Genomic DNA, 72089 nt, shown 5'->3' on the forward strand with positions numbered 1-72089 from the left:
GAGAGGGTTATCTAAACTACTAGGCAAGTGAAACAAAGTAAGTAAATGAGAATGTAAACAATTGATAAAAGGTACTAGGGTGTCATGGGTTTATAGGGGAATCATGGTGAAAATCATACAAACATGTTTACATAGATGCAAACAATTATTGTTGTAGTGGAATCGAGTTCGTTTATGTCTTACAATTCCTAGGAAGATTTGGGTCCCGGAGCCGAGTCGGTCACGACTGTACAACACCTACAAGTCGACTTAGTTTCTTCCTATTAAACTATATGCATGGTCTAATAAGCCTTGAGTTAGTTTATATCTTACAAGTCTTGTTGAATGGATAAGAGATTCATGCAAGGTTGTCAATCAAGCAATTCATCAAGCATAATATGTGCATAAGTTGAAACTACAACAAGCAAGCAATCTTATGAAATCATATTAGATTAAGTATGGATCTACCCCTTGTTTAGTTCCCCTAATCCTCCATTAACCCTAGCTAGGAAACTAATCACTCATGATCATGGAGAACATGCTAACAAGGGTTTCAATCATAATAACAAGTCTAAACATGATGAATGAGTAAAACAATTGAATATTCTATCGATCCAAGGTAAATAAACGAACGAAAGTGAAAGAGACACACGATTTTTGAAGTGGTTCAGTTTTACAAATCGAAACCTACGTCCACTATTCTCGATTAATAAATTTAGTACCTTTCTACGGATTACAAATTTACTAACCCAACTCGTACAACTAACTCTAGCTGTAACTCAACGAGTACCGCTAAATACTCGAGTGACTAATTTACGCTAGTAAGAAAGCACTAATGATTCTTGCAAAGGTTCACGTTAATGAACAAGTAAGAAATCTATTGCGCACTATTATCTTATAACGATAACTTAACAAATGAACATACGAGTTTAAACACACGACCTTTTGAAAATAGCAAATCAATTTTCTTGCTTAAAACACACGGTTTTGCTTTGAAAGATTAAATCAATTTTATGCTTAAGGTCTGTATTTTAAATGTTGCAAAAAGCAAAGTATTTATAGGAAAGGAAGAAGCAAAGCTAATCGGTTTCTGCGAAACCCTAATAGCCGAAATAGGGATATCTAAATAAATCATATCTTCTATTATTTGTTTTCTTAAAGCGTTAAAGATAATAAAGAATATTCCAAAAGATAGAATATAAATTATCCTACTATTATCTTTTCCATAAATTCTAAGATATGATAAGATTTTCCATAACAAGAATATCTTTATCATAAATAACAATATTAAGTAAGATATAAAAGTTATGTAAAGATATTCCTTAGAGAATAAAATCTTTACAAAAAGATCTTGTTATATCTTAGGTCACACGAAATATCACGGCTCATATGCCTCGTGATTCCTGCAAACCCTAACTTAATATTAGGTTAGAATTTAGGTTTTAGGAGTAGCTATATTAAAACCCTAATTAGTAATATGGTCCAACTCATACGTTGACCCAAAACGATTACTAACTAACGTTCAACATAAACCAAACTCCGCACTAAATCGGGCTTTATTTAATAAATACTTTTACTAAAACATTTATAATAAACAAAAACGTTTTTCAAAAACAATTTTGAAACAATTCAGGTCGTGTAATAAAAACTCAGCATCTCAATGTTATAGTAGAAGAACTATAACAATGAGCTCTTTTACTAGTAATGTTATAGCTGCAAAGCTATAACTTTACCAATACAAGAAATTCACTCTTAGTTACCATTACGAGATAATCACCTATACTATTCTAATCTTCATAGGAGATCTTCGAGCATAGGCTACTTCATCATCCAAGCTTGATTAATCTTTAGACGGACTTCGTCTTCTTATAATACTTGAATGATTCTTAGATAATCTTGATCTTCAATTGAGGCTTGATCACGATATACTTCCATCACAATTCTTCTTTATTTCTTGTAATAAATAAGTTTAATCTAAAAGACTTAAATAAACGATTACGCGCAACGAGTATATAAAATATAAAGCACACTTGACATCATCAAAACATAAACATATATTCTATATGGTTCAACAAATTCCCCCTTTTTGATGATGGCAAGTATCCTACAATTGTGACTAAGTATAAAGTTCCTCCTCAATATAATACCGTCATCTTTATAGAAAACATGTCTAATGCCAATGGGCCGAATGAGAACATGTTTGAGAATTACTTGGGCCATAACCACAAGTAATATGGCAAAATGGGCCAAATAGAGTTTAGCAAAATACACCACTAAGATGAAGAAAATGAGAAAAGACTAAAAACAGTAGGTGCTTGGTCGAGCCCTCTTGAGAGGTTTAGTTTTCGGTACTTGTCGTTAGGAGCACCTAGACAAAAACAATATTTATAGCTTCACAAACAACTCTACTATTAGTAAAGAGGCAAGTAAAGGTCGGATCCCAAGGGACGGGTATTGAAGTGAGATTTTCAATTGTAACTAGCGGTGGCTAGGGGTGTCACAATTTGGGGTTTGAATGGAAGATCACTAAACTAAATAGCAATGAAAGTAAACAACCAAGATGATTAAAAAGGGATGTAAACAATTGATAAAAGGCACTAGGGTGTCATGGGGTCATAGGGGATTCATGAGAATTGATCATACAAACATATTCTCAAATTATAAGCAAGCAATTATTGTTGTGATGGATCGAGTTGGTTTATATCTTACAGTCCTAGGAAAGTTTGGGTCCCGGAGCCGAATCGGTTAGATTGTACAACACCTACAAGTCGACTTAATCTTCCCTACTCAACTATATGTAAGGTCTAATGAGACTCGAGTTGGTTTATGTCTTACAAGTCTCATTGAAAAGGTAGGTGATGGGTAAAAAATGCAAGGATTCATAGGCTCGTATTTCATCAAACATAACATGTGCATAAGTTGAGATCACAACAAGCAAGAAAATAAACTATGAAAACATATTAAATTAAGCATGAATCATCCCCCATGTTGGTTTCCCCTAATTACCCATTAACCCTAGCTAAAGAAACTACTCACTCATTATCATGTTGAACATGCTAGCAAGGTTGTGATCGGAGTCGTTTCGTATTCACAATTTAATAGATGTTGTCGTTGGGTCACGTCCGAATCAAAACACAATTTATAGCTTCACAAACAACTCCACAATTAGTAAAGAGGCAAGTAAAGGTCTGATCCCAAGGGACGGGAATTGAGATGAGATTTCTATTGAAACTACTAGTGTCTTAGGGGTGTCACAATTTGGGTTGATGTAGAAGGTCACTAACTAAATAGCAATGAAAATAAATAAGCAAGATGAATTAAAAGGGTTGTAAACAATTGATAAAAAGCACTAGGGTGTCATGGGGTCATAGGGGAATCATGGGAATTGATCATACAAACATGTTCTCAAATTATAAGCAAGCAATTATTGTTGTGATGGATTGAGTTAGGTTATATCTTACAATCCTAGGAAAGTTTGGGTCCCGGAGCCGAATCGATTAGATTGTACAACACCTACAAGTCGACTTAGTCTTCCCTACTCAACAACATGCATGGTCTAATGAGACTCGAGTTGGTTTATGTCTTACAAGTCTCATTGAAAAGATAGGTGATGGGTAAAAAATGCAAGGATTCATAGGCTCATATTTCATCAAACATAACATGTGCATGAGTTGAGATCAAAACAAGCAAGCAAATAAACAATGAAAGCATATTAATTTAAGCATGAATCATGCCCCATGTTGGTTTCCCCTAATTACCCATTAACCCTAGCTAGGTCACTACTCACTCATTATCATGTTGATCATGCTAGCAAGGTTGTCAATCATACCAACAAAAGGAAACATGATGAATAAATGAAAGTAATTAACAATAATTAAAAAGGGATTAAGAGAATTATACCTACTAATGATTCCAATAATAAAGCAAAGAATAAAAGAAGTACTTGATGCTTGATTGAGAGGTTGTCAATCTCCCAATAATAACCCAAATAATCTTCAATTACCCAAAATAAAGGATGAACAAGAGAGATTAAGGAAATAAAACTTGTATTAGAAATTGATTAATTGTTGATTACAATACTAAAGAGAGATTTGATTGATATTAACTACTCTAATAATTGATAAGAAGAACATGCTCTTCTAATTAGACTAATGGGGTATTTATAGTGGAAATTAGGTGGATGCATTAGGGTTAACTAAGGGCTAATCTAGTAATTACACTTTTTAGATTGAGCAGGGAGAAGCCGGTATTTTTCGAAGGAAGGGGTTCTTTCTTTGTAGCTTGGAGAAGACGAAATTTCGCTGTACTGGAATCCGTGCGTATTGGAGTCGGGACGGGCGGATTCAGGCAGGGGAAGACAGGCGTCTTCAAGGGAATCCGGGCGGATTCAGGTGGCTGCTAACCCGGGCGTCTTTGGAGGAAGACGCACGGATTCTCGTGCTGGGGACGGACGGATTCAAGGCAATCCGCACGGATTGTTTGTTCAAAGATTGTTTCTTCTTTTTCTTCCCTTTTCTTCATAAAATCCTTGGGGATTTCCTTGGGATGCAAGGATCCTTTCTCAACATTGCTCATCTACTATCATATGTACAAAGGCCTTCTAATCTTGTCTCTCCTTGATGCTTGGTCATTGAATTCAATCAATTTAGTCTCGTTTTGCCATGAAAATGCAAGATTTGCACTCCTTTCCTACCAAGGGATCAAAATCTCAAAGAATATGCAAAACAAAGAACTAAAGACAATAAATGACCCAAATATGCACTAAAAAGCATGGGAACAAGGCTAATTCGGGGGCTAAATATGCGCTAATTATGGTCACATCAAATATCCCCAAACCGAACCTTTGCTCGTCCCGAGTAAAGAGGTGACAAAGACTAGGACCATTATTTAAACTAACCTAATAACATAGCCGATATGAGACAATTAGCGGGTCTCACTCCGCCCCTTCAACTCACAACAAGACAACCATGAGGTAGGATGCCTTCTTGCAAGGCAAGGTGGGTCTTGCCAAAATGGCAACACATCCAAACATTAAGCACACAAAATCAAATAATGGATGCATCTACAAAAGGAATAGCCACTTCCTCATCAAGTGGCGGAGGCAACCAAGAGAGAACAAATTTAAGAGCATATAATCCTTCACAAATACTAGTTCAACAAATTACTAAGGCTAAGAGGATGGCACTAAATCACCTCCAAATGGTGTTAAACTAGACTACTTTCGTCCTCAATTTCCAAATGCTTTCGTCAAGAGCGATCGGATGGTGGTGGAATGATGATCCCTATGATGCTAGTAGCATATGACATGACAAGTCTCGAATTCTCTACAAAAGTAAAGGGCATGGATTGTCCCAAGCTCGACAAAGTGGTTTGACAAAAAGGCTTTTTGGGAATGAAATGCTCAAATCTTTATAAACAAGAGTGGATATGACTAGTATTCAAAAATTGACCTCATTCAACTTTCACATTTCAAAAATTTAAGATGGGGTTTGTCCCTTCCGGGCTAGTGTCCTTTGCTTTCGCCAATCGCTTATTAGGCAACCGGTTAACCTCTAGACAATAGCTTTTCGGGGTGATAGTCACTCTGTCTCTGGGCGGTCGAATTCACAACCGTGTGGGGGTCCAATTCAATGGATCCCTCTCCAAAGCACATCGAAGTGGTACGCCTCCATCAAGACAACTAAATTTCTCAACATTTCAAGATTTCATAACATTTGAGGTTTCCTTGGCAATAAATTACTTCCACATGACAAAATTTTCGAAATGAGCACTTCAAGCTTATTGATAGAAAATATTTTTGGGTTACCTTACCACAAGGTCAATCAAGGTCACCTAGACAAGTTAACCAAGTCCACATCGCATCACGGGGTTGGATAGGTGACTCACATGCAAACCCTTGACTAGGCTTTGGGTCATGGGTCAAAAGACACTAGTATGACACAATCTAGGGTGTTTTACAACCATTCTAGTAGGCAAAGTCTTAAGTTGAAAAAGTATTTGTAATGGCTTAGTTGCTCTTGTCAAAGTTCTCAATTAGGCACTTTTCAAAATGTTTTATCTAAATGCAACTACATGCCATGATGCAACTAATATATACATCCTAATGCAAGTGATTCTATCAATTAATATGACATATAAACTAAATGCAAGTGCTAAGTTCACATTGTTATACCGCATCAATCAAAATAAAGCCACATAGTCATTAACATAAAGAGGAAAAAGGAGATTGGAAAGATCATACCATGCGGTCTTCATGATCCTCATGTCTCGGATGTGGTGTAGTCAATTAATGTGAACAAGGATAGAACAAACAATATACACAATATATACAATATATACATAACTACACTACCAAAAAAATAAACATGTTTTTGGGTTTTTCAATTTTCACATTTTTATGGTTTTTCGAAATTTTTCAATTTTTTTGGATTTTTGAATAAAAGTTAAGTTAGAATTCCCCATCCCCAAACTAATATGGGCATTGTCCTCAATGGCCAAAATGATGGGAAATTATGCAAACATGATGCATGATTTCTATACTAAATGCAAGCTACACTAATCTATACTACATGATGCATGGTTTTTTGTTTATGACGGAGAGGATAATTTAGATTACCTCCCGTTGTGTATGCATTAACTTCCCCAAACCGAACTAGACATTATTGCTAATTGTCCAAGGATGGGTGTAGTTCATGCACACACTATGCAATGCATGAAACTAATTTGTCATTTTGGATTTTGAAAGGTGGGAACAATAAAATAAGAACACCTCAAAAGTACCGAGGTGTGAGTCCTCTATGGTTCTAGGACTACTCCAACAATGATCAAGAAAAATAATTAAAACAAAGAGAGAAATAGACAAACCTTGAGAGGGTAGGAGCCTCCAAAGCTTGCTAATCTTCCATCATATCATCATTATCATCACCTTCCTCACTAGAAGTGGTCTCATTGCCACTTCCCTCTTCACTTTCTTCTTCACTTTGCTCATCATCCTCTTCTCCTTCTTCACTAGCTTCTTCATCAATGTTATCATCAACCTCTTCATTACCAACAACCTCATTATCACCCGGAACAACCCTAGATGCACTCGGAAATAGGACTTCCTTATCCGCCCAACTAGGCAAAGGACATGATGGGTCAAGTAGTCCTTGCCTAGCTAAGTGTAAGAGGGGTGGATATTGGGCTAAGTAAGCATTTTTCCGATCCTCGAAGCTTGCTTGTGCATCTCTTGCATGAGAAGAGTCAAATAATCATTTCTTGCTTCAACGCCATCGGGCTTGAACTCTTGGTACTCAAAAGGGTAGGGTGGTGTGACAATGGAAGAGGAGGGCATTTCAATTTCACCCTTTTGTTGTTGGATAATATACTCGGCCTCTTTTGAAAGGGGAAGTAGATAATTGGTCCGGTGGACACTCAATCGACAAATCTTTGAAGGCAAAGTGAAAGAACTAGCCTCACTAGTGAGCCATCCATACTTGGTGTCAAGAGGGTTATGGGCAACCCACTTGTACTTGTGAATCATAGTATGCATATCAACGAGATGACCACCCTCTTTCGCCTCATACTTGTTATCTTTGTTGAAGTTAGGATCAAAGTATTTAGCTAGGACAGCGACTAGGCCGCCATTCACAATAACGGTAGTGCCTTTCTTCCCACAATCAATATTTAACCATCTATCCACCAAAAGCCTTAGAGAGTTAAAAGGCTTGGTGTGTACCCTTCCAATGTTCAAAGCCAACTCAAGAAGAACAAAATCGAGTTTGGTGAAATGGTTGGTGTCTTTTCTTGCATTGATGGTGTTCCCTACGACCGTGTGCCACACTCTTATGCCCGGATGGTGGACTAAAAGAGCACGACTAGCATGAAAGTCTTCAAATTTCCTTCCGGAAATCGCCTCCCAAAGAGGGTCGGGGTCATATTTTCCAACATTCTTAAAATAACTCGGAGAATCACTAAGACCCAAAGCATTACCCATTTCCTCAAAGGAGATGCGCCTACTAACATTAGCTAGACAAAACTCGATGGTCTCCATGGTCTCAACCTTGTTGACTTTCAAAGAACTCAAAAATTCTAAGGTAAGGGAGGGGTATGTCAATTCTTTTGATTCAAACAATTTCTCCAACCCCATGGCTTTGAAAAAGGCTCTAGTTTGCTCAAGGACACCCAATTTTTCTAAGGTATCTTCACAAATAAACTTGGTGGATAGAAATGATTTCCTAGAAAACTTGGCAAAAGTGTCCCTATAGGATTTGGAAATGAAAATTACCTCCGGATAGTTTGTAAGTTGATCAATTTCCGGAGTAGAGGATGTTGTTGCTTCCATGGGAGGTTGTTGTTGTTGCACTTCCAAGTTTGGGTTTGCTACCACCATAGCCAATGCTTTCTTTGCTTGAAGAGTCTTTTGCCTTAATGAAAGTGTCTTTGCCTTTGGTGCCTTTGCCTTTGTTGCCTTTATTGCTCTTGTGGCTCCCTTAGTCCTTGCCATTGATGAATTAACCAAGAAAAGAGTGAAAAATCTTCAATTTGTAGTGCACCCAAATCGATTTAAAGATGAAAGGCTTTGGCTTTATGAATTCAAAAATCGACTCAAAGGTTGAAGATTTTGTGCTTGGTTTTGATTTTTATTGAAAAAGGAGTGATTGATTTGTTGTTAAAAGGATGTTTTGAGTTGATTTTGGTGAATGTTGTTGAGGAATTTTGTTTTTGTGATGGAGAGGATGAGGGTTTTGAGGGTTATGAGTAGTGTTATGAATGAAGGAATGAAGAAATGAATGTGGGAGGGGGTTTATAAAAACCCGAAAAATTTGAACTGCAGGGGTAAGACGGGCGGATTCTGCTCGGGACGGGCGGATTCTGCCTGTTCTGGGTTGGGAAATCCTCGCCTAAAGACGGGCGTCTTTCAGTGAAGATGCTCGGATTTGCAAACACGGGACGGGCGTCTTCTGCAGAAGACGGGCGGATTCCCTTACAGGGATTTTTCTTGTTTTCTTCAGCCAAAAAGACGGACGTCTTCCTTTCAGGACGGGCGGATTTTTGAAGACGGGCGAATTAGGATGCAGGACGCCCGGATTCGCTTACAGTAAAAAATATTTCAAAAGTTCAGCTCAGAGGGACGTGCGTCTTTTACCCAACACGCCCGGATTGTCTGAAGACGGGCGGATTCTCCTGAATCCGCTCGGATTTGACCCCTTGTACCCGGATTCAGTTCCATCCATGTACTTTGCCAATCCCTTGTCATTTTTTCATTCTTCTTCATATCTCGTGTTCTTCATTGTGGGGGCACTACTAAGGCATGGATAGCCTAGGTAATTGCCATCCCCACACTAAGCTAAAGCACTACACATTAATTGAAATTATTAGTCCCTCCCTCACTTCTCTCAAACATGATAATTATCTTGATCAAAGTATAAAAATTCAAAAATAACAAAAATGCAATACAAGAATTGAAATGCAAGTTAGGGAGTTAGAAATATTTACAAATGGTGGTTTAGGGAGGACTCCACCAAACTCTTATTCTTGATGAGATGTCAAGGGGGCATGTTCAAGGTGTTGTTGATGTTGCTCAACACCTTGAAAAATTAATCAAATGCTTGTTCATTATCATGATAGAGCTCTTCAATAGACCTTGGCCCTTGTTGTCGGTCTTGATCGATGGCATTACCAATGTAGGGATTAAAAATCCCTTCAAATTCGTCGTCCCAAAGACCACATACTTCATTAAGTTGATCATTGAAAATCTCTTGATTTGATGGAGACAACTTTCCCATTTCCTTTTCTTGGCCAATGAGGCCATCTTCTTCATTGCTTGTCTTTGATGAGCTTTGCAAGCTCTCCTTGTCACAATTCACTTGCTCTTTGAATGGAGCATCTTCAATTTTCTTCTTCCATTGGAGTTCCGACTTCTTCTTTTCATCCTTCCGACTATAATGATCGATCATAAAACACGGTTCATGTAAACGGGGAGCTCTCATAGTCTTGTCAAGATTAAAAGTTATACTCTCATCTCCCACTTCTAGAGTGAGCTCTCCATGTTTTACATCAATCACCGCACCCGCGGTGTGTAAGAAGGGTATTCCTAGAATGATTGGAATGTTGGAATCTTCCTCCATATCAACAATGACAAAGTCCACCGGGATGAAAAACTTCCCAATTCGTACGGGGACATCTTCCCATATCCCTAATGGTGTCTTCGTCGATCTATCGGCCATTTGGAGTGTGATATTGGTGCATTTAAGCTCTCCTATCCCTAACCTTTTACTCACCGAGTATGGCATAACACTCACACTAGCCCCTAGATCACATAAGGCTTTATTGATCGTGGTGTCGCCAATGGTACACAGTATTGAGAAGCTTCCCGGTGTAACACCCCCATACTCCAAGTACCTTACCAGGACCACTCAGGTATGAAGACATTACCATCTCGGTTACCCGAGGCAATGATAATCAAACAACAATAAAGAAACAACGTTTATTATAAATAATTTAGCGAATAGTTACAATCCTCAAAACCAAACCAAAAGTACGATACATTATTTCAAAAAGACTGTTCTAACTGAAATGTAGATAAACTAAAGGCTACAAATGGAAGACTCCTATCATCATGTCGTGGCATCCCAAACTATCCCAAGACTCATCTCAATACCTGCTCAATATCTGCTCACCATCCCCGAATGGATCACCGCAGTTTACAAAACAACACCGGGGTCGGTACTAATCACACAATCAATATAGATAACAATAATAAGATAAACAGACAAATGAATCACACACACACACACACACTACCAACCAATTCCCATCATCTCAATCCCGACCGTCCACCCTGGACCCCGCGCCATGGGGGGACCGCAGCCATACCCACCAAATCCCCGCTCCACATAGTGAGCGATAACCCTGTACATTAATGTGCACATCCCCTTTCGTGGCGGGTTCCACGAAGGGCGAAACTAGGGCGTGAAGTCACTCCCGCAAGTGACCCCACTCAGCCGAGGCCATGCCTCGCGAATCATCAACAACGATCACAACCACAATCACAGTACAATTATTATATCAAACAACCAAATACAACACATCAACCAATATCCCATTATGGGACTAATACGAGTAGGAAATCCTACCCGGTATGCACACAATCGACGGTCTCTCTTCTTTGAGTCAAAAGCCTCTTCTATGAACCCTCCTCCTATCATATAACACATAGAGGCTACACATCACATACTACACATAAAAACCCCCAATCTCTAAATTAGGGTTTAACCAAATCAAGGGAAAAACAATAAAAAGGGTACATAGATCTTACCCTCGACGCAAGGAACTCAACGATACGAATAACGACAAGAACTGACCGTCTGAACTCCGGGAATTGCTAAGAATGCGATTAGGAAGATGAACTTGTTGCTTTTTCTCTTAAACAGGGTTTTAGGTTTTGTAAAAGTGATTTAAAACAATGATGACGAAACTTAAATACCTTAATCGCATAATAAACAAAACCCGAGAAAACCCCCCGTAAAACCGGACACTCGATCGAGTACCCAAGGTACTCGATCGAGTACCCCCTTACTCGATCGAGTACCCTAGCTACTCGATCGAGTACCCAACAGGTCAGAAACTATTTTATTTCGCAACTTACCCTTACTCGACAGAGTAAGGCCTACTCGATAGAGTACCCCAAGACTTATAAATACGGAGTATTACAGTCTTCCCTCCTTAAAAGGAACTTCGTCCCCGAAGTTCAAACCACTACTAACCAAAGGTACTCCCACAACATTCCCGACTCAAAAGCCAAACAAAATTTAACATAAAACATGATACTAACCCAACTCATCCCGACAAACATACCGACACAACATATAAAAGGGGTATAAAACTCTTAAAAACTGCTCGCGATCATCTCCTACCCCCCCTAAAAGAAACAAGGTTACGTCCCCGTAACCATACATACCTGATCAAAGAGGAAAGGGTAACGCTCTTTCATAGCTTCCTCTGGCTCCCATGTAGCTTCCTCGGTCTCGTGGTTAGACCAAAGGATCTTGAGCAAAACCGTCTCACCACCCCTAGTCTTTCTAACCTTTCGGTCTAGAATCTGCTTAGGCACCTCCAGATATGATAAGGACTCATCTAGCTCTAAGCTTTCTGCCTCTAAGACATGTGACGGGTCACTCACATACTTCCGCAAAATACATGATACATGAAACACATTATGCACTCTCTCTAACGCAATGGTAAAGCCGACGATAAGCAACTTCCCCAACTCGCTCTAAGATCTCATAAGGCCCTATAAACTTCTGACTTAACTTGCCTTTCTTCCCAAATCTCATAACCCCACGCATAAGAGACACTTTCAAAAGAACCTTGTCCCCAACTTGAAACTCTATGTCCCGACGATGTAGATCTGCATAACTCTTTTGTCGATCCTGGGTTGCTCTCATCCGTTCCCTGATCATCTTAATCTGCTCCACCATCTCATGCACCATCTCTGGTCCTAAAACCACTTTGCCTCAAAGACTATCGTCCCAACAGATTGGACTCCTACATCTCCTCCCATACAAAGCCTCAAACAAAGGCTGCCATACCTATACTCGGGTGTGATAACTCATTATTGTAAGAGAATTCTATCAAGTCCAACCTCTGCTCCCAGCTACCACCAAAATCCATCACACAAGCTCGCAACATATCCTCAAGTGTCTTGATTGTTCTCTCAGTCGGCCCGTCTGTCGCAGGATGAAATGCTGTACTCATCTTCAAAGTTGTTCCCAACGATTCCTGCAACTCCTTCCAAAACCTCGATATAAACCTCGCATCTCTGTCAGACACTATGTCCTTAGGGACTCCATGTAACTTAAGCACGTTCTTTCGATAGGCCATAGCCAATTGTGCCTTAGTCCATGTATCTTTCATTGGAACAAAGTGAGATGACTTGGTCGACGATCCACTATCACCCAAATCATGTTGTTACCTTGTTGACTCTTTGGCAAACCCACAATGAAATCCATGGAAATGGATTCCCACTTCCACTCAGGCACCTCTAAAGACTGAATCTTACCTTGTGGTCGTCGCTGTTCCCCTTTTACTCTCTGGCATGTCAAACAACGGGACACAAACTCAGCTGTCTCTTTCTTCATCCCAGGCCACCAAAACGTTTTCTTCAAATCCTTGTATAGCTTGTCTCCACCTGGATGAACTGAATATGGTGTGCAATGTGCCTCTGTCATGATAGTCTTTTTCAACTCCTCGTCATTAGGAACACACCACCTACCATCAAACCTCAAACTACCGTCTGTATGAATAGAAAATCGGGACACTGTCCCTTTCTCTACTCCAGCTCTCCACTCCACTATCTTAGGATCCAAAGCCTGCTTATCCCGAATATCATCATAAAACTCCGGATGTCTTTGTCATATCACCCATGGCATCTCCTTTCTGCATCATATGTATCCCAAAACTCGCTACCTCATCCCTCAGCCTCATCAAAGATAGAGCTGTACACAAGGAATGTACACTCTTCCTACTCAAAGCATCAGCAACAACATTGGCTTGCCCTTCATGGTAGATGATTTCCATGTCATAATCGCCAATCAGCTCCATCCACCTCCTCTGTCTCATGTTTAACTCCTTCTGCGTGAAGATGTACTTGAGACTCTTGTGATCAGAAAATACTTTAAAGATTGCTCCATAAAGATAATGTCTCCAAATCTTGAGAGCAAACACCACTGCACCCAACTCCAGATCATGAGTAGGGTAGTTCTCCTCATAAGGCTTCAATTGCCTAGAAGCATAGGCAATCACTTTGCCATTCTGCATCAACACACATCCCAGCCCATTCTTCGAGGCATCTGTATAAACCTCAAAGTTCTCGCTCCCTTCAGGCAATGCTAAGACAGGAGATGTGGTCAAACGCTCCTTTAATGTTTGAAATGCCATCTCACAACTCTCATCCCAACGAAACCTGTTCTCTTTCCTCATCAACACTGTCATCGGTCTAGCTATCTTGGAGAAATCTTTCACGAACCATCTGTAGTACCCAGCTAAACCCAAGAAACTCCTAACCTCAGCAACATTCTTCGGTGCTTCCCACTTTGTCACTGCTTCAATCTTCGCCGGATCCACATCTACCCCATCTTTAGAGATTACATGCCCCAGAAAAGCAACTTTCTCTAACCAGAACTCACACTTGGACAGTTTAGCATACAACTCATGATCCCTCAAAGTCTGCAACACGATCCTCAGATGCTCCTCATGCTCCTCCCTAGTCTTAGAGTAGACTAAGATATCATCGATAAACACCACTACAAACTGGTCCAAGAACTGTCTGAAGATTCTATTCATCAAATCCATAAACACTGCCGGCGCATTAGACAACCCAAACGGCATCACCACATACTCATAATGGCCATACCTTGACGTGAAAGATGTCTTTGGTATGTCCACCTCTCTAATCTTCACCTGATGGTACCCCGACCTCAAATCAATCTTAGAAAAGACTGTTGCACCGCTCAACTGATCAAATAGGTCATCTATCCTTGGCAAAGGATACTTGTTCTTTATCGTCACACGGTTCAGCTCCCTGTAATCTATGCATAACCTCAAACTCCCATCTTTCTTCTTCACGAAAAGAACTGGTGCTCCCCACGGCGATACACTTGGTCTAATGTATCCCTTCTCTATCAGATCATCCAACTGCTTCCTAAGTTCCTCCATCTCCTTAGGACCCATACGGTACGGTGCCTTAGAGATTGGCCCCGTCCCTGGCTTCAACTCAACGGTGAAATCTATCTCCCTCTTCGGTGGCAACCCCGGAATCTCCCCGAAAAACATCTCGCAAACTCCCCACCACCGGTATCTCATCAACCGCCGGACTCTCTATCCGATCATCTCTCACATGGCACAAGATCGGCGGACATCCCTTCCTCGTATAAGACTTCAAGGTGACAAATGCAATCAACTTAACTTTGGGTTTGACTATAAACCCACGATAAGACACACTAACACCCTTAGGACCTCTTAAAGACACTTTCTTTTGATGACAGTCTATCTTAGCTTTATACTTTCCTAACCAGTCCATCCCAACTATCATCTCAAAACCGTTAAAAGGAAACTCTAGCAAGTCTACAGGAAATCAACTTGCCCAACTATCAAAGATACATCCCCGAACAATCTCCCACACGATACGTACTCACCCGAAGGTATGAAAACTTGCTCACTAACCGACTCATATACTCTCAAACCCAACTGTTTTACATGACTCGAAGACACAAACGACTGAGAAGCCCCCGAATCAAACAAAACAAATGTAGGAATACCATTAACAAGGAATGTACCGGTGATAACGTGCGCATCTTCCTCACCGCTTTCTTCTCCATCATGAATAACTTGCCATCGGTCTTCCGCCCACCTCCCGGACAAGATTAGTTGATGTGGGTCGGCTTAGCACCCGACCCTTGATTGTTGTTGTTGTTCGCTGGTGGTTTCGATAAGAATTACCGCCGTTGCGCTTGCCTCCACTCTGGTAACTCGACTCCTCCGGTTTGGCCATGATCCACCGGGTCCATTGCTCGCGAAGCTCACGCAGTCTCCGGAAAGATCCTGGTGCACTTGTGCACTCATGTCTCTTGTGGCCTACACCACCACAAATATAGCAGTAACTCCCCAACTATTACTCACACTCCCACGGCCACGCCCAAAGGAAGCCCCAAACTAAACCCGAACTGAAGAAAATCCTTTAGACCGATTGTGGTTGCCTTTCTTGTGATTAGATTGGCCACCACCCTCGCTCTCAGACTTCCTCTTCTCACCACCTAACCTCTCCCGAGCCATCTCCACTTACCTCTCGCTCTCCCGGCCCTCATAAGCTTCCTTAACATCGCAAGGACTCCCACGGGTAACTTATCCATAATCTTAGGGGTCAACCCCTCTCAAACCTCAATGCCGATTCTCCTCACTCAAACCCATATCCTCAAAGATACCTCGACTTCTCATTGAACATCCTGTAGTACTCACCACGGACATCTCAAAGATCATCTTAAAACCATCAAACTCTTCTCTCATCTTACTCCTCACATGTTCCGGTACAAACTCCTTCCTCACACCATACGAAACTCCTCCCAAGGTATAGCGAAAGACTTGGCTTGTATATATCTCCTTAGCACTCACTTTCACCGAATCCCACCACTTGCCTGCCGCCTCCCTCGATAGAATGCAGCTGTTCCACTCTCATCTCATCAGGACAATGAACCAAGTCTAAGATGTTCTCCATCTCTTTCAGCCAACTATCAAGAAGGTTAGGTTCCCCAACTCCTTTGTATTCTTTCGGGTTAAACCTCGCAATGTAAAGGCTGATTTTTGAATGATCAACCTCCTTCTCCTTATCCTTATTCTTGTCCTCATTCACTTTCTTTAGGGTCTCAGTAAGAGCATCCTGGTGCTCTAACATCTTAACGATGTCATCCACGGTCATAAGCTCGGCTCTCGCATACAAAGCGTTTCTCTTGGGCGGCATCTTGAAACTATACATATATAAGAAAGGGTAGATATGAACATACGTACTAAACCTCAAAACACGAAAACACGCCACCCAGAACCCACTCAATCGAGTTCCCAAACACACTCGATCGAGTAACGGGCTACTCGATCGAGTGCCCCACGTACTCGATCGAGTACCCAAACTTCAGACCCCTAACGACCTTCCGATCTCTTACCTACTCGATCGAGTATCTAGGCTACTCGATCGAGTGACCCCTACTCGATCGAGTACCCCTAGTTACTCGATCGAGTGCCCCAAAACTCGATTCGGACTCAAAATCGCCAAAACCCACCCGATCGAGTCGGTCCCCACTCGATCGAGTAACACTAATTCGTAAGAGCTACCCGCATGTTACGTCATATGCTAACATGCCAAACTTTATAAACCACATTATATCATAATAAACATGCTACGCATCTTTTCTACTATCTACGAGATCATTTCATCATGTTATTAAATGCCACATTGTAAATCATCCAACATGTTATCATCTCATCAACAAGTTTCCCCCATATCACCATTTTCTTTCACATGCTCAACTTTCTACTTCAACACCCAACAATTAACACATTTCACCACATTCTTACACAAGTTATTCAAACACACATATGACTCGACAAACACTTCCCCCATGTGACCGGTTCAAAGTTGTAGGGCGACCCCTGCGACTTTAGGACGTCTCCCAAGCCTTTGCACTAGCTCCTACAACTTTTACCCCGGGTTCATTTTAATTGACTCCCTATGTTCATTAAGTTCATTGGTTACAGGTTTCAGGATCGTCGCTCTGATACCATTTGTAACACCCCCATACTCCAAGTGCCTTACCAGGACCACTCAGGTATGAAGACATTACCATCTCGGTTACCCGAGGCAATGATAATCAAACAACAATAAAGAAACAACGTTTATTATAAATAATTTAGCGAATAGTTACAATCCTCAAAACCAAACCAACAGTACGATACATTATTTCAAAAAGACTGTTCTAACTGAAATGTAGATAAACTAAAGGCTACAGCGGAAGACTCCGATCATCAGTTCGTGGCATCCCAGCTATCCCAGTACTCATCTCAATACCTGCTCAATATCTGCTCACCATCCCCGAATGGATCACCGCAGGTTTACAAAACAACACCAGGGTCAGTACTAATCACACAATCAATATAGATAACAATAATAAGATAAACAGACAAATTTGAATCACACACACACACACACACTACCAACCAATTCCCATCATCTCAATCCCGACCGTCCACCGGACCACCACACCGATGGGGGACCGCAGCCGTACCCACCAAATCCCCGCTCCACAGAGTGAGCGATAACCCTGTCCATTAATGTGCACATCCCTTTTCGTGGCGGGTTCCACGAAGGGCGAAACTAAGGCGTGAAGTCACTCCCGCAAGTGACCCCACTCAGCCGAGGCCATGCCTCGCGAATCATCAACAACGATCACAAGGAACTCAACGATACGAATAACGACAAGAACTGACCGTCTGAACTCCGGGAATTGCTAAGAATGCGATTAGGAAGATGAACTTGTTGCTTTTTCTCTTAAACAGGGTTTTAGGTTTTGTAAAAGTGATTTAAAACAATGACGACGAAACTTAAATACCTTAATCGCATAATTAACAAAACCCGAGAAAACCACCCGTAAAACCGGACACTCGATCGAGTACCCAAGGTACTCGATCGAGTACCCCCTTACTCGATCGAGTACCCCAGCTACTCGATCGAGTACCCAACAGGTCAGAAACTATTTTATTTCGCAACTTACCCTTACTCGACAGAGTAAGGCCTACTCGATAGAGTACCCCAAGACTTATAAATACGGAGTATTACACTCGGATCCTTTAGTTTTGGAGGTGAACTCCCTTGAAGTATTGCACTACTCACCTTAGTGAAGGCGATAGTCTCAAGTTTCCGGATCGACTTATTCTTTGTGAGGATGTCTTTCATGTATTTCGCATAGGCCGGCACGTGATTGATTAATTCCGTGAAAGGAATTGAGACTTCCAAATTCTTCACAATTTCCATAAACTTTCCAAGTTGGTCATCAAATTTGGGCTTGGCTTGACGACTTGGAAAAGGAAGTCTAATCACAATGGGCTCCTTCTCCTTGGCCTTGTCTTCATTTTTCTTTGAAATTTCTTCTTTTGATGATTCTCCATCTTTGGAGTTTTGCACAATTTCTTCCTTATCACTTGCTTCCACAACTTCATCCTCAACTTGCTTCTTCGGTGCTTCATACCTTGTACCACTTCTCAAGTGAATGGCACTAACCGGTTCATGTCTTGGGGGATTACTTTGAGGTGGTAATTACCCCTTTTATCTTTGTGAGCTTGAAGATGCTAGTTGAGTCAATTGGGTTTCCAACATCTTGGTGTGAGCTAGAATGTTGTTGATGGTGGTTTCTTTTGCTTGGCTATCTTTTTGCATTTGAGTGAAAAACTCTTGTTGATTCTTTTGCATTTGGAGGACCGCTTTTTGAACATCAAAACCTTGGTCATTTTGGTGATTGTATGGATTTTGATTTTGGTAACCTTGGTTTTTGTTGTAAAAGGGTCTTTGATTTTGGTTTCTCATGGGAGGTGGGGTGTATGTTGTTTGAGGGTTTTGAACATTTTGGCTTTTGTATGAGAGATTTGGATGAAACTTGGTATTTTCATTGTAATAGTTGGAATAAGGGGTACCACTCTTGTATGCTTGGAAAGCATTCACTTGTTCATTTGTTCCCCTACATTCACTTTGGTCATGTCCCAAAGTTCCACAATTCTCACATATCCCACTTGGGATTGATGAGGATGCCGTCATGGCATTAACATGATGCTTTGCTGATTTTGAGGCTTCTTCAAGTCTAGCCATAGCTTTTTCAAACTTCAAATTGATTGTGTCAATGTGAGCACTAAGTTGAGCACCCAATTGAGTAACAGAGTCCACTTCATGCTTCCCTCCTCTAGTAGCCTTGCGAGGTCTACTATATTGTGAGTTATGGACCGCCATTTCCTCAATTTTGTTCCAAGTTTGATTGTCATCAACTTCGGTGAACATTCTATTTGGTCCCATGTTGAGAATGTTCCTTGAATCTTCATATAAACCGTTCCAAAATTGTTGTACCAAGAACCACTCGCTAAGTCCATGGTGAGGACATGAGCGACAAATTCCCTTGAACCGCTCCCAAGCTTCATACAAAGATTCTTCATCCCTTTGCTTAAAACCCGTAATTTGAGCTCTTAGCATGTTAGTCTTTTCCGGTGGGTAGAATTTTTTGTAGAAAGCTAGAGCCAACTTTTTCCAAGAATCAATTCCGAGAGTGGCCTTATCAAGGCCCTTCAACCATTGTTTCACGTTGCCGATTAGAGAAAAAGGAAATAAGATCCATCAAATTTGGTCTTGAGTCACACCGGTTTGAGAAATCGCATCACAATAGTCACAAAAGTTTCCATATGAGAATGAGGGTCTTCACTAGGCATCCCCCCAAATTGGCTTCTTTCGACTAATTGGATAAAGGCGGATTTGGCAATAAAATTTCAGGTCAAATGTTGTGGTGTGGGAGTACCATTGGGTAGGTTCTCCTCGGTGGGTACGGAATGTGATGAAAATTTTGGCATTGTAGGTTGATTTTGTGGGGTATTTTGTAATGGATTGTCCTCACCTTCTCTTGCAAAAGGGTTGATGAACTCAATAGTTGGTTGAATATCCACTACCTCACTAATACCTCTCAAATTCCTCCTAACAAATCTCCTATTGTTTGTCAAAGTTCTTTCAATTTCACGGTCAAAAGGTAACAAATCACCTTGTGACCTTCTAGACATGCAAAATATCAAACAACTCGAAAACAATTAGAACTAACCTTGAGGAGTTTTACTTCCCCAAGGCAAAGAAAGACACAACTAATAACAATATAAGAAAATCTAAATCAAGTTAACACCGTCCCCGGCAACGGCGCCATTTTTGATCGGAGTCGTTTCGTATTCACAATTTAATAGATGTTGTCGTTGGGTCACGTCCGAATCAAAACACAATTTATAGCTTCACAAACAACTCTACAATTAGTAAAGAGGCAAGTAAAGGTCGGATCCCAAGGGACGGGAATTGAGATGAGATTTCTATTGAAACTAGTGGTGTCTTAGGGGTGTCACATATTGGGTTGATGTAGAAGGTCACTAACCTAATAGCAATGAAAATAAATAAGCAAGATGAATTAAAAGGGTTGTAAACAATTGATAAAAAGCACTAGGGTGTCATGGGGTCATAGGGGAATCATGGGAATTGATCATACAAACATGTTCTCAAATTATAAGCAAGCAATTATTGTTGTGATGGATTGAGTTGGGTTATATCATACAATCCTAGGAAAGTTTGGGTCCCGGAGCCGAATCGATTAGATTGTACAACACCTACAAGTCGACTTAGTCTTCCCTATCCAACAACATGCATGGTCTAATGAGACTCGAGTTGGTTTATGTCTTACAAGTCTCATTGAAAAGATAGGTGATGGGTAAAAAAATGCAAGGATTCATAGGCTCACATTTCATTAAACATAACATGTGCATGAGTTGAGATCAAAATAAGCAAGCAAATAAACCATGAAAGCATATTAATTTAAGCATGAATCATTTCCCATGTTGGTTTCCCCTAATTACCCATTAACCCTAGCTAGGTCACTACTCACTCATTATCATGTTGATCATGCTAGCAAGGTTGTCAATCATACCAACAAAAGGAAACATGATGAATAAATGAAAGTAATTAACAATAATTAAAAAGGGATTAAGAGAATTATACCTACTAATGATTCCAATAATAAAGCAAAGAATAAAAGAAGTACTTGATGCTTGATTGAGAGGTTGTCAATCTCCCAATAATAACCCAAATAATCTTCAATTACCCAAAATAAAGGATGAACAAGAGAGATTAAGGAAATAAAACTTGTATTAGAAATTGATTAATTGTTGATTACAATACTAAAGAGAGATTTGATTGATATTAACTACTCTAATAATTGATAAGAAGAACATGCTCTTTTAATTAGACTAATGGGGTATTTATAGTGGAAATTAGGTGGATGCATTAGGGTTAACTAAGGGCTAAACTAGTAATTACACTTTTTAGATTGAGCAGGGAGGAGCCGGTATTTTTCGAAGGAAGGGCTTCTTTCTTTGTAGCTTGGAGAAGACGAAATTTCGCTGTACTGGAATCCGTGCGTATTGGAGTCGGGACGGGCGGATTCAGGCAGGGGAAGACGGGCGTCTTCAAGGGAATCCGGGCGGATTCAGGTGGCTGCTAACCCGGTTGTCTTTGGAGGAAGACGCACGGATTCTCGTGCTGGGGACGGACGGATTCAAGGCAATCTGCACGGATTGCTGTTCAGCATTGTTTCATCTTCTTTTATTCCCTTTTCTTCATAAAATCCTTGGGGATTTCCTCGGGGATGCAAGGATCCTTTCTCAACATTGCTCATCTACTATCATATGTACAAAGGCCTTCTAATCTTGTCTCTCCTTGATGCTTGGTCATTAAATTCAATCAATTTAGTCTCGTTTTGCCATGAAAATGCAAGATTTGCACTCCTTTCCTACCAAGGGATCAAAATCTCAAAGAATATGCAAAACAAAGAACTAAAGACAATATATGACCCAAATATGCACTAAAAAGCATGGGAACAAGGCTAATTCGGGGGCTAAATATGCGCTAATTATGGTCACATCAGGTTGTAAATCATACGAACAAAGTAAAACATGATGAATAAATGAAGATGACTAACAATAATTAAAAAGGGATTAAGAGAATTATACCTACTAATGATTCTAATAATAAAGCAAAGAATAATAGAAGTACTTGATGATTGATTGGAAGGTTGTCAATCTCCCAATAATAACCCAAATAATCTTCAATTACCCAAAATGAAAGATGAACAAAAGAGAGATTAAGGAAATGAGATTTGTATTAAGACTTGATTAAAAGTTGATTACAAGATTAAAGAGAGATTAGAATGATATAAACTACACTAAAGATTGATAAGAAGAACATGATAATCTAATTAGACTAATGAGGTATTTAAAGTGGGGATTAGGTACGCAAATTAGGGTTTACTAAGGGCTTAAATGATGATTAAGTCCTTGAGGAATCGCTCCTCTCAGAAAAATATGCGAGTCTTCTTTTTGCTAGTCTTTCCCGAGGTATGCGCATCCTTCATAGAACAAGTAGAAGACTGGATAGCTGTCACACAATCCGAGCGTCCAGGGCACGGGACGAGCGGATTGTGGGTCTTTTGGACGAGCGGATTTGTTGAGTGGACGAGCGGATTGTGGTGGTTTTGGACGAGCGTCCTTCTGAGGAAGACGCTCGGATTCCTTGTCTTGGACGGGCGGATTGTGGGCAATCCGCTCGGATTCTGAGTCAGTTTCGTCCTTTATTCTTTTCTTCCTTTTTCTTCATACAATCCTTGAGGATTTCGTCGGGGATGCAAGGATCTTTTCTCATCATTTCCCATCTACTATAGTATTTACAAATGCCTTCTAGTCTTGTCTTCTCTTTGATGCTTGGTCATTGAATTCAATCAATTTAGCTCCATTTTGCCATGAAAATGCAAGGTTTGCACTCCTTTCCTACCAAGGGATCAAAACCTCAAAGAATATGCAAAACAAAGGACTAAAGACAATAAATGACCCAAATATGCACTAAAAAGCATGGGAACAAGGCTAATTCGGGGACTAAATATGCTCAAATAATGGTCACATCAAATATCCCCAAACCGAACCTTTGCTCGTCCCGAGTAAAGAGGTGACAAAGACTAGGACCGTTATTTAAACTAACCTAATAACATAGCCGATATGAGACAATTAGCGGGTCTCACTCCGCCCCTTCAACTCACAACAAGATAACCATGAGGTAGGATGCCTTCTTAAAAGGCAAGGTGGGTCTTGCCAAAATGGCGACACATCCAAGCATTAAAGCACACAAAATCAAGTAATGGATGCATCTACAAAAGAATAACCACTTTCGTCATCTAAGTGGCGGAAATTATCTACAAGGGAAGCAATTCAAGGGTACACACTCCTTCATAGATGCAATTTATTCAAACTACTAAGCCTAGAAGGATACCAATAAATCACCTCCAAATTGTGTCAAGCTAGGGTACATTTGTCCTCAATCGTTAAATGCTTTTGTCAAGAGTAGACTCCCTATGGTGTTAGAAATGTTAGAAATCTATATCTCATTATTTAACATATTCATATATGTGAGAAATTATTTAATCATAAAATAATTACAAATCTTATGCATGCAAACATAAATAGAAGTAAAGAAGAAATCATGTTCCTTACTATGTGATTTCGGTTTTATGGGCACCAACAAGATCTCCTTCTTATTAGTTCTTGAGCATTCCAAATAATGGATGAACAAAGATTCAAGTATAGAATCTCTCCCAAAAGTGAATACCCAAGGAATACTCTTAAAGACTAAAATAATATGATCTAGTATTAGGATTAGTCTTACTTAAAATTTTGACACAAAATATTTACTTGTTCTCTCTTGTTTTCGGTTGAGAGAGAATAGATGAGTGAGTTTTTATTTCTCTAGGATTTTCACAAAATAGAGAGAATAACATTTCTTACACTAGAAATTTTTAATAAAAATGAATGAATGAATTAAAAAGAAAAACTCTTTTCTTTTACCTATGGTGGCCGAAAATAATTGGCCTTGGGTAGCATGCCCAATGCCTTTTATTTTTGCTCTTCTCAAAAGCTAGGTTTGCATGGCTACTAGTTAGATATAATCATTGTGTTTTCCACTTAAGATAAAAACACAATATAAATCTTACACTCCCTCCATTATTTCGGCACACTTAAAATAAAATGCGTAGTTCATTTTATTTTGTCATTTGTCAATTTTGTCACATGTAACAATGTAAAATATGACATGTCACAATGTAATGTATTTTTAACATATTAAAAATCAACATACTCATAAAATATGTCATTTACAAAAACGACTAGTAATTCGTAATTACTTGTACCAAAACGGTTTATTAAATTATAAATTACAACGTCTTGTATTTATAATAAATTATTCATTCAATTTCTATTTCAATTGTTTCGTAAACAATAATTTTATCCAAGTAATAAAACAATTTAATTACTTAGACCGTATCTAATATAATCGAATTACAGTAAGACACGTTAATTTTACTCACAAGATCATTCGTCAATTTTAAGCAATTTAATTAACTCGTATCAGCATACGATTAATTAAATAATCAATTAAGAGTATTTCCCTATAGGTATGACCTAAGGAGATCAACTGATCACCACCATCGCACGACAGTAATGTCAAACTCTAGTCAGCCAATCATTACCGATATGTGTGGACCAGTTGACTGTAAAATATTACATCCCACATGTATTCTTAAAATGAGATTTAAACATGTGATCAAAATGATCGACAGTTGTGATCGCATTATGGTCAGAGGACACATATTCCAACAAGAAACACTGGAGGATCGCGGAATTACCCCTCTTGCCTAGACAAGAAGAAGGGTCGTCTCCTCTCTACCATGCACAAAAATGGATACGATGGATAAAGGGATCATTTAAATTTGAGTTTCATTTTGGGAGTTTGCTTTCGTTGTTGTTCCCACTCCCCCCCCCCCCCCAATTTCTTGTGGCATTTGACATTTGAGAACACTTTCTTTTGCCATTTCTTTTGATTTTTTGGCAATTCAACACTTGATAACTTTCAACTTTTTGCATTTCTTTTGAACATTTTCAAAGTCACCCCATATGTAGTGAGGGTGGCTTATATTTGAAGCTTTAGGAGTCTATTTTTGCTCCTCTTTTTATTTGATGCATTTTGCAAACTTTCTTTCACTTTTCATTTCATTTCTTGAACTCAAATCAATTTCTTTTTTTGCCCATTCCCTTTGATGACAAGATGTGTGGTAGAACATGGATGAATGATGGTTGCATGGTTTCAAGGGTCACCTTGGAATAAACGGTAGCCAAGGAGTTATCACACCACAAGGTACTCTTGACTAGGCCTTAATCCATGGGTCAAAGGATACTTGCATGACACATCCTAGGGTGTTTTACAATTATTTAACAAGCAAAGTCTTAAGAAGAAAAAGCATCTACTAAGGCCTATATACACTTGTCAAGTTTCCCAAGTAGACGGTTTCACAAAATTTTTCTAACATGCAAACTACATGCCATGATGCAACTAACATATATACATCCTAATGCATATGATTCTACCAACTAGTATGCCAAATAATCTAAATGCAAGTCCTAGATTCACATTGTTTATACCGCATCAATCAAAATAAAGCCACATAGTCATTAACATAAAGAGGAAAAAGGAGATTGGAAAGATCATACCATGCAGTCTTCAATATCCTCATGTCTCGCATGTGGCGTAGTCGATCAATGTGAACGAGGATAAACAAACATAATATATAGAAACAATATATACAACCATACTACAAAGGAAATGAACTTGTTTTTGGATTTTCAATTTTTCACATTTTTTTTTTTGATTTTTTTTGGAGTTTTTGAATAAAAGTTAAGTTAGAATTTCCCATCCCCACACTAATATGGGCATTGTCCTCAATGGCCAATATGATAGGAAATTATGCAAGTATGATGCATGATTTCTATACTAAATGCAAGCTATACTAAGCTACACTACATGATGCATGGGTTTTTGTTTATGACGGAGAGCGTAATTTAGATTACCTCCCGTTGCGTATGCATGTACTTCCCCAAACCGAGATAGACATTATTTCTAATGTCTTAAATTTTGGGGTAGTTCATGCACACAAGATGCAATGCATGAAACTTTATGTTGTCATTTTGGATTTTTCATGTGGGAACAATAAAAAGAACACCTCAATGGGGCCGAGGTGTTAGTCCTCGTGTTGCTAGGACTCTCCAAACTATGATCAAGATAAAAATAAAGAAAACAAAGAAAGAAGTAGACAAAACTCAAGAGGGTAGGAGCCTCTAAAGTTTGCTAGTCCTCCATCATATCATCATTGTCATCATTTTCCTCCATAGAAGTAGACTTATCTCCACACTCCCATCTTCACTTCCTTGATCTTGCTCACTTCCTTCATGATCTTCATTACCCTCTTCTTCTTCATCTACCTCTTCATCAACACCCTCATCATCAACAACCTCATCTTCACCCGGTCTTTTACCCCTAGATGTGCTTGGAAAGAATATTTCCCTATCCGCCCAACTAGGAAAAGGACATGATGGATCAAGTAGTCCTTGCCTAGCTAAATGAAGGAGGGGTGGATATTGGGCCAAGTATGCATCTACTCGATCATTATAAGCTTGTTTGTGCATCTCTCTCATGAGGAGAGTCATGTAGTCTTTGCCCACTTCAACATCTTTGGGTTTGAACTCTTGATATGTGAATGGGTAGGGTGGTGTGACAATGGAAGAGGAGGGCTCTTCAATGTCGCCCCTTTGTTGACGGATAATGTACTCGGCGTCCTTGGAGAGTGGAAGAAGGTAGTTTGTTCGGTGGGCACTCAACCGACAAATCTTGGAAGGCAAAGTGAAAGATCTAGCATCATTGGTTAGCCGCCCATAGTTGGTGTCAAGAGAATTATGCTTCACCCACTTGTACCTGTAAATCATGGTGTCCATGTCAATGAGATGACCCCCTTTGATCGCCATATAGGTGTTATCCTTGTTGAAATTTGCGTCAAAGTGCTTGGCCAAGAGAGTAACTAGACCTCCATTTACAATATGAGCGGTGCCTTCCTTACCACAATCAACATTAATCCATCTTTCCATCAAAAACCTTAGAGCATTGTAGGGCTTAGTGAATTCCCTTCCGACATTTAAGGCCGACTCAAGTAGAACACAATCGAGCTTTGTAAAGTGATTAGTGCCTTTTTCTTGCAATTATAGTATTCCCGATGACCTTGTGCCACACTCTAATGCCCGGATGGTGGACTAATAGAGGGCGACAAGCATGAAAGCTCACAAATTTCTTCCCGGAAATCGCCTCCCAAAGAGGAGCGGGGTCATACTTTTCGGACATCTTGTGATAATATGGTGTATCACTAAGGCCTAATACCTTACTCAAAACATCAAAGGTGATGCGCCTATTCACATTCGCAAGGCGAAACTCGATGTATTCTCTAGTCTCTACCTTAGTCACTTTCAATGAACTTAAGAATTCCAAGGTAAGGGAGGGGTATGTCAATTCTCTTGTAGTAAACAATTTACCCAACCCCATGGCTTCAAAGAAGGCTTTTGTTTGTTCAAGGACACCCAATTTGTTCAAGGCATCTTCACAAATGAATTTGGTGGGCAAAATGGATTTCTTAGCATACTTGGCAAATGTATCCCTATGGGAGTTGGAAATGAAAATTACCTCCGGATAGTTGGATAATTGAGCGATTTCCGGAGTTGTTGATGTTGTTGCTTCCAAGGGAGGATCTTGTTGTTGAACTTCCAAGTTTGCATTAGAGACCACCATAGCCATTGAAGCTTTCTTTGCTTGAAGGCTTTGTTGCCTTTTCGAAAGTGTCTTTGCCTTGAGTGCCTTTGTTGCTCCTTTTGTTCTTGCCATTGTTGATTACACAAAGAAAAGGTTGAAAATCTTCAATTTCTAATTATACCCAAATCGATTTAAGATGAAAGGATTTGTCTTTGTATTTCAAAAATCGACTCAAAGGTTGAAGATTTTGGTGCTTGGATTGATTATTATTGCAAAAGGAGTGATTAATTGTTGTTGTAAGGAAGTTTGAATTTGATTTTGTTGAATTTGGTTGAGGAAATTTCGTTTTTCGTGATGGAGAGGATGAGGGTTTTGGGGTTTATGGGTAGTGTTTGAATGAATGAATGAAATGAATGTGCGAAGGGGTATTAAAACACCCAAAAAATTCAAAACTGCAGGGGGAAGACGAGCGGATTCCCGTCGGGACGCTCGGATTCTGCTCAATTTGGCTTTAGGAAAACTCGCCTAAAGACGAGCGTCTTTCAAAGAAGACGAGCGGATTTTGCAATTCAGGACGAGCGTCTTTCCTCAAAGACGAGCGGATTCTCTTACAGGAACTTTGCTTAATCTGCACTGGCAAAAAGACGAGTGTCTTTTTACAAAGACGAGCGGCCAGTTTCAGACGAGCGTCTTTTCAGCTGGGACGCTCGGATTCTCTTACAGACCAATTTTTTTGATTTTGAAGCTCATTTGGACGGATGGATTCCTCCACAGACGCTCGGATTCCTATAAGACGAGCGGATTACCCTTAAGCCGCTCGGATTCCTCCTGGTCTACCCGGATTCAGGTCCATCCGTGCACTTGCATAACCATTGTCATTTTCATTCTTCAAATCCCGTGCTCTTCATTGTAGGGGCACTACAAAGGCATGAATAGCCTAGGCAATTGCTATCCCCTCACTAAGTTAAAGCACTACACATCAATCAAATCATTAGTCCCTCCCTCACTTCTCTCAAAAATGATGAATATCTTGATCAAGGCACAAAAATAAAAAATGACAAAAAATGCAATGTAAGAATTAAAATGCAAGTTAGGGAGTTAGAAATATTTACAAATGGTGGTTTGGAGAGGACTCCACCAAACTCTCATCCTTAGTGAGATGTCATGGGGGCATGTTCAAGGTGTTGTTGATGTTACTCAACACCTTGAAGAAGTAGTCAAAAGCTTGTTCATTATCATGATAAAGATCCTCAATAGATATTTGCGCTTGTTGTCCTTCATGTTGGTCTTGATCAATAGCATTACCAATGTAGGGATTGAAAATCCCTTCAAACTCATCGTCCCAAAGACCGCAAACTTCGTCTAATTGGTCACTAAATATCTCTTGAGTTGATAGAGATAACTCTCCTCTTTCTTGTTTTGGCCAATGAGGCCATCCTCTTCACTTGTCATGGGTGAGCTTTTCAAGCTCTCTTCGTCACTATTCTCTTGCTCTTTTGATGGAGCATCATCAACTTTCTTTTTCCATTGGAATTCCGACTTCTTCCTATCATCCTTCCGGCTATAGTGATCAACCATAAAACATGGTTCATGCAAACGGGGAGCTCTCATGGTCTTGTCAAGATTGAAAGTTATGCTCTCATCTCCCACCTTTAGAGTGAGCTCTCCATGCTTCACATCTATCACCGCACCCGCGGTGTGCAAGAAAGGTCTACCTAGAATGATTGGAATATTGGAGTATTCTTCCATGTCAATAATGATAAAGTCCACCGGGATGAAGATTTTCCCAACTCTTACGGGAACATCTTCCCATATCCCTAATGGTGTCTTCGTCGATCTATCAGCCATTTGGAGTGTGATGTTGGTACATTTAAGCTCTCCCATCCCTAACCTTTTACTTACCGAATACGGCATAACACTCACACTAGCCCCTAGAACACATAGGGCTTTGTTGATCGTTGTGTCGCCAATGGTACACGGTATTGAGAAGTTTCCCGGATCTTTAAGTTTCGGAGGTGAACTCCCTTGAAGGATTGCACTACTCACCTTAGTGAAGGCGATAGTCTCAAGCTTTCGGATTGACTTCTTTTTTGTAAGGATGTCCTTCATGTACTTTGCATAGGCCGGCACGTGATTGATTAATTCCGTGAAAGGAATCGAGACTTCCAAATTATTTACAATTTCCATAAATTTTCCAAGTTGGTCATCAAATTTGGGCTTACCTTGACGACTTGGAAAAGGAAGTCTAATCACAATGGGTTCCTTCTCCTTGGCCTTGTCTTCATTTTTCTTTGAAACTTCTTCTTTTGATGGTTCTCCATCCTTGGAGTTTTGCACAACTTCTCCTTTGTCAGTAGCTTCCACCACTTCATCCTGAACTTGCTTCTTTGGTGCTTCATATCTCGTACCACTCCTCAAGTGAATGGCACTAACGGTTTCATGTCTCGGGGGATTAATTTGAGGTGGTAATTGCCCCTTTTGTCTTTGTGAGCTTGAAGATGCTAGTTAAGTCAATTGGGTTTCCAACATTTTGGTGTGGGCTAGGATGTTGTTGATGGTGATTTCATTTGCTTGACTATCCTTTTGCATTTGAGTGAAAAACTCTTGTTGATTCTTTTGCATTTGGAGGACCGCTTTTTGATTATCAAAACCTTGGTCATTTTGTTGATTGTATGGAGTTTGGTTTTGGTAACCTTGGTTTTGGTAGTAAAAGGGTCTTTGATTTTGGTTTCTCATGGGAGGTGGGGTGTATGTTGGTTGAGGGTTTTGAACATTTTGGCTTTTGTATGAGAGATTTGGGTGGAATTTGGTATTTTCATTGTAATAATTGGAATAAGGGGTACCACTCTTGTATGCTTGAAAAGCATTCACTTGTTCATTTGTTCCCCTACATTCACTTTGGTCATGTCCCAAAGTTCCACAATTCTCACATATCCCACTTGGGATTGATGAAGATGCCGTCATGGCATTAACATGTTGCTTTGGTAATTTTGAGGCTTCTTCAAGTCTAGCCATAGCTTTTTCGAACTTCAAATTGATGGTATCAATGTGAGCACTAATTTGAGCACCCAATTGAGTAATAGAGTCCACTTCATACTTTCCTCCCCTAGTAGCCTTGCGAGGTCTACTATATTGTGAATTATGGACCGCCATTTCCTCAATCTTGTTCCAAGTTTGATTATCGTCAACTTCGGTGAACATAGCATTTGATCCCATGTTGAGAATGTTTCTTGAGTCTTCATAAAGACCATTCCAAAATTGTTGTACCAAGAACCACTCGCTAAGTCCATGATGAGGACATGAGCGACAAATTCCCTTGAATTGCTCCCAAGCTTCATACATAGATTCTTCATCTCTTTGCTTAAAGCCCGTAATTTGAGCTCTTAGCATGTTAGTCTTTTCCGGTGGGTAGAACTTTTTGTAGAAAGCTATAGCCAATTTCCTGCAAGAGTCAATTTCGAGAGTAGCCTTATCAAGGCCTTTCAACCATTGTTTTGTGGTGCCAATTAGAGAAAAAGGAAATAAGGCCCATCGAATTTGGTCTTGAGTTACACCGGTTTGAGAAATCGCATCACAATAGTCACAAAAAGTCTCCATGTGAGAGTGAGGGTCTTCACTAGGCATCCCCCCAAATTGGCTTCTTTCGACTAATTGGATAAATGCGGATTTGGCAATGAAATTTCCGGTTAAGTGTTGTGGTGTGGGAGTACCATTGGGTAGGTTCTCCTCGGTTGGTACGGAATGTGACGAAAATTTAGGCATTGTGGGTTTATTTTGTGTTGGATTTTGTGTTAGGTTCTCCTCACCTTCTCTTGCAAAAGGGTTGATGAACTCAATAGCGTTTGGTTGAATATCTACAACCTCACCAATACCTCTCAAAGTTCTTCTAGCAAGTCTTCTATTGTTTGTCAAAGTCCTTTCAATTTCGTGATCAAAGGGTAACAAGTTACCTTGTGATCTTCTAGACATGCAAAATATCAAACAACTTGAAAATAATTAGAACAAACCTTGAGGAGTTTTATTTCCCCAAGGCAAAGAAAGACACAACTAATAACAATCTTAAGAAAATCTAAATCAAGTTAACACCGTCCCCGGCAACGGCGCCATTTTTAGTCGAGCCCTCTTGAGAGGTTTAGTTTTTGGTACTTGTCGTTAGGAGCACCTAGACCAAAACAATATTTATAGCTTCACAAACAACTCTACTATTAGTAAAGAGGTAAGTAAAGGTCGGATCCCAAGGGACGGGTATTGAAGTGAGATTTTCAATTGTAACTAGCGTGTCTAGGGGTGTCACAATTTGGGGTTTGAATAGAAGATCACTAAACTAAATAGCAATGAAAGTAAACAAGCAAGATGATTAAAAAGGGATGTAAACAATTTATAAAAGGCACTAGGGTGTCATGGGGTCATAGGGGATTCATGGGAATTGATCATACAAACATATTCTCAAATTATAAGCAAGCAATTATTGTTGTGATAGATCGAGTTGGTTTATATCTTACAATCCTGGGAAAGTTTGGGTCCCGGAGCTGAATCGGTTAGATTGTACAACACCTACAAGTCGACTTAATCTTCGCTACTCAACTATATGCATGGTCTAATGAGACTCGAGTTGGTTTATGTCTTACAAGTCTCATTGAAAAGGTAGGTGATGGGTAAAAAATGCAAGGATTCATAGGCTCGCATTTCATCAAACATAACATGTGCATAAGTTGAGATCACAACAAGCAAGCAAATAAACTATGAAAACATATTAAATTAAGCATGAATCATCTCCCATGTTGGTTTCCCCTAATTACCCATTAACCCTAGCTAAAGAAACTAGTCACTCATTATCATGTTGAACATGCTAGCAAGGTTGTAAATCATACGAACAAAGTAAAACATGATAAATAAATGAAGATGACTAACAATAATTAAAAAGGGATTAAGAGAATTATACCTACTAATGATTCCAATAATAAAGCAAAGAATAATAGAAGTACTTGATGATTGATTGGAAGGTTGTCAATCTCCCAATAATAACCCAAATAATCTTCAATTACCCAAAATGAAAGATGAACAAAAGAGAGATTAAGGAAATGAGATTTGTATTAAGACTTGATTAAAAGTTGATTACAAGATTAAAGAGAGATTAGAATGATATAAACTACACTAAAGATTGATAAAAAGAACATGATAATCTAATTAGACTAATGGGGTATTTATAGTGGGGATTAGGTACACAAATTAGGGTTTACTAATGGCTTAAATGACGATTAAGTCCTTGAGGAATCGCTCCTCTCAGAAAAATATGCGAGTCTCCTTTTTGCTAGTCTTTCCCGAGTTATGCGCATCTTTCATAGAACAAGTAGAAGACGGGATAGCTGACACACAATCCGATCGTCCAGGGCACGGGATGAGCGGATTGTGGGTCTTTTGGACGAGCGGATTTGTTGGGTGGACGGGCGGATTGTGGTGGTTTTGGACGAGCGTCCTTCTGAGGAAGACGCTCGGATTCCTTGTCTTGGACGGGCGGATTGCCGCTCGGATTCTGAGTCAGCTTCCTCCTTTCTTCTTTTCTTCCTTTTTCTTCATACAATCCTTGAGGATTTCGTCGGGGATGCAAGGATCTTTTCCAATCATTGCCCATCTACTATAGTATGTACAAAAGCCTTCTAGTCTTGTCTTCTCTTTGATTCTTGGTCATTGAATTCAATAAATTTAGCTCCATTTTGCAATGAAAATACAAGGTTTGCACTCCTTTCCTACCAAGGGATCAAAACCTCAAAAAATATGCAAAACAAAGGACTAAAGACAATAAATGACCCAAATTTGCACTAAAAAGCATGGGAACAAGGCTAATTCGGGGACTAAATATGCTCAAATAATGGTCACATCAGTGCTAAATTAGGCAAGGACGAAGAGAGGTCATAGGTTACGGGTCTTATACGGGTTCACATAGGCGGGACGAGTGCGGTGTTCCAAAGCATCAAGGCGGTCAAATGAACTTCGCACAAGAGTAGTAAGGCTCTGAAGACTACGTTCAAAGTTAAGAATCTTCAACGATAATGCCCTCATGGCCTCCAAAGTAAGCGATTGATCGGCCGCCATAGCCTTCCCATACATCACCAATGCACCTCCTTGACTAGTAAGGAAGGAAAGACGATCTCCATGTGGGAACACTTCCCCACGGATGGCCTTCAACTCCCTCTCAAAACCCGCTAACCTTTGGTCAACACCGTCCATCCAAGCATACACCCAACCACAATCCAAACTGCCATCCGAGGGCCGTGAAGGCCCAACTTGTGACAATGTCGTGGCTAAGGTAGTAGACCGCTCCTCGAATTTTTCCATTATAGTGCCCAAGAAACTCTCCATTTTTGCACCTGTAGCTCCAAAATCCGTGTCATTAACCACTTTCTCAACATCTTTCAAGAGAACTAATTCTGGTCCATCAAACCCGAGACCCATGAGCTTCATTAAACGGTCACATGTGCAATCTTTAGCACTAACTCCATAACTATCCCGTCCCACAACTTGTTTGATTTTTAACAACCGAGACACCCACATCCCGTATGGAATTGTGGGATTTATCTGTATGCATCCCTTTAAATTAAAGGATTATAACGAATAATAAAGTGATGATTATGAGCCATAAAACTAAATTGCAAAACAAAAGCATAAAGGATTAAGAAATAACCTTCGGTCCTAGCAAATACGGCCTAAGAACAATATCAAAGTTGATATTCGCCTATCAGTTGCACCCAAGACGATATGAGATATGCCCTTGTTCTTTTGCTAGAATCGATCCAAAAATCACTGATTAGTTTTTAGGTTTTGTGTTTTGTTAAGATGAGAGGCCAGAAAGTGGGAAAAGAAATTAGGTTTAGAAAAATCCTCCTAACTCTCCCTTTAACTGTGTATCAGAAGAGAATTAGGGTAGATTTTCTTTTCCTAATTTTCGGCCCAACTGAACCAAAATAATAAGGATTAAAATCCTTATTTTCGGTTATTCCAAAAATGTAAAAATGTGTTAAATATAAATTGTCATCTAGTGAGGATGGACCCCATGACCTCTTGGTTTGAGTACCCTCACTATTACCACTATGACACATTCATCTTGTTGATATTAAACATAACCGATTACATTTAATTACGAATTAACATATTAATTCGTCCAAGCTAACATTACATACATTTAATTAAATATAACTTATTATATTCAATTTACGAATTGACAGTTAATTCGTCTCAACTGATATTATTTAATCTTCATTAAATAATTGTCTCATCAACACATTGACTAACTATTTAGTCATATAAGGCATCAATGTGATTATATTTCTATAACCACATCTCTCAAACACATCCTATAGGTGTGACCTTTAGGGACCAATTTATCACCGCCATCTGTATGATAATAACGTCAAACTTTCTAGCAAGCCAACAGTTATTAGGTAATCGTTAATCAACTGATTAAAATACGAAGTATACCCTTGTGAATCTGTAAGAGATTTACAAATATTATCACACTAATTTGTGGAGGACACAAGCTCCAACAAACTCCCACTTGTCCTCACAAGTGTATGTGCGATAACCGATTCACATATCCTAAAATTTCTCCCACTCAATGTAAATTTTTTTTCAAAATCCGTATTCACAAAGGTTGTATTTTACAAGTGATCTGTATCAAGAGTGGTTTCCCCGACTAGAGAGTAACTTAACTGATAAACGAATCAACATTCGAGCATGGCCATGCATTTCAGTTACAACTCCTCGAGTGGCCGTGAGAAATAACTATACCTGATAAAGGTTGGATATTTTCCTCAACTCGAATCCTGCAGATGTAAGCACAGTATGAAATGACCCAGAAAAAGTCTACTTAGCCTCCATTTACGGCAGACCGTGAGAAAGAAACCAAAGTCACCCAAAAACTGCCTTAATCTCAAGAGACAGTCCATAGTCAAAAGAATCGACTCTAGGAACACAATGGACGTCCAATCCACGACCCGACACCGAATGTTTTTAAACATTTAGAACTCTATTACGTTGTCACAAAAATTTGTTCTACAAGGTATCGTTATAATCTCGCATCTGTGATCGATCAGTCAACTGCTTGACTTATGGCTCGTTGAACCCACCATCAATCGACTGCATAATATAATAGCCGGAGTTATCAGCTCACATTGGCGATTACGGACCAAACAAATATAATGTAATTTAGTTTACTTTGTGGTGTTCAATGTTGTCAGTACAATCCACATGAAAAACAAAATATTATATTAAACGATGAAGTTATAAATAGTATATGAAAACGATAATGTATCAAATCCATAATCAACTACTACAACTCAGGAACACGTTTAATTCCCATGGAAATGACGTGCCCTACATGCTTATCATAATTCAACGGTTTAGTGAGAGGATCCGCGATGTTATTATCCGTCGCAATCTTGTCTATCACTATCTCCTCTTGCTCCACATAATCACGGATCAGGTGAGCTTTCCGATGTACATGTCTAGAATTGTTGCTAGACTTTGGCTCCTTAGCCTGGAAGATGGCACCTCTATTGTCACAATAGATGGTGATCGGGTCATTCGAACTCGGAACTATCGTAAGTCCTTGTAAGAATTGACGCATCCATATCGCTTCCTTATCTGCCTCCGAAGCGGCATAGTACTCGGATTCAGTAGTAGAATCTGCTACAACACTCTGTTTGGAACTCTTCCAGCTGACTGCAGCACCATTAAGAGTGAAGACGAACCCGGACTGAGATTTGAATCATCTCGATCCGTTTAGAAGCTAGCATCTGCGTAACCGATTGCGCATAGCTTAGTCTCTCCTCCGTAAGTCAATACCCAATCCTTAGTCCTCCGTAGGTACTTGAGGATGTTTTTCACAGCCATCTAGTGTGTTTCACCTGGATTGCCTTGGTACCGACTCGTCATACTCAATGCATATGCCACGTCTGAACGTGTGCATATCATGGCATACATGATCGATCCTATTGTAGATGCATAAGGAATACGACTCATGCGTTCAACCCCTTCAGGTGTCGTGGGTGACTGAGACTTGCTCAACTGCATCCCAGACGTCATTGGAAGGTTCCTCTTCTTGGAGTTGGTCATGCTGAACCTCTCAAGAATCTTATCCAAATAAGACTCCTGACTAAGTGATAACGTCTGTCGTGATCTATCTCGGTAGATACGGATTCCCAAAATGCGTTGTGCCTCACCCAGATCTTTCATCTGGAAATGGTTCTTCAACCATCCTTTAACCGAAGATAGGAGAGGAATGTCATTCCCATTCAAGAGTATGTCATCGACATACAATATTAAGAATACAATCTTGCTCCCACTCGACTTGATATATAAGCATGGTTCCTCGACCGATCGAGTAAAACCATACTCTTTTATTACTTGGTCGAAACGATGATTCCAACTCCGAGAAGCTTGCTTAAGTCCATAAATAGAACGCCTAAGGTTGCATACTTTCTTAGGATGTTCAGGATCTATGAAACCTTCGGGTTGCACCATGTACAATATTCCTCCAAATAACCGTTTAAGAAGGCGGTTTTCACATCCATTTGCCAAATTTCATAATCATGAAAAGCGGCAATCGCTAAGATTATCCGAATGGAACTTAGCATGACTACAAGTGCAAAAATCTCATCATAATGCAATCCGTGCACTTGAGTGAAACCTTTTGCCACAAGTCGTGCCTTATAGGTATCTGGTTGCGCGTCTACAGAATGCTTTATTTTGTAAAGCCATTTGCACTGTAGAGGTTTTACCTTATTAGGTAAATCAACTAAATCCCATACGTTATTCTCATACATGGAGTCCATCTCGGATTGCATGGCTTCGAGCCATAGCTTTGAATCGGAACATGTCATAACACCTTTATAGGTAGTGGGTTCATTACTCTCTAGGAGTAAAACGTCATTCTCCTCGACCATACCAATGTATCTGTCCTGAGGATTAGAGACTCTACCCGACCTCCTGGGTTCCTCAGGAATATTAACCGTAACATCAGTTGGAGGAACAACTTCCTCCATCCGTTCCTCGGTTGTTGGTTCTGGAATCTCCGACAACTCGAAGGTTCTATTACTCGTCTTGTTCTCGAGAAATTCTTTCTCTAAGAACGTCTCACTAGCCGCAACAAAAACTCGATGTTCGGTAGGCGAATAAAAGTAATGACCAAATGTTCCTTTTGGATAACCTATAAAGTATGTCTTGACCGATCGCGGGCCGAGCTTATCCTCGTGTCTCCACTTGACATAAGCCTCGCAGCCCCAAACCCGAATAAAGGACAAGTTAGGGACCGTTCCCTTCCACATTTCATATGGAGTCTTGTCGACAGCTTTAGTCGGACTTCGGTTAAGTATAAGAGCAGCTGACAAAAGAGCAAAACCCCATAATGAATCAGGCACTACCGTGTGACTCATCATGGATCGAACCATATCAAGTAAGGTTCGATTTCTCCATTCGGACACACCATTCAATTAAGGTGTTCCAGGTGGAGTTAACTGCAAAACGATTCCACAGTCTTTCAGGTGTTGATCAAACTCATTTGAAAGATATTCGCCACCCCGATCTGAACGGAGTGCTTTAACCTTTCTACCCAGTTGGTTCTGTACCCTGTTCTGGTATTCCTTGAATTTCTCAAAGGACTCACTTTTATGCTTCATTAAGTAGACATATCCGTATCTACTCAAATCGTCCGTGAAAGTGATAAAATATCAATAGCCATCTCTAGCGTTAATTGACATAGGTCCACATACGTCAGTATGTCTGAGCCCTAATAGGTCACTAGCGTGCATTCCAACACCTTTGAAGGAAATTCGAGTCATCTTGCCAATGAGACATGATTCACACGTGTCATATGTAGAAAAATCGAATGCGGGAATAGTCCCATTATCGACGAGTTTCTTCACGCGTTTCTCATTTATGTGTCCCATTCGACAATGCCATAGATAGGTTTGATCTTTGTCACCAAACTTTAATTTCTTATTATTCACGTGTAATACTTCCGTGGTTTGGTCTAAGATGTAAATTCCATTCATGGAAACTGCTTTGCCATAAATCATTTCATTGAAAGAGAAAATAAAGCTATTATCCTTTATTTAAAATGCAAAACCGTCTTTAGCAAGTACGAAAACTGAAATAATGTTCTTAGACAAACTGGGTACATAGTATCAGTTATATAAAAATAACTCAAAACCACTAGGGAGTTGGATTACGTATGTTCCCTTCGAGACAACAGCAACTCGTGCTCCATTCCCGACTCGCAGGTCCACATCACCTTTTTCGAGAGGTATGATGTTATTTAGGCCCTGCAAATGATTACACAGATGAGAACCACAACCAGTAACCCAAGTTCCGAAACTTGCATGGTTAATCTCAATCATATGAATATAAGATGACATACCAACAGGAACGACGCGGCTTGCTTTGATGTCCTCACGATACACGGGACAGTTCCTCCGCCAATGTCCAGTCTTGTGACAATGGTGGCACTCAATGTCACCGCCCTTGCTCTTTGCCTTGCCCTGTGAGCCACTAGTCTCACCAGGCGCACTCTTATCGTTTCCTGGCTTCTTAAACTTTGGCTTACCTACAGCTAGGTCGCCATGAGCCTTGCCCTTACCTTTACCCTTGTTGTAAATCGTGAGAACATCCTGCTTTATGCTCCCACTCAATTTCATATCCTTCTCGGTCTGTACGAGAAGGGAGTGTAGCTCATGAGGACTCTTTTTCAAGTCATTCATGTAGTAGTTTGACCTGAAAAGGGCAAAACCATCGTGAAGAGAATGAAGCATTCGGTCAATGACAATGCTCTCACTGATTTTACAATCAAGTGCCTCCAGCTTTTCGACATTCTCAATCATGTGAAGAATGTGTGGGCTAACCGGTTGGCCCTTCTGGAGTTTCGCATCAAAGAAGCGAAGGGTATGCTCATAAGTAACGATTCTCGGTGCCTTTGAGAACTCGTTAGTGAGCGTGGTGAAAATCTTGTTTGCACCCTGAGCAATGAAGCGTCTCTGCAAATTAGTTTCCATTGCAAAGATGAGTACGTTCTTTATCGCACCCGCTTCCATAACGAAGTCACTATAAGCAATTAACTCGTTGACTCCTGCATTGGGGCCTGGGTTGACCGGTATTGGCTCAGTTAAGTACTTGAGCTTACCGTCAGTAATGGCAGCATTCCGTAGTGCCGCCTCCCAGTCCACAAAGTTGGACCCATCATTCTTCAGTGCGTGGACTGATTCATGTGGTCCATAAAAGCTTTCAGCCAGGACTCGCGTCCAAGTGTGGCACTAGGCATTGGGATTGCGTTATTTCCAGCCATTTAGTTGTAACAGTATTATCAAAATATACGTGTTCTACACTGCGAGAAGAAGACTAAAAATAATAAGCATGTGCATCGTTTATAATTTTTAAGTCTAATGAACTACTGTCATAACGCGAAGACTCAAAACATTTATACAATTGACCTCCCTCAAGAATTATATAAATGATCCCAAGACTCAATTCTCTGTAAATTGATAAGCTAACCTTTTAGCTAATTCTACCGTTAGAATTCTTGGTCGATAAATTTCTGTAAATTCAATCTTTAGTCCATCATAATCACGAGAAACTCTTCGGACTATGATGTTGAGGTAAACTAAGTCAACACAAACTACTTACCCAACGTAGAAGGGGTCATATTATGCCTACCGACGAAGAAGGTATTCATAGTTGTTTGCCCTTATAAAGACTAGTCTCAATTTCCGTTTTAGAGGAAGATCCCATCAACTTTATTTTAATTCATTTTAAGTGAACTAATATCTAGCATGCGAGAATGAATAAACTAAGGTGATGGCTTAATGAGTATATGACATCTGTATGTCCATGAAAACTAACATACATTCTATATGAGTCAATTTTCATGCATTTTAGTAGGTGGTTTGGTTTTAGGCGGAAAATGATGCATTAACTAGCATTTGAATGAAAAGCAATAAGAATGAAAACGTAAAAATAATAAAAAGTCCTAGTGTGGCCTATCCTATCAAAACGAACATAAATACAAGTTTGGAATCCATCCTTGGACCCGAGAAGCTTTTCTTGATGTTCCATCTTGATCCATGTAGCGGGAGTGAGCTCCAATCTCCATCTTTAGTCTTCTTTGAAAATTACAATAAATAAATTTACATAATAAACCTATTTATTACATTCTAATTTCAAAACCCAAAACTAAAGAAAAATAAAAGGAGATTCGAGATCTCATAATTACATAAAAATTATGTTTCCTTCATTACGAAAACATAATTAACTAAGGCCACACTAAGTATTACAAATTACAACCGATTGCAAAAATACGTAAATTAAATTCATTCAATCGATTCATTCAACTAAAATAAAATGCATCAACTAAAAAATATTAAACATACATGACACAATTCCTTAATTATGTTGATTAATTTTTATCCAAACCACCTATTTAAATCAAATTAAGTGACAATTCCTCAATTAATCACATTAAATTTAATCTTAATTCAAATTAAACTTGTAATATGAATTTAATCCATCAAATTTTAAACTGCTTTAAAATAATTTGGTATCTTTAAATTGTGAACCGTTTCACAATAACTAATTGGCCAAAACAAAAAAAAAAAACAAAATCCTTTATTTCTTTTAATGTCTCGGCAAAAAAAAAACAAGAAAAAAAAAATTTATTCGTCCAGACTTGAACAGTAACCGAGATGTGAATAGTAACAGGAAAAAAAAAAATCTTACTTTTCTCGGATGCTTTTCAAATCGGCATAAACAAAAACAGCCGCAAAAAAACTTTGATCGGTTTTCAGGAAAAACCGAAAGGAAAAAAAACAGAAAATTTTTTTTTTTTTAATAATACTGTTCATCCGTGAACAGTAACAGAAACAGAAGAAAAAAAATTCCACGGCTAAAAAAAATTAAAACAGCCCCAAAAATTTTATCAATTCGGCAAAACCGATTTCCATTTACATCTCGATTTAATAAATCGAAACATCTACAAATTATCATATTATTATCTTAACTGATTAAAAAACAACAATATGAAAATCAAATGGAAATAAAACAACAACAAAAAAAACGCAACAATCGGCTGAAAAAAAATTTCCACGGCTCAAAAAAAATTCCAGCCGATTATATTTTTTTTTCCGCAAACCCTAATTATTGTTTACAAACAATTTTATGAAAATCATCAAAATTAAAATTCGTGGTCTTTGCTCTGATACCACTTGTGGAATTTATCTGTATGCATCCCTTTAAATTCAAGGATTATAACGAATAATAAAGTGATGATTATGAGTCATAAAACTAAATTGCAAAACAAAAGCATAAAGGATTAAGAACTAACCTTCGGTCCTAGCAAATACGGCCTAAGAACAATATCAAAGTTGATATTCGCCTATCAGTTGCACCCAAGACGATATGAGATATGCCCTTGTTCTTTTGCTAGAATCGATCCAAAAATCACTGATTAATTTTTAGGTTTTGTGTTTTGTTAAGATGAGAGGCCAGAAAGTGGGAAAATAAATTAGGTTTAGAAAAATCCTCCTAACTCTCCCTTTAACCGTGTATCAGAAGAGAATTAGGGTAGATTTTCTTTTCCTAATTTTCGGCCCAACTGAACCGAAATAATAAGGATTAAAATCCTTATTTTCGGTTATTCCAAAAATGTAAAAATGTGTTAAATATAAATTGTCATCTAGTGAGGATCGATCCCATGACCTCTTGGTTTGAGTACCCTCACTATTACCACTATGACACATTCATCTTGTTGATATTAAACATAACCGATTACATTTAATTACGAATTAACATATTAATTCGTCCAAGCTAACATTACATACATTTAATTAAATATAACTTATTATATTCAATTTACGAATTTACAGTTAATTCGTCTCAACTAATATTATTTAATCTTCATTAAATAATTGTCTCATCAACACATTGACTAACTATTTAGTCATATAAGGCATCAATGTGATTATATTTCTATAACCACATCTCTCAAACACATACTATAGGTGTGACCTTTAGGGACCAGTTGATCACCGTCATCTGTATGATAATAACGTCAAACTTTCTAGCAAGCCAACAGTTATTAGGTAATCGTTAATCAACTGATTAAAATACGAAGTATACCCTTGTGAACCTGTAAGAGATTTACAAATGTTATCACACTAATTTGTGGAGGACACAAGCTCCAACAGGAATATCGATAGTTGTACAAAATTTTTCTTTAGTAACCGTGAGACTCGTTTGGACAATTCGGTTTAGCACAAGACTTACCAAGTTGACCTTTTGACCTTCCAACCACGAGTAGACAATGATCGCCTCATAGCTTGACACTATGTCCCTTCCTCCCCTTCTCGGCACAATTGTATTCCAAAGAAAATTTAGAAGAAATTTAGTTTTTGCCGAAAGAGGACGGACAATTATGTTTCCACCTTCCGACCCAACCTCCTCAAAATATTGCTTAATAGCCAATTCTTTTTCACAAACAACATTAGACCACTCAAGACTCGGATTTATATCAATTCCGTCATTAGGTACCGAAAAAGCAGAGCAAAAATCCGAAACAGAGACCGTCACATCTACACCATTGATAGTCGCATGCAACACTCCTTAATTTTCACAGTAGCGAAAAATTGGATAACTTCCACGGGATAAATTGGACTCGAAAATTGACTAACATGACTCCATTCTTGAAAATCAAGAAAATCGATAAAAAATTTAAGAGCCGGAATAGTAGTCAACCAAGACTTAGGATAGTACCTTCCACCATGGATTGAATAAGGCATGACCCGAGACACAGGTCTACTCTCATCTTTTGTTAATCGGACTCGATTCAAACCTTCCCTTGTTGCCTTTTTTGAGACTTCTCGAAGTAGGGTTCTCGAAACACCATTCCTAATAACAATTTCAGGTTCATCAACATCATTCCCCTCATCGACAACAACCTTGTTCTTTCCCTTAAAAAGACGGCGCCTTTTCCCCTCGGATACCGCATCATCCCGACCGTGAAATAGAGGAGGAGACGGTTGTGGGTGTGATGAAGGAAAAGTAGAGAAATTAGGATTATTGGATTGTTGTGATGATGGAGGATTGTTGGAGTTTCGGTGGTGTTGATTCCGGGTAGAAGAACGAGTTTTTGCATGGTTAGTATTCATGGTGATGATGATGGTTGAGTGTGATGATGATGGAGATGGTAAAAGATTTTACAAGATTTTTAGAAAAGAGAAAAAGTGATCAAGTGGATGTGAGGGTGAGGGTTACACGGCAAAGGGGTAATTATAGCATAGAGTTTAGGTTAGACAAAGTCTAGGTTTAGGCAAGTGGTAATTAAGTTTGGTAAGTGACATTGAATATGGTAAGTGATATATATTGAAGTAGGAATAGGAGATGTTAGACGTGATTTATGTAAGCAATTTAGGAAAGATTTTTATAAATTTTGAAAATAAATATGGTGTATATTAATTTTTAAGAAATAAGATAAAGTTTGTATGTCAATAAAATTCTAAAATACAAATAGAATATATACGATAAATATACTTCTATAAACGAAATTATTCATGCAACGCAATATACGGACACAGTCATACAATCTTAATCTTTACTAGTCAGTCATTAAGAAATTAAACACATATGGAAGCTTAGGTACCAGTGATTAAACCAATTTCCAACCGTAAAGTCTCAAATCGTTCTCTAGCTAATGATTCTGTCAAAATGTCTGTCCATTGTTTTTCAGTACTACAAAACTCAAGTTTTATATTCTCTTTCTCAACATGGTCTCGAATAAAATGGTGTTTAATTTCAATATGTTTGGTACGTGAATGTTGTGCGGGGTTTTTAGATATAATTATTGCACTCGTATTATCACATAAAATAGGAATGCATCCTACGTCAACACCATAATCACGTAATTGTTGCTTAAGCATAATAATTGAGTACATACCAGTCCTGCAGTAATATACTCGGCTTCAGCAGTTGAAAGGACAACCGAATTCTGCTTCTTTGAACCCCACGTAATAATGCAAGGTCCAACGAACGTGGCAACACCTGACGTGCTTTTTCTGTCTAGAGAACATCCAGTGTAGTCGGCATCAGAATAACCAACTAGGTCGAAATTACACTCGATTGGATACCATAAATATAGCTTAGCCATTCCAATTAAGTATCGTAAAATCCTTTTCACGGCTGTCATATGCGACTCTTTGAGAGATGACTGATATCTCGCACAAACACATACACTAAACATGATATCTGGTCGACTTCAGTTAAATACAGTAACGACCCTATCATCCCACGGTAAGTCATTTCATCAACAGGTTTACCGTCTTCATCTAAAGTTAACTTCTTATCTGCAACCATCGGAGCAGGCATAGCATGGGAATTTTCCATACCAAACTTACGAATCAATTCCTTGATATATTTTTGTTGATGGATTTTAATGCCTTCATCAGGTTGTTGAATTTGAAGGCCCAAGAAGAATTTTAATTCTCCCATCATACTCATCTCGAACTCGGAAGTCATCAACTCAGAAAAATATTTGCACAGGCTTCGGTTGGTCGATCCAAAGATGATATCGTCAACGTAGATTTGAACAACCAAAAGGTCAGAACCCTCGGATTTTAGAAATAGGGTTTTATCAACAGATCCTCTACTGAATCCACTGTCAAGTAGAAACTTTGATAATCTGTCATACAACGCCCTTGGTGCTTTCTTTAATCCATATAGGGCTTTGTCTAATTTAAAGACATGGTCTTCAAATTTGTTATTTTTAAAACCAGGGGGTTGTTCTACGAAGACTTCTTCCTGTAGATACCCATTTAGAAATGCTGTCTTGACATCCATTTGGAAGAGGTTCATTCCTTTATGAGCTGCGAACGCTATCAGAAGTCTAATAGCTTCAAGACGAGCAACAGGTGCGAAAGTCTCGTCATAATCTATCCGTTCTTGTTGATTATAACCTTGGACCACCAATCTTGCTTTGTTTCTAATAATGACTCCGACATCATGTAGTTTGTTCCTAAAAACCCATCTTGTTCCAATGACGAATCGATCCTTAGGTCTAGGAACTAAGTGCCAAACCTTATTTCGTTCGAACTGTTTAAGTTCTTATTGCATGGCTATAATCCAATCTGATTCTGCAAGAGCTTCATTGATATTTGTTAGTTCGATCATGGATAGGAATGAGTAGAATGAGCAGAAGTTATTTAAGGATCGTCTTGTTTGAACACCCTTCTTAATATTTCCAAGAATATTGTCCATAGGGTGTGAGCTCTTGTATTTCCATTTGGTAGAGATACTTGGCTCTTCATCGTTATTTGAACTTGACCCAACTTCATTTGGCTCAGAATTGGAGGAAGTTCCCCCTGAATCCAATCCAGGTGTTGTAGTAGAGCCGTTTATAACTTCGGACTCTGTACCTTGATTTGGATTCAATGTTATAGTAACATCACCTATAACATTAGGTTGGGAGTTCTTATTTTGAGTCAATGTTATAGTATCATCAACTATAACTTTGGTTTTCTCCTTTTTATATTTTGAGGAACGATCAAGTTCATCACTTGTTCCTTCAATCTCATTGTCCTCTAATTTTAATTCCGGGGGATCGTCTCTAGAAAGACGAAAGTCAGGTTCGTCCAGGTCTTCTTCCTCATCCTGTAAGGGCTTATCAAACACGTTATCTTCATTAAAAATAACGTGAATACTTTCCTAAATACAAAGTGTTCTTTTATTGAAGACCTTGTAAGCCTTGCTATGATCAGAATACCCTATAAAAATAGCCTCATCACTTCTAGGGTCGAACTTACTTAACCTATTTTTACCATTGTTGTGAACAAAGCATTTACTCCCAAGGCAACGAAGATGGGAGATATTAGGTTTGCGACCTCTTATAAGTTCATAAGGAGTTTTCTTAAGGATAGGTCTTATCATAGCACGATTATGGATATAACACAAAGTACTAATAGCTTCAGCCCAAAAGTTACGAGGTAGACCACTACACAAAAGCATTGTACGAGCCATATCTTCCAGTGTTCTATTCATACGTTCAACGACACCGTTTTGTTGAGGAGTTATTGGTGCAGAAAAGTTATGTCCTACACCATTAACTCTACAATATTCTATAAAGGCTTGATTGTCAAACTCGATGCCATGATCCGTACGAATAGATACAAGATTAGTTTTATACTTATTTTGAACACGCTTCATAAGATAATCAAATTCATCAAACGTTTCATCTTTTGAATGAAGAAAGATAGGTCATATATACCTTGAGTAATCATCTACAAGAACAAAGACGTACCTGGATCCTCCTCTACTCCTTATCTTCATAAGACCACAAAGATCCATATGTATCAATTCCAAGGCTTGATTCGTGTTTACTACTCTTTTAGGTTTGAACGATGATCTAACTTGTTTGCACCTAGCACATGTGTCACACGTCTTTTCTTGGTCGAACTTGATCTTAGGTAACCCTTTAACCAAGTCCCACTTCTTGAGTTTGTTCAAGGTTAGTGAGCTAATGTGGCCGAACCATTTGTGCCACAGACATGGATCATCAAGAGTAACTTTCATGCACGTAAAAGAGTTAGTAGGCAAAACATTTAAATCTACCATATATACGTTCCTTTTCCTATGGCCTTCAAGAATAACATTAATAGTCCCTTCAATGATAATACGACAGCCATGAGTATGAAAAACAACATTATTACCTTTGTCGCATAGTTGAGATATGCTAAGCAAGTTATGCTTGAGACCGTCCACTAGATAGACATTACTTATTGCATGTGACTTAGAAATTCTAACTTTGCCAATGGTTATCACTTTTCCCTTCTTATTGTCTCCGAACGTCACTTTTCCTCCGTTGAATGGCTTGAGTGAAAGAAACAGATTCTTATCTCCGGTCATGTGTCTTGAGCATCCACTGTCAAGATACCACTGGTTGTTTTACTACTTCCTGCAGAAAGGATTAGATACAGTTTTTAGGTACCCAAGCTAGGTTGGGTCCCTTATGATTAGTTTCTCTATATACCAAATCCTTTCATACCCAGACTTGTCTAATGATCGTGTTTCTAAATCTAGGGTTATTTTGAACAGGAGGAATTATAGTTTTAGGGAATTTTCTTGATATAGGGTGTTCTTTAGGTCTTGGAATTTCTCTAGGTCTACCATGAATGTTTTCCTTGTGAGTAAGTTTGCTTGGTTTAGATCGACAAGGGGTTTGTGAAGTGCTAGGTTTCTTGGTGTAGTCAAAAGCCATGTCATAGAACCAACGAAAGTTATTGTTCCTTTCTTCATTAGGTTCATCTATGGGGGATTCAGCATCCTCGATAGTTGTGTCAACAGTTTTAGCATGGTCGGTATTTTTCCGTATATCATGAGCCTTTTTGACACAATTGGTTTGGATGTGACCCGTATGACCGCAGTAATTGCAAATCAAATATTCAGGAAGATCAGCATATTTCCTTTTTCTGAAATCAAAATCCGAAGGTGTTGATTTGCATTTAGAGTGATCTCTATGGCTATAGCACTCATGTCCTAACTCCATATTCATATTATTGTCAGGTTGTTTGGTTAGGAAGTTTAGGACTTTTGTGCTACCTTCCCACTGATCATGTACTTTCCTAGCATGTAAGAGTATGTCTTTTAGGGTTTTGATTTCTTCTTAACATTTTGTGTGATCTACATCATTATCCTTCTTAAAATTATCAGGAAAGTCTTGGAATCTTTTGTTAAGAATAAGTACAACGTCTGAATGTTGTTTCTTAACATTGATCATGTCGGTTTTAGATTCCTTTAATTGTTTTGTGAGGGAATCTATCTCTTTCTTTTGGTCTAAGATCACTGCTTCATTAGATGTGACCTTAGTCTCTAAAAGTTCTTTGGCTTTTCTAAGTTCTAAAGTTATAGCTTCATTAGCTATAACTTTGGCTTGAAGGTGCTTAATATTAAGCTTTAGGTCTGAAGTTATAGCTTCATTAGCTATAACCTTGGACTCTAATTCCTTCTTTTCAGCCATTGCAGAATCTAATGTTGTAGCTTTATCAGCTATAACTTTAGATTTCAACTTCTTAGCTTTAGCCTTTAGAGTATGATTCTCCTCTGCAATATCAAGAATCTATTCCTTTAGATCTTTCAATTCCAAGTCCTGTTCGTGACATTTATCGAGGGATTGCTCAAAAAATTCTATCAAGGCACTTTTAGACAATCTCTTAACATGTTTTTTGAGTTCAAGATAACTTACCTCTTCATCGTCATCTTCGTCTGATTCTCCAAGAAAGCAATAGTTTGAATGAGAGTTGGTGCTTTCATCGTCGCTGTCGGAGATTAGGTCAAGACTAATGCTGCTGAGACAAAGTTTAGCTACTTCGTCATCTTCAAATCCCTCGTCATCTTCTGAGTTAAGGTCTCCCCAACACGAAGCCATCATTACTTGTTTGAACTCTTTCTTTGTCTTCTCGCGTTTCGCCTTGTCCTTGATCTTCTCCCATGTTGGACAATCCTTGATCATGTGATTGGATTCTCCACACTTGAAGCAACCTCTATTTGCGAATGATGACTTTGATTCTGTAACTTTCTTATTGGATGACTTGTTGTTGTTGTTGTTGTTGTAGGATGATTTTGCTTGTTTGTTTCGAAAGATTCTATTTTTGAAACGGCGTGCAAACAAGACGGTTTCATTCTCTATGTCGGAGTCAACATCTTCGCTTTTTAAAGCCATACTCTTATTTCTACTTGGTTCATCGACACTGAGTTCTTGGTAGGATAGGTTTTCAAGATCTCGTGATTCCTCCATTGCTGTGCCTTTGGCACGCCACTTTTTAGTCAGGCTTCTAAGAACCTTCCTTGCAATGTCCTCGGTACTGAACTTCCTACCTAGGTTTTTCAGTCGTTTATAATGCTTGAAAACCTTACGGACATACTATCCAACGACTCATTAGGCTCCATTATGAAAAGCTCATATTTTTGCATTAGCTAATCTATACGGTGCTTCCTAACAATGGAAGTACCTTCATAAGCTAGTTCAAGCCCATCCCATATCTCCTTGGCCATTGAACACATATGAAGAGAACCGATCGAACTCTGTAGAGGTCATGCCGTTTTGCAATAAACTTATTGCTTTATAGTTCTTTTCGGCTTTCTTGTAGCCGGCCTCGACATAGTCGTCTTCCTCCTTCTCATAAGTAGTTCCTTCTTCGGATGCGACTAGTATTTTGTGCGGTCCGTTTTGGATAATCCTCCAGCACTCCCAATCATGACCTTTCACATAGTGAGTCATCATGTTTTTCCATAACCCGTAATTCTTCCCATCAAAGACGGGACACTTGAGGTATTTGGCATCCATTTATCACGTGATAGGCAGCGGAATATAAAATGATAAGATAAATAAGAAAAAGATAGATCAGCCTCTTTGCGGTTAGGCAGTCAAGAGCACGAGGCTCTGATACCAATTGAAGAGTCTATCGATCCAAAATACACAAGAGGGGGGGGGTGAATTGAGGATTTAAAACTTTTATAAACTTTTTTGATTGTATGAATATAATTAATTATTTAAAGTTTATTGATTAAACTTTAACTAATTAACTAATGATCAAGTATGAACAAAGTAAATAAACGAATGAAAGAGAAAGAGACACACGGTTTTTGAAGTGGTTATGTTTCACAAATCGAAACCTACGTCCACTATTCTCTATTAATAAATTTAGTACCTTTCTATGGATTACAAATTTACTAACCCAACTCGTACAACTACCTCTAGCTGTAACTCAATGAGTACCGTTAAATACTCGAGTGACTAACTTATGCTAGTAAGAAAGCACTAATGATTCTTGCAAAGGTTCACGTTCATGAACAAGTAAGAAATCTATTGAGCACTATTATTTTATAACGATAACTTAACAAATGAACATACGAGTTTAAACACACGACCTTTTGAAAATAGCAAATCGGTTTTCTTGCTTAAAACACACGGTTTTGCTTTGAAAGATTAAATCAATTTTATGCTTAAAGTCTGTATTTTAAATGTTGCAAAAAGCAAAGTATTTATAGGAAAGGAAGAAGCAAAGCTAATCGGTTTCTGCGAAACCCTAACAGCCGAAATAAGGATATGTAAATAAATCATATCTTCTATTATTTGTTTCCTTAAAGCCTTAAAGATAATAAAGAATATTCCAAAAGATAGAATATAAATTATCCTACTATTATCTTTTCCATAAATTCTAAGATATGATAAGATTTTCCATAACAAGAATATCTTTATCATAAATAACAATATTAAGTAAGATATAAAAGTTATGTACAGATATTCCTTAGAGAATAAAATCTTTACAAAAAGATCTTGTTATATCTTAGGTCACACGAAATATCACGACTCATATGCCTCGTGATTCGTGCAAACCCTAACTTAATATTAGGTTAGAATTTAGGTTTTAGGAGTAGGTATATTAAAACACTAATTAGTAACATGGTCCAACTCATAAGTTGACCCAAAACGATTACTAACTAACGTTCAACATAAAAACGAACTCTGCACTAAACCGAGCTTTATTTAATAAATACTTTTACTAAAACATTTACAATAAACACATTTTTCAAAAACAATTTTGTAACAATTCAAGTCGTGTAATAAAAACTCAACATCTCAATGTTATAGAAGAAGAGCTATAACATTGAGCTCTTTTACTAGTAATGTTATAGCTGCAAAGCTATAACTTTACCAATACAAGATATTCACTCTTAGTTACCATTACGAGATAATCACCTATACTATTCTAATCTTCATAGGAGATCTTCGAGTATAGGCTACTTCATCATCCAAGCTTGATAAATCTTTAGACAGACTTCGTCTTCTTATGATACTTGAACGATTCTTAGATAATCTTGATCTTCAATTGAGGCTTGATCACGATATACTTCCATCACAATTATTCTTCTTTATTGCTTGAAATAAATAAGTTTAATCTAAAAGACTTAAACAAACGATTACGCGCAACGAGTATATAAAATAGAATGCACACTTGACATCATGAAAACATAAACATATATTCTATATGGTTCAACAACAATAAACTAGGATTGAGTAAAGAGTAGAGAAATTGAACCAACTTAGGATGATCAAATAGAAAGCGAAGAATAATAGAAGAAAACTTTATTGATTGATAAAGAGTTGTCAGTTCTCCAATAATAACCCAATAGTCGTTAATTACCCAATAGGAAATCTTGAACAATAATTAAGGAAAGATTAAAGTGTAATTTTGTGGAAAGATTAAATGCTAATCTATTCTAATCTACTCCTAATGAGAGCTTAATCAAAACTAAGGAAGCTTAATCTCCTCTAAATACAAGAGGGGTATATATAGTAGTACAAGATTTAGGTTAACTAAGGGCTTAAATGACGATTAGGCGCCTTAAAAGAGGATTAGAGCCTTGCAAGTTCTAGGAGGAACCCCACAACTCCATGATTAAGAAAATCTCCCTGCATGAGAATCCGGGCGACCTGGAGTGGGGTTGGGCGTCCTGGGTCTTAGGTCGGGCGAATTGAAGTGAGGTCGAGCGATTTCTTAGACAGGGAATCTGCTAAAGTTCTAAGGTCGGGCGACCTAGGCTCAGCCCCGACGTCCTGGGTCTCAGGTCGGGCGACCTTTTCTTAGCTCGGGCGTCCTGAGGGTCAGCTTGTTTATTTGAGCTCGGATTGAAAAACGGACGTCATTTCCCCATCCAGACTCCTATTGGAGTGATTCAAAAGCGTAGACCACTTGATTTTTCAACGCCGTTTCATCTAGCATATTTTCAGAGCTAAACAAGCAAGTCTTGGTTTGGTTCCAAGAAATTTCCTCTTGTAATGGCTCCATTCTCGTCATCCTTGCTCAACAACTTGTGAGGATTGATTCTGGGATCGTGGGGGTTGTCCTTCATTACCCTAAAACTTGATTTATTGAACTACGACCTTTAGCATTGGTCTCCTCTTCGATGCTTGGTCATTGGATATTATCAATTTAGCTCCGTTTCACTCCGTTTGGGCAAGGTTAGTGCTCCTCTTCTACAAAGGACACCAAACCTCATATAATATGCATAATAGGAAGCTAAAGACAAGAAACAATCCTAATACACACTAAAAAGCATAGGAACTAGGCTAATACACACAAGAAACGAACCTCATAAAATTTCGGCATTACAACGGCACAAAAAGGACAAAATCCAAAAAAACAAAACCACCTGCAAATCCAAAAAACAACAACAAGGGCAAACCCGCCCAAACCCATCCAACAAAAACACTTCACAAAAGTCGCACAAAAAAAATGACTCGCCCTTCATTTCAAGCAAAAGACGAGTCAAAACAACAACAAAAAGCACAAAAATCACCCAACACCTCGAGTCCCACACAAGGCCCGCAAAATAAACAATAAAAATTCCCGACACAACTGGGTATTTTTCACAGCTCAAAAAAGGCAATTTTACGCCAATTCGGGCACAGACAGGTCAAAAATTCAAAATACGACCACAACAAAACGTGATTTAATCATGTTTCAAAGTGACCTAAACTACCGTTCAGGTCCATTTCAAGACAAACCCGCTCAATTTGAGCCCAGACAGACGCTTATTTCATCAGCATAAGACCGTCTCACAAAGGCAAAAATTCAAATTTTGTCCACAACGCCCAACGAAGATTCAATATAGCAAAGATGGTCTTCCCCCACTACAATGCAACCTAGTGGGGGCACATAACTCAAGCAAACAAACATGACATTGTGAAATAAGATGGTTTTCCGTCTCATTCACGTTTTTCGAGCTTAAGGAGCGGTAACGAGGACCAAAATGCAAACTAAAGCACCCCTATACTCCTAAGCAGGTCTCAAACCTAATGCAATCATCAATTTCACTCAAAAGTGGGCCAAACAAAAACGCCCAAATCGATTTTTCGAAGGGTTAGGGTTTTGCCCTAATTCAATCAACAAAAGACGAATAAATTCAAATGGATTCAAGATGATTTATATACCTTGAGATGACATAAGGACAATGGCACAAACGCAAGCGAGAAAACAAGATCGAAAATGGCAATTTTTCGTGGTTTTTGTGGTTTTGTGTCGAGGAAGACGAAGTGAAATGAGAGCAACCTGCTCTCTCGTCTTTTTAGAGAAAAAAGGCTATTTTCCAAATTTTCAAATTTTCAACGACGGCATTTAAAACTGTCATTCTCAAATCACAAAAAATGAAGTAGTGAAAATTCAAATTCGGTATCTCCGCGAATTTCAGAATTCAAAATAACGGCATTAAAAACCGCCACACCGTCGAACAAGATGGTGAAATTAAAATTCACTACTCCTCAAAAATTTCAAATCATGAAAAGACGGGACTAAAACCGTTATCTCCTTAAACTAAAATTGGATGGCGGAATTCACGTCCGCTATTTCGATAGATTTAAACAAACGGCAATAAAAGCCATTACCTCTCTTCAAAATTCGAAACCACCGCTGACCACGGGAGCCAGGCTCGAGCCTATCTCTTTTCGGCACCACAAACATCCAATATAAATACCAAAATTCCCCAGCGGGATTTCGGAGGCATCCCCACGGAGCCCGCTAAACTCAAACGACCTCTCGAAATAGACCCGTCCAACACGGCTATTTCACGCTGTTAGTCATTTAACATCCGACATGGCTGGCGATCCTCAAAACGCATCATATCCAGCATGGCTGGTGAGCCTCAAAACGCATCACATCCGACCTGGCTAGCGAGCCTCAAAACGCATCACATTCGACATGGGTGGCGAGCCACAAAATGCATCACATTCGACATGGCTGGCGAGCCTCAAAATGCATCACATTCAACATGGCTGACGAGCCTCAGACGTAACGTCAACGCGGCTGGCGAGCCCCATCATATCCGCAACACGGCTGGCGAGCCTTTGCCCGCAAACAAGAAACAACTCGAGGACATATCCCGAAGATGACTCAGGTATGAGTACTTCTTATGGCTGGCGAGCCTTCGTACGTAGTCTAACGGACTTTAAACGACCCACACGGATAGTCGACAGACTCTAAACTGTTCCCGACGATAGGTCCTTGACTCGTATCCTCGACTCACCTTGGCGTCGCCCTTCCCGACTGCAGGTCCTTGGCCCGAACCTTTTCGAGCCGCCTCGACGTCGCTTCGGTCTCCAGGTTGTAATCTTCGATTGACCTGGGGGCTATACTTTGACTTTCGCCATGTCCAAGCCTCAGTCAAAGTGGGGGATCTCTAAATACCAAGTATCTGTCGAGTCTCCAACAAACACCTGATGATTATCGGACTACAACATGCTTAGGAATCGCAGCGTTTAATCGACAGTTTTGTACAACTATAAGTCATAAAACTTAAAACGATTTCGAAAACAAAACATTTCAAAAATCTTCAAAAGTACCTGAAGTGTTTAATGCGTGATGACGGAGTCGCAATGACACTAACTAGAATCAAAATCGACACCGGACCAAAAACCGACTCAAAAATTGAAATCCCGACTCCAACAACGAGTCAAACCGAGTCAAACACAAAGAATAAACTTCTCAAAGCTTCCATGTTAAGTATTCCCGGAATACTTGAATGGTCAAGTACCATGTCATCCAAAACATAGGATAGAACAAATCATGATTTCAAATGCGTGATAGTGACAAGACAGCTCGAAGACCCGCGAAATGGCTTGCGCCTCTTCGAGTAGCCCATGCGGCCACGTCGCTCAAAACGCACACAACCACCCATTTCTCTATAAATACCCACCTTCACACACCATAATCCTTACGCGAGTGTCCACCCCCTCATCTGTCCCTTATAATTCTAGACTCGACTTCTTAAGTCACAAACCGACATGTATTTTTGACCTACCGATCGAAAATACAAGCCATATACATTGTTTGGTACCGTCATCGCGCATTAAATCACTTGACTGACAATATCGACTAACTACACCATCACAAAACTAAACAAAAAACTCTTTTACATTGCTAAAACGGTTTTCAAATCGAGTTTTCCGACTAAACAAGTTGATACACTTTCGTCGATTTCTCGTCTCAAGCCTAGCATGTAAGTATGATGGTGTAAAAATCCTCTTCTTCATGTTTTTCATCTGTTTATGACTATAACATGCTAAAACATGCATAACATGATTCAAATATGGGTTAGATGAGCCAAAATCGGATTTTGGCCGGAGACAGGGGCTGCTTGTATAGCAGAGAGGCTCACGCCTCAATGCCCTCTCAGGCTTTAATCCAGCCGTGTTTGGTCTCATCTTTCCTCTTTATTTCATTTCCTATTTGCAATCGGTTTTTAATATTTCAAATATTTCAAATCATTTTCATGATAAACTTTTAACCATAAAACATTTTCACCCTTGGTTCCTCATACCATGACGGTTTAAATCCGTGTTTCGGTGATAATATTTGGTTAATCACATTTTAAAAGGTATTTTAAAACCTTTTATTTCATTTCTTTACATTTCAAAACAAACACATTAGTCATAAATACAAAGTCATCGTTGTTTCCATATACCATGTCAGTTTTAAACCCGAGTACGATGATAAACATTGACTAATTGCGAACAAATGAACTTAAACTAAATAGTCCGTAATCATTTTTCAAAACTATTCATGTCAAGCATGCAAAACCGAACCCGACATCGAATATTGTCAATACAATGATGATTATTCAAGTCTCGTTCCTCACTCTAACACAAAAGCGGTCCAAAAGACCTTTTCAAACCAAGACGGGTTCAAACACCCTCTTTTCAAACCATTTTAGAAGCATTTTAAGAGTCAGAAGACGTCCCTTGGACAGTCTGCTGACTCGCGCCTAAACAGGCCAACCATTTTCCAATTTTCAAACCAGGACAGCCCTGTTTGCATCGCCTGACGGCTCACGCCTCAATAGGATTCCAGATGCAGACCCTGTTTCCTTTCCAGCACTTGTCTAGGACGATCTCGACTTCGGTTAACCCGAATACAAGACGGATCAGATGACAAATCTGCCCGTTTTACATTGTATTTGCAAAATGCCTTACTAAGACAAATGGATCACGTTATGCACCATAAACCTAACTCGGTAAATGGATGTTTAATTTCCATCTTGCATGCAAATCAACATTAAATCCAACTTGACATCAATTACTTGATACTTGGATAAACAACCGACATAGAAAGCTCACATGTTAGCTTCAAATTTGTGGATGCGCATTCATGCATTTACCCGTTTTATCAACTTTTGCCTTTAACCAATCAAGATCAATCAGTAGAGGCCGCTACCGCGGGCGGGATTGGTGTCCGATTAAAGGGCTTCCAAATACGTACCTTCACCTCTTACTCCGAAACTTTGGATAGTGGATGACCTTATCCAGGGCGTACGAGAGTCATTCTAGAGATGGGATGCTAAAGAGGGACGACTCCTTATCTTTAGTACCTATGTCAAACACCGCTTTTTTCCTTGGTTGACCTAGGTATAAAGTGGATTCGAACGGGTTCCAAGCATCCCACAAATCTTGGTGGCGACTTCGAACATCTCTTGCATCGTTGCAAGACCCTTGCCGAGATGATATCGATCGATCTAAAGCGATCCGGACGAAATAATTTTTTACGCCACCGAGTGTGGCTTTCAGACTGAGGCCACATCCACAGATTGGCTGGGCGTGGCAGGTGGCCCATGTCCACAGATTGGTGACTCAGTTGGGGATAACTAGGACACTTGTGTCTTTGTGATCCCTAGATGGCGAGACTCGAACAAGGTATTGGTTAAAATGCATTAATTGATATTACGGTCATAAGTGGGGTTCCATGTCCGGGCCCACAACCTAACCTTTATCGACCAATTGGCTCGTCTCATCGGCGTGAGTTTTATCATCCATGCGTTTCAAATCCCGATTGAGTCCAGCATACCGTTGACGTTACACATTTCTGTTTTGGCAAAGAGCTTTCATTTCCTTCAAGCACGAGGCTAGGGCACCCTCCTTACACATTTTGTTTGGATTGGTATCCCTCTCGAAAATCGGGGTTTGATCGCTTGGTGTGTAACCCACCCTTTTAAGCCAAAACCCGTGTCAGCATTATGCATAATATAATGAAACTGCGAATGCTTATGTGTTATGTGATCATAAGTCCTTCCGTGTCATTTAAAACTTTCAAAAACCCTTTTGCGCCGTTATAATGGCCATTTTAAACCTCGGTCTTTTGCCGACCGCCGCATTTAAAAAAACAAAACGGCTTTTTAGGCCGTCGTAATGACGATTTTCAAACCTGGTTTTCTACAACCATTTAAAAAAAAAACACGCCTTTTAAGGCCATTGTAATGACGATCTTCAAACCTGGTTTTCTATGACCATTTAAAAAATCACGCCTTTCTAGGCTGTCGTAATGACGATTTTCAAACTTGGTTTTCACAACCATTTCAAAAACACTTTTTTACGCCGTTATAATCGCCGCGTCAAGACACAGATTTTAACCCGTCTCGCGCCGACACGATGGCTCTTTCAAAACCCGAGAATGGCACACACCCCTTCTCGAGCCTTTTTCAAATCCCGAGGACTATACACCGTCCCCGAGATCTTGTCAAACCTTTCAAAACTCGATTTTCAAAACATACAATTTTGAATATCAAAAACCGTCTTTGGGTACAACACATTGTTTTCAGAGCCGCTGCAACTTGAACTCAAACCATCTTTTGAAAACAAACTTAAGACAACTTTTCAACTAATCGACTTTTGAACATCCCTATTCTTCGGGAGCCGTCCATAAAGCGACAAACGAACCTTTTTGAAAATCTCTATTTTTGAAAACTTCAGTCCACATTCCAATTCTGCCTCGTGTCTATCGAGTCGAAGCAAGCGTACTTATGGGTCTTTAATTATGAGTCGTCTCACCCCGAGACTCGTTCAACGGTGTCACGCCACTACGTTGAATGCGAGTAAAAATCCGGTCAACACTGTCACATTATAAATCGAGTCAGCACCGAGGTACCACACACGGTTGGCCTCGTCTTGTCGAGTATGAAGTGTTTTTCCGTCTTTTGTGTTGTCTGCGTTTTGTCGTTAAACCGTTTCGGATTGGGATGTAACGTGAGCCATTTTGAGCCATGGCCCCGTCTTCAACATCGTCCAACAATAACCATGACAACAGAGATCTCACGACTGCTTAGTTGGCCAGCCTACTCACCGCTCTTAAGGTTACCCCGGACCGTGTCGAGACCCGTATCGACACCCTGGATGTAACACCCCGTAATTTCGGACCGTTATTATTTTGCGAAAGTAATTTATTAATCAAGTTGAATTTAATATTAATGTATTTGAAGTAATAATAATTCAACGAAATGTAATTCTATTATATTTTGAAGTAAATTATTTAATTTGATAGTTTCGAAATAATTAAAAATAGTTTAAACCATGTAAAAACCTTTTATTTCGAAATAAGGGCATATCGGGAAAAATGGCAATTCTTTTGAAAATTGGGCAAACGATTTTGGAAATGGGTCATATGAGTACTCAATCTTCTTGTAAACTCGTGTTTAAGAATTTTGGCAATGTCGGAATTTGCATTTGACAAACGGTTTTAATTGTTGTCGAAACGAGCCAAAACCGACTAATAAAATTTCGCCGAAAACCCGTCTCCTCTCCCCCTTCCCACGGCTCACCTCCCCTTCCTCCTTCCCTTTGGATTTTTCTTTTGCCACTTCATTATTCTTAGACATTCTAAAATATTCCAAACCTAAAAACACCATTTTCATCTTAAAACCTAAGCTTTCTCCGCTAATTTTCATCATAATTTACTCGTTTCTACTCCAAATTTCATAAGGATTACATATTTGGAATCCTCTATTCAATTCCAACATCCTAGTATGTTTTAAATTCATTTGCCCTAAATTTATTTTGTCCACCATTTTAGGGTTTTGTTTATTAGTGCTTATAATTGTGTTTTTATTGTTTATTTAGGTGAAGATTAAGAAGACGAGTTTGGAGACTCGTATATAGTTGAAGATAGTGGCTAGATTGCATATTAGGGTTTGGTGTTCAAGGTGCTAATTGCTCATTTTGTTGCTAAAGGTAACATATTTCGAGTTACTCGACGATTAAATGTCACATTCTTTGTTTTTGTATGATTTTGTGAATGTTATTTGAGTGGTTTATTTCACATGAAAATATGTGTTAAATTCACGTCTTTTGTATGTTTAAGTTCACATATTAGTATGGAAATGAAATGGGAATGATTAATTGATGCTTAAAACGATGTTAAAATGAACAAAAACGGAGAAACGGAGAAGAGGGGTTGGCGGCCCAGCAGGCCCGGCAGGCCCGTGCAGGCCCGGGTTGGCCCGTTGCTTGTTTTCGCGATTTTCCATGCGTTGTTTGTCGTTTCGGATGAATTAATGTTATATTTAGTATAAGTAACATATGGGTAGTCTTATGAAATGAATCATGTTAGTAGTAAATATAATGTTGATGGTAAAATTATGTTTATATTGGTAGTTGCACATGTTAGGATAGGTTATGATATGAAATTGTAAGGAATAGGTTTAAAATGAATTTTATAGCGATAATTGCAATGTTTGGATGATTATGCCGAGAACTGAGCCTTAGTCCCTTTGACTGAATCGATGTCAGTCAATTGTGTGATTGGTCAGCCGCGATTGAACCCGTACCTGTCGCAGGACTGGGGTTGCGGGTAAAAATTCGGTTGGATGTAAATTATTGTGAAAAAAGGATAATTGGCCTTATTCTTGTTTTAGGCCATTTATTATGTTTTTAGTTCACATGTGTTTTTGGTTGAATTGAATGGTTTCTTATATTGTAGAAACGGCCTTAGATTCCCTGAAACCTTTAATATTGTTAATATTGCTTGAAATGGAATTGGTATTGAATACTTCTTGCAGGTTGCTATGTTTGTCATAGATAGGTCTTTATAGTCTTTGACGAGTATATGTTCACTGCTTAATAGCCTTTGTGTTCCTGACTTGGTGGGTTTATATCCAAGTTGGGGCATGACCTCGTTACTTATTCTGAGGGTAAGTGGTCATCTTAAGTACTAGCCAACCCTTTGGTGGACTCCTTAGGGTACTCACTTTGTTTTAAAAAAATTGTGGGTCTTGGGTGCGGTGATGTGTATCCGCATGTCTAGGTCTCCATTGTGATTTAGGACTAGGGTTGTGTTGTGTCTTGGCCATGTTTTGATAGAACCTCTGAGCCAAGATACCGGTTCGATTACCTTCCCTACCTCGTGGTATAGACTCGAGTTACAGAGTGACTATTGACGGTGCTAAGAACTTATGCCTGTCTTTGATATATTGCCCTTTCTTGTATGGTGATTTTATGAATTGTAATAGGTGAGATGCAAGCCGGTTACAATTGATAAAGTTTGGATTACTGCTTGTTATATGTTTCACATGATAGTTTAATTTGGTCAGTTTAGTGTTCATATGTTAGAATATTCGATAATTAGTTTATTTATGATGTTGTTTACATGTTACATTACATGTTACATTAAATACGACATTTCGTGGCTGGGAGGACTCGAAGTTACTCCCCACTGAATTGTGGCTTTCGTGTTTGTATAAAATGCGATTGACAGGTTGATGATGATTAGATAGGGTACACGGACGAGCTAGTGAGCAAAAGAACCTTGGACTTAGTTTGGTTATATTTTGTAGTAAACCTTTAAACATTTGGTTGTGTTTATATTTTGGAGGGACATATGTCTCCCTCTTTTACTTTGGTTTGTATCACTTTATTCTTGCGACTTTAGCTATGTTATGTAAATTAGTTTGTTAGTATTTGCAGGTTTTGGCACTCTTCATTTGGAAATGTTTGTGAATGGTTTAGAAAAGTTTTTAAAATTACAGGTTTTATCTAGTTGAACCAATTACAAACATATCCTATCAGTTTTTCTGTAGAATTTACGTGTTTATTTAACGCTAAAAAATGAGGGTGTCACACTGGAAAACAAGGAAACCGGATAACACAATACTCCACCTTTGACTAAAACCGAGAAAAGGCTCAAGCTCTTGGAAGAACAACTCCTTGCCCATGGTAACAGCATCCACCTTGAGAACAATCGAAGATTCTAACCCATTGGGGATCAGCTACCCGACAACTTTACCTTGACTGAGGTACCCAAGTTTAAGGGAGTGGAGGACTCGCTCAATCACATTCGGTCCTTTAAGGATTACATGTCTATTAAGGGGGTCAAACAGGAACTCTTCACCCGGATCTTCCCATCATCCCTGGAACCAATTCCCCGCCAATGGTACTATTCCCTCGACCCCAAGAACCTCACTACTTGGGAAGAAGTCGCCGTTGAATTTGCTAAACAGTATGCCGACAACGTCGAGATCCAAGCCAACACCCGCACTCTTGAGGTCCTGACTCAGAATAATAAGGAAGGGTTCACAAAATTCCTAACCCGTTGGAGGAGAGTAAGCACTCAATTGGTCAGTAAGGCGTGTGAATCAACTCTGGTGGAGAAATTTGTTAACAACCTCCGCCCAGTTTATGCCAACCTGCCGAGATATCAAAACATTAAAATATTCCAGGACCTACAAATCCTCGGAACCCGCATTGAAGACGATCTCCGCAGGGGTGTCCTAGCTAAAACCACTGGTAGAGGCTATCAGGTATCTACATCAACTGGGTCTCGCCCCTATGGTCAAACAAACAAAATCGATGTGGTTAACCTCCTCGAACCAACCACAAAGAAAACTGAGCGTCCTCAAATGGTGTTCACGAACTTGGGGACAACCTATGCCAGTGCCCTAAAAAGACTCATGGACTAAGGGAAACTGCAGCCGATTGGACCCACTCCTGGCCCGTCTGAAGCCAAGAAAACCCGTTTCTAGAATCCCAATGCCTACTGCCAATACCACCAGGGTAAAGGTCATGACACGGAGGCTGCTTTAAACTGAAGCATGCCATTCAAGATATGATCGAGAAAGGAGAACTACCTTTACCTTCATCCACAAAATCAAACAACAAAATGAACCCCTTGGGAATCCATGCCATCTCTGAGGACGAGCCAACCTTGGAGTGCTCACACCTCATCCTACCTGTTAATGACGAGGTGAATGCCTTGGAAAAAAATATCCCTGATGGGATATTCGTATTCAGCGCCGCAACTATTCTCACCATGTTCCAACAGGTTGAAGAAGCCATAGCCAGTCTCTCAGAAAGGATTACCCGACTAGAGGATGCCTAACACAGGTTGATTTTCAACCCACCAACACCAACACCGCGCCTGAGGGAGGGTCCTCTAAACACCCAAAACTACCCTCACCAGAAAGGATTGCTCCCGCGACCGTTCTGGCATGAACCCCACAATAATCAACCCCACAATAATCAACCCCACAAAAACTACCTCCCACAAGAACTTCTCCTACAAAAACTATCCACCGAGGAATACCCCTCCAAGGTACCCTCGCTATCCCGAAATTAACGGTATCTGGAGAGACGACGCAGAGGATGTCTACGTGGTTTCGGGAAAGGGCAAACAAGAAAAAGAGATCAGTCATCTTACCCGGTCCGAACGCCCCTACCAAAACCCGAACAATACAACAGTCGTTCCAACAACAAATGACCAAGTTGTCCCGGACGTGGACACTCAACCCAAGGTTCCTAAAAACTCGTTCCTTGAACAACTGCAAAAAGCAAAGGCCGAAATTTCAATTTGGCAACTGATTGCTACATACTTCGAACATCGGCAGGCTTTACTACAAGCCTTGGGACAGTTGACAGTTCACTCTACCTCCTCTCATGAAGAAGTGGTGGCACACATAACAAGGGATGTCCCCGACCTAAGCAACCCAGTCATCCTCTCTGACGAAGATATATATCCCTCCATTCGGAGCCAACCATAACCTGGCCCTATACATCACCGTACAATGCCTCAAGAAGAATGTGCCTATGGTTCTAGTGGATGACGGATCTACGGTCAATGTCATTCCCCTCAAGACGGCTCACAAACTGGGTATCAAAGAAGCTGATTTGGTCCCAATTAACCAAGGAGTACGCGTCTATGACGGTACTCGTCGTAAGGTTGCGGGGCTTATCACCTTGACCATTGCAACGGGACCCTTGGAAAGACAAGCTAATTTTCAGGTGGTCGACATCGACGCCTCTTTCAACATGCTTCTGGGATGCCCCTGGATTCACGCCGTCAAGGCCGTCACCTCAACCCTTCATCAGAAAATCAAGGTCCCTTTCAACGGGAAGACAATCACAATTCCTGCTTCCCCGATCAAGGTATCATGAAGAGGGGAATAGCCTCTCAGGTCATTGAGGAGGACGACGGTGAAATGTGGGGATTCCAAGCTGTGAATGCCCTAACGAATGAGTCAGCACCTTTTTATTGCAACCCGTTCTCCAACCTCATAGTCAACCGCATTCTGATGCGCGAGGGTTATTTCCCGGGCTTACCTCTCAATCCGCTTAAAAGCGCCTTGCCTCCTATGAAACAGGCCAAGGACCCTATCATTCCCTTTGGGCTAGGCTATGAGCCTACCGATGAAGACATCCAGGAGATGAGCCTCCTATTACGGAAGTGCAAAAAGCATAGAGTTATCCTCCGTCCCTGCCATTTGACTCTCAATGGATACTTCGTCCCCGAGGGAGAATCCGAGCTCCACAACGGATTTTCCGAGCCAATCTATGACTCCGTAGCTAAGGTCAAACACCCGGGTGTAGAAGTCTTTCAAGACTGCTACTTCATCCCAGACAACACCAAAGCTGCGTCGACCAAATCTGAGTCGACCCCATGCCTCGATGGACAAGCCGTCAGTCTCCCCTTCGGGGAAGACAATATCAAGCACCTCAGCTATGAGGACATCATCAACATCGCTCTAAAGGATAACCAGTTCGATCCCACCGCCTTAATCTCTGATACTGACCCAAAGAAAACTACACAAGGCTGGAGGAAAACTGTCAAGTGGACCAATCGCCAAGGCCGCATTCTCAAGATTACAACTGGAGAAGGCCCTATGTTCTAAGAGGAAAGTGAAGAAGAGTCTGAGTCTGAGTCAGAGTCAGAGTCAGAGTCTGTCTTAGCCCCTAGCACTCCTAATGTCCTGGTCAAGGTCCCATTTCCACTGTTTTATCACAAACTTGTGGGTGCTTCAGAGGCCGAGTCAACTAAGGTTATCCCCATTCCCATGGAAGGTAGCAACCTAGAGCTTGTTCTAGGGGCCACCGCCTCTACTGTGTCGCCTCTGACTGCCCATGAGATGTCTGTCCTATCCGAGCTTTTCGCTCAAGTCGACTTAATGAACGCTAAGTTTGCTTATGACTCATCTCAATTTAACAGCAATGCAATTCTAAACTAACATAAGGAATTTGACTTGAGTGACTACCCACCTCACCTAGCCAAATAAATTGGCAAACGAGAAGATAGGACCCCCAACATTGAGGAGACCGAACCTATTAACGTAGGGACCAATAATACACCTCAACAACTTAGGATAGGGACGACCCTTGACACCTTGGAAAGACAGCAGTTTATCGACCTCCTACACGAATACAAGGACGTATTCGCTTGGTCCTACATAGACATGCCTGGGATCGACAGGGAGATTGCAGAACACAGGATACCCATCAAACCCGAACCTAAGTCCGTGAAACAAAAGTTGCGCCGTATTCGCCCTGAATGGGCCTTTAAAATCAAGGAAGAGGTAGACAAACAGTTCATAGCCGGATTCATGAAAGTGTCCGAATACTCTGACTGCGTGGCCAACATAGTTCCTGTACCCTAGAAGGACGGGAGAATTCGGGTTTGCGTCGACTTCAGGGACCTGAACAAAGCCAGTCCAATAGACGACTTCCCTCTGCCACATGTTGACATCCTGGTAGATAATACCGCCGAGCACGTCCTATTATTATTCATGGACGGGTATGCTAGGTACAACCAAATCAAAATGGCTGAGGAAGACATGCACAAGACTGCATTCACTACACAGTGGGGTACATACTGCTACACGGTCATGCCCTTCGGCCTAATCAGCGCCGGAGCAACCTACCAAAGAACTGCTACCACTCTCCTACATGACATGATGCACAAGGAAGTTCATCGAGTACGAGATAAGGTACACCCAACTGGAAAAGACATGCCTTGCCCTGGTCTGGTTAACAAAGAAGCTGCGACACTACATGCTCAGCTACACGGTTCATATCTACTCTAAGATAGACCCGGTCAAATACATCTTCGAAAAACCCGTACTAAATGGAAGGCTGTCTAGATGGACACTCATGCTATCAGAATTTGACCTCAAATTCATACCCCTCAAGGTTATCAAGGGAAGGGCAGTCGCTGATTTCCTACCAGAAAACCCTGTCAACGAGGATCCAACGACCGACACATGGTCACTTCCTAACGAAGACATCCTTTATGCCGATACCGACGCATACATGGGACCTATACTTCAACGGTGCATCAAACCTGAGAGGCTTCGGGGTAGGAATCCTTTTAATATCACCAGAAGGGCAACATGTTCTGATCTCAGTCAAGCTAGACTTCATTGTCACCAACAATGCCGCCGAATACGAAGCATGCCTCATCGGCCTACAAGCAGCCACACTTGGCATCAAGAAGTTGAGGGTCCACAGCGATTCCTTGCTTATCATCAATCAGGTGTTCGGATCATGGAAAATCCGAACTGACAACTTAGCACCCTACCCAGCAAAAATCAATCAAGAGGCCGAATTCTTCGACCAAGTCGACTATTTCCACTTGCCACGAAAGGAAAATAAATTTGCTGATGCCTTAGCAAAACTTGTCGTGCTCGTCAACATACTTGACAACATGGCGTCGATTTCCTTTATGTCGAGAGAAGGAGCGAGCCAGCTCACATCTGCGCCATCAACAACAACGAAAACCATGTCGAACCTTGGTACCAAGCCATCCTCAACTACAAAACCAAAAACGAATTCCCTCCCAACTCTGAAACAAGAGGACAAAGAGCCGCCCGTTTACTTGCATCACAATTCGTAATAAACCAAGAAGACCTATAAAAAAGAACACCCCAAGGGATCCTTCTCCTTTGCATTGATTACCACAAAGCCAAAAAAGTCATGTAAGAGGTCCACGATGGAGAATGCTGCCCTCACATGAGTGCAATGATGCTAGCCCGAAAAATCATGCGGTTAGATTATTACTGGACCACCATGGAAGTCGATTGCAGAAACTACATCAAACATTGCCACAATTGCCAAATCTTCGCAAACATACTACACATACCACCATCCCTTTTGTACACCATGTCATCACTCTGGCCTTTCTCGACCTAGGGCATCGACATCATCGAGAAAGTCAACCCAATAGGCGCCAAAGGGCACTGCTTTGTCCTCGTCGCCATCGACTACTTCACAAAATGGGTGGAAGCACAGTCCTATGCCGTCTTAACCGCCAAACAAGTGGCCAAGTTCGTCCAGGACAACATCATCTGCAGATATAGGGTACCCCATGAAATTATCAGCGACCAAGGCTCCCACTTCCGGGCGAAAACACAAGCCTTGCTGGACAAATACAAAATCAAACGACATCGATCATCCCCCTACCGCTCCCAAACCAACGGAGCAGTAGAGGCAGCAAACAAGACTCTTGTCACCATTATAAACAAGATGCAAGATAATTACCGCGATTGGCCGAGCAAACTCCCATTCGCACTCTAGGGATACCGAACCTCCATTCGAACACCAACACGTGCCACACCCTTCTACCTAGCATACGACATGGAGGCGGTTGAACCAGTAGAGTTGGAGGTCCCATCTCTACGCATCCTACTGGACAGTCAAGTTCCTGAGGCGGAATGGACCCGTCGAAGGTTCGAACAACTCACGCTCCTAGACGAACGACGACTCAACACCTTGCACAACGTCCAGCTATACCAACGACATATACAACGGGCATTCAACAAAAAGGTCAAACCCATGAATATCAAAGAAGGTGACTTGGTCCTTAAGTCGGTTCGAGCACCACTACCCGTCGATCCGAGGGGGAAATTCAAACCCAATTGGGCCGGGCCATACCTGGTCAAGAAAATACTTTCGGGGGGCGTAGTGAGACTGGGTGACCAAGACGGGGAGGATTTCACAAACTCTACCAACCTAGACCAACTCAAGAAATACTACCCTTAAACCCTAGTAACCACAAACCTTTCCCAGTTCCACGACTAGTGACCACAATATCCATTTTAAGTCAAATTCCTCAAACGCGTTCTGATTTGAAATTGCATGTTTTATCGAGTCTAAGTTGTGGCACCTTGCCATGTTTCAAACGACCTTTGATCTGTCAAAAGCGACATCCATTTGCACTTAAACCAAAAACCTGAACTACGAGCATGGTTTGATTTCACCTTCTCAGGTGGATACGTAGGCAGTCCTTTCTTACACAAGAAGGATACAACCACAACACCCAAATAAAATTAACAAAAATTTCGAACTACGAGCATGGTTTGATTTCCCCTTTTCAGGTGGATAGGTAGGCAGTCCTTTCTTACACAAGAAGGATACAACCATCCCCACACACAAAAAAACACCACCCATATCAACTTCATAAAAAAAGAAAAGGAAAAACATTCCCTTTTCCACAAAAATACAAAAAAAGAAGCCCTTCTTTCTTCCCAAAAAAATCCCTTTCACAAGTGCAAGTTTAGGATAATTCAAACCGGATTACCTCTACGAGATGGATGGAAGAAACAAACGTTCACAATTTCTTTTAACATAAGCAATCCTCTTATTTAATTAACAATGTGAAGGACTACAAATTTGACAATAAATAAAGCTAAGAAAGTCTACAACTTGTCAAAGCTAGAATGTCAACTAAGACATTTCACATAGTAAAACAAGCACAAAATGCACAATACATAGCTAGTACAACATAATAAAAACTCACAAACAATATTACAACATAATTATAAAACGGGTAATGGAGGTCTTCATTCTTCCATTCTACCCTTGCCTTTCCCCCTGAGGTACATCTTCCCCTTGTTCTTCTTGTCGGCTCGCCTAGCATGAATTTCTTCTTCGGAGAGGATCCTCAACGGATCTACAACGGCGACGGCCTCCGGTCTCTTGCATGACCCTATACTCAGTCCAAGCCGAGCCCATACACAGCCCACTACCTCTTTGGGACCCAAACTTCTCCTCTTTGGTGGCCTCACTACATCCGGGCTAGCTCCATCGACAAAATCGTCAAAGAAGGCATGATTGGCCTTGCCAACCTCTCTATACTTCAAGTCGACGACCTCGTCCTTACGAGACTTAGACCTTTCCTCCAAGGTTTGAGCTCTTGACCACTTGACATAAGCGGGAGTCACCCATGTCATGGCAACGGGGTTTGGTACCTCCCAAGTCGGCCGAGTGGTCCACCGCCTTTCGAAGATCTCTACAAGCTCGGTGTTTCGGAAAACACTCTCTTGGACGAGAGTATCTTGAGCGGGCACCTTTTGTTGACACCCTATTTGCCTCATAAGCCTTTCGGGATAGATAAAGGAAGCAACCTTCAAGCCCACCACTATCAAAGAACAAGAACTAGCGGCCGAAGCGGGCAACTCCGTGAAGGACCTAAAGTGCCACCATGGCACCACCTAACGGATATGAGGACCACCCTCCTCCACCAATATCGAAGTTCAATAAACCTCGGTGGATGCAAAACTATCCGAGTACAATTTCTTCCTCATAGTAAGGTGACGGAAGGAGTAAGAAGAAGAATCGGCTGGAGGCTCTACATACCTTAGCCTCTCCAAGAGCCACACTTGGAGGATCCTTGGGGATCCAAACGAGGGAGCTTATCCACAAGAGCCCTTCTCATCCAAAGCTTGGATGATCTCGCCAGGCACCAACCATGATGGATCCTAACCGTGTTCCATTTGCTCAACTATGTGCACAAGGATCATGCTATCATACCATCTTGACCCCTCCTTCTTGAAGGCATCGACAAGGAGGTATGCATGCACTAGGCAAAAGGTAAGAGCCCTTCTCCTAGCCACCTCCGAGACATTAACATCCGACAGCTTTGAGAAAATGTCGATAAGAGCCAACATATCCCCACCATGGGGAGCAAGGAGAGAGTTCACTTGGCTTGTTGATAAGCCCAACATTAAACGAAACTTCTCTTTGTAGCACAACCGAGTTCGAGGAAGCCCCGAAGTACAACCCGGCCATCCACCAATGGCGCCCACTTCTTCGGCAAGAGGACAAATTTCACCTTTAGGAAAAACGAAAACATAATGTTTTGAATCCCAAAACTGAGAGCATGCTTCAAGGAACGAGGATTGCACCTTGACTTGATGAAGCACCAACAATTGACCAACTCCCATTACAACGAGTTGATACTTCTCGGGAGGCGACAAATCCCGACACCAATGTCGCAACCAATTTTCAAAAGTATCCATGAATTATTTTGTGGAAGAAGAAGAACGGTTTTCGTAGAGATGTTATTCGTGTTTCGGATGATGAAACAATGAAGCACAAACGTCCTTATTTATACAAAAAAATCAGCGCTTTTTTCCGAAAAAAGGAGAAGCTCGCTTCCATCATTTATGGCCTCGCGCCTCTTTAAGCTGGTCCTCAAGATCCGCACCTTGATTTGTCCCTATCAAGTTGTGTTTCTTCCTGACACCTAGATTCTCTCGCTTTAGGGCTCGTGCCTCTTTGGGCCTATCCGAGAATTTTTGTGTTTTGTCACACTCACATTTCCTTGTTTTCGCGTTTTACGAAATCCGGCACGGTTTCCATGACGCAGCTTTAAACATACTCTCTTCTTTTTTTAGAGGGGAAGGGCTAGTCGCCCCGATCCACGATGGATCATTTCCAAGTCAGTCGAAAATTCAAGAATTCTTTTCGCTTTTTCGTATTTTCCACAAAAACCGAGAACTGATAACACGACGTCAATTTTCTTCAAAATTCAAACTCTTACAAATCCGAGTTTTGATCAATCGAACGCACTCGCAAAAATCTCTTTTCTTCAAAATTCAAACTCTTATAAATCCGAGTTTTGATCAATCAAACACACTCACAAAAATCTCCTTTGAAAATCATCCATAACGGTTTGAGTCTTAGTTTTTCGAGTTACAAATCAATTTTCGGCAAAATTCGATGCAATTTAATTCAAACACGAGTTAATTGTTCAAAATTTCAAACCAATTTCACTTGAAAAATCCAAACGTGACGACTGGTCCCGGAATTTTCAAAATTTTCTTTTCGATTTCGTTTATTAACTTTGAGTCATCGTGGTTATTTTTTTTTTCAACAAATGCTTTTGCATGTTTACATGTGTGCATACATGCTACCTGTTGCCTATTTTCTACACTTACGATGCAGGAACAATTGTAAAGCAAAGGGAAATCAACCGCTGACCATGCTTCTTCGAAACACAACACAAAAAAGCCAAACACAAATAAACTACAATCCAAAAGCACAAATATTCAAACCGTCTCGCGGAAAATGTACATATATACAAACAACAATCTAAAACACGAGCAAACAGCTACAACTAATCAACGCCTCCCGGTGGACCAGTCTCGGTCTCACGAGGAGTCGCAGGCAAAGCAGACATCAGCTCCTGCTCGGGCACCCTCTCAGGAGAACTCTCCAACGTCTCATATTCCATCGTGACGCGAAGCTTGTCCGCCGCAGCCAACTGAGCCCTAAGAGAGACAATCTCCGCATCTCGGCTCCGCAACCCGTCCTCGCGACGCCTTATCTCCTGGTCCCGACTGATGATCCCCAGCTTCTGTACCTAGATCATCGACCTCACTGGGTCTAACTCAGCATGGACCCGAGCAAGCTCTACCGGATCCGTAGTACCCTGCAAAACACAATACAGGCCATTGAGGTCTAAACGTGAAATGCAACACAAAAACACACAAAACAACTACCAAAAAGCACCTGTGCAAGCCGAGATTCCCTCGCAGCCAGGCCACCAGCAAGTGCTCTCCACCGGTTAGCCATCCGCCACAGAGTCTGATGACTAACGGTCGACACCTACAACAAAAAAAAGCCCTTCAACACAAAAAAAATGCAAGGCAAAACAAGAACAAAAAGAAGGATTTAAATCAAAAACTCACCCTCAAAACTGTCAACCTCCACTCCATGCCAGTGTCGGTCACCTCAACAGACGCA

The 72089-nt window shown here is 40.1% G+C and overlaps 2 non-coding genes across 2 annotated transcripts; both read left to right on the plus strand.

Moving 5' to 3' along the window:
• The first annotated feature begins 19634 nt into the window (after positions 1–19634).
• On the plus strand, positions 19635–19741 carry LOC141645567 (small nucleolar RNA R71). The gene has a single exon (XR_012545047.1). It is a non-coding gene; the product is annotated as a small nucleolar RNA R71 (small nucleolar RNA).
• An 11500-nt stretch (positions 19742–31241) lies between these two features.
• Positions 31242–31348, plus strand: LOC141644544 (small nucleolar RNA R71). Its single transcript, XR_012544157.1, has one exon. It is a non-coding gene; the product is annotated as a small nucleolar RNA R71 (small nucleolar RNA).
• Positions 31349–72089: the final 40741 nt, after the last annotated feature.

Source organism: Silene latifolia, chromosome 2 (genome assembly GCF_048544455.1).
Source record: "Silene latifolia isolate original U9 population chromosome 2, ASM4854445v1, whole genome shotgun sequence".
Taxonomy (NCBI): Eukaryota; Viridiplantae; Streptophyta; class Magnoliopsida; order Caryophyllales; family Caryophyllaceae; genus Silene; species Silene latifolia.